At 42.9% G+C, this 61,739-nt stretch overlaps 5 gene segments (V, D, J or C); all 5 read right to left on the bottom strand.

Annotated features, from left to right (window-relative positions):
* Positions 1 to 1,149: 1,149 nt before the first annotated feature.
* Positions 1,150 to 6,344, bottom strand: LOC115838039. The segment is given in 3 exon segments: positions 1,150 to 1,289; positions 5,736 to 6,140; positions 6,241 to 6,344. Coding segments are annotated over 3 exon segments (594 nt in total).
* An 8,579-nt stretch (positions 6,345 to 14,923) lies between these two features.
* On the bottom strand, positions 14,924 to 15,488 carry LOC115838038. The segment is given in 2 exon segments: positions 14,924 to 15,270; positions 15,378 to 15,488. Coding segments are annotated over 2 exon segments (396 nt in total).
* Positions 15,489 to 22,717: 7,229 nt separating this feature from the next.
* Positions 22,718 to 23,466, bottom strand: LOC100582740. The segment is given in 2 exon segments: positions 22,718 to 23,073; positions 23,207 to 23,466. Coding segments are annotated over 2 exon segments (405 nt in total).
* A 2,113-nt stretch (positions 23,467 to 25,579) lies between these two features.
* LOC115838037 lies at positions 25,580 to 26,291 on the bottom strand. The segment is given in 2 exon segments: positions 25,580 to 26,118; positions 26,243 to 26,291. Coding segments are annotated over 2 exon segments (588 nt in total).
* A 4,256-nt stretch (positions 26,292 to 30,547) lies between these two features.
* LOC100582397 lies at positions 30,548 to 31,178 on the bottom strand. The segment is given in 2 exon segments: positions 30,548 to 30,933; positions 31,041 to 31,178. Coding segments are annotated over 2 exon segments (357 nt in total).
* Between the last annotated feature and the right edge of the window lie 30,561 nt (positions 31,179 to 61,739).

Here is a 61,739-nt window from a genome sequence, read left to right as displayed (position 1 = left end):
AAATTAAAGTTCCACACGAAGTAAGGTTGCCAATCAGCTGACCTTCATACAGGGAGAGTGTCCTGGATTTTCCTGGCAGGTCCAATGTAGTCACAAGGGTCCTAAAATGTGGAAGAGGGAGGACAAAGAGTGTCAGAGTGATGCAGCATGAGCAAAGGCTCAGTCAGTCCCTGTTGGCTGTGAAGATTGAATGGGGTCACAAGCCAAGAAACCCTGGTAGCCTCTAGAAGCTGAAAAGGAGAGAAAAGCAGTTCTCCCCTAGAGCCTCGGGAAAGAACACAGCCCTGCCAACACCTTGATTTTGGCCCAGTTACACTCAATTTGGACTCCTGGCCTCCAGTATTGTAGGAAGCAAATGTATTTCGTTTAAGCCTCCAAAATCAGTGGTAATTGATTACAGCAGCAGTAGAAATCAAATACTTTATAGCGTCCAAGGCACACATGAATACAAGAGGCAGAAGCTAGATACAAGATAGAGGTAGAGGCAAATGAACGAGTCATATGGAAAGAACTTTAATTCAAGCCAAAAAGAAAAGATACTGTCTCTACCCAGACCCCACCTTCTTCCAGGGGACACACAGGAGTCTGAAGTGAGTAGCAGAGGTGAACTATTAATAGACTGGGGCATTTTCCTGCTGAGAGCAAAAGGTCTTGGTGGAGAAAATTCTGTTCTACTCCACCCTAGTGTCTGCCTAATAAGTGTATATGTTGCTGGTGTTGTAATTGTGATTGCCCCCTCACTAGGGGACAGGGTCCCTCCGATGGTCCAGGGTAGCACCTCTGTCTCTCCCTGCTCTTCCTTCTACTTTTAACAGAGCAGGTAGGGCTGGCCTGAGCCGGTTTGGGGGTTTGGGGCCAGGCTCTCCAAGGCTCCTGTGACATGAAAACTGCTTCTCCGCTTTCCCAACCCAGAACATGGGCGCTGCACCTCCCCAGCTCCTTGTGCCTCCACATCTTAAGGGAGCTCAGAGGTAGATCCACTGCAAACACACCTGCCACTCAGCCCCATTCAGAGCTCAGTTTAGAGCAAAACCCATCTCCACACCAATACAGGCAAATTGGTTGGTCTCTAATTCCTTCATTCCCAGCCTTCATTCCAGACATCTGCAGCCCAGCTGCCTGAATCTAGGGCCAAACCCAGGGTTTCCCTTAAGAATCTTCCAAGGAGCCATCTTCGCCCCTCCCCATTTGACTGTGATGACAACAAAGCCACAGTGCCTCCTTGTGGCCAGTAGGCAGAAACAGCACAAATGTGCTCTCTCGCCAGGACACAGGGGACTTGTGCTTTGCTTTATTGAGTCATGGAGATATGGGAATTATGATTTGTTGGTGTTAGAGGGTGAGAAAGCAATCTTAATGTTGTTATGGCCTAAGATGGAACCACCTGAGAGATGGACATTGAAGTCAGACAAGTGGAGATAAAATATCAGTGTTAATATTAATAACAAACAGTGCTCAGATAGGAGAGCAAATAGGCCAACCTACACTATTCGGAATCAGAATTTGATCCATTCTCTCTCCCCTGCAAACTACAGGCCAACCCTGTAAGGAAAGAAAGTTCTCCACTGATCTTAGTGCATGCTGAAAAAGCACCAAAATAATCTACTTTTTTCTCAGTAGCCAGGATGAAAGGGTGATGATGAAGAGAGACTAACCTCAGATGAAGAGGAGACTAAATAAGGTAACTTATTTCCCTTCCCATAAGAAACATTTGGCAGATAATAGAAAGACAAAAACCAGTGTATCACTTTAGGGAAGTTCCCCCAAATGGAAAATGTGGAACCAAGCACGTTTCCAGGGGACTGGGCTTAAGTAGGAAAAGATGATAGCCACACACCTGTGACTCCCTCCAATTCTGACCCGTGCCCCTCAGGTGTGCTCCCAAAACGTGGCACAAATGAGTCATGACAGTGACAGTGCTGGAATGAAGTAAATTCCATGTTCACTCTCTGCTCTCTGATCAACTTTATTTTATTTTATTTTATTTTTTTATTATACTCTAAGTTCCGGGATACATGTGCAGAACGTGCAGGTTTGTTACATAGGTATGCATGTGCCATGGTGGTTTGCTGCACCCATCAACCTGTCATCTGCATTAGGTATTTCTCCTTATGCTATCCCTCCCCTTGACCCCCTAACCCCAACAGGCCCTGTTGTGTGATGTTCCCCTCCCTGTGCCCATATGTTCTCATTGTTCAAATCCTACTTGAGTGAGAACATGCGGTGTTTGGTTTTCTATTCCTGTGTTAGTTTGCTGAGAATGGTGGTTTCCAGCTTCATCCATGTCCCTGCAAAGGACATGAACTCATTCCTTTTTACGGCTGTGTAGTTTTCCATGGTGTATATGTCCCATATTTCCTTTATCCAGGCTATCATTGATAGGCATTTGGGTTGGTTTCGAGTCTTTGCTATTGTGAAGAGTGCTGCAATAAGCATATGTGTGCATGTGTCTTTATAGTGGAATGATTTATAATTTTTGGGTATATGCCCAGTAATGGGATTGCTGGGTCAAATGGTATTTCTGGTTCTAAGTCCCTGAGGAATCGTTGCACTGTCTTCCACAATGGTTGAACTAATTTACATTCCCACCATCAGTGTGAAAGCGTTCCTATTTCTCCACATCCTGTTGTTTCCTGACTTTTTAATGATTGCCATTCTAACTGGCATAGAATGGTATCTAATTGTGATTTTGATTTGCATTTCTCTAATGACCAGTGATGATAAGCTTTTTTTCATATGTTTGTTGGCTGCATATATGTCTTCTTTTGAGAAGCATCTGTTCATACCCTTTGCCCCCTTTTTATACTGCTGTTTGTTTTTTTCTTGTAAATTTAAGTTCCTTGTAGATTCTGAATATTAGCCCTTTGTCAGATGGATAGATTGCAAAAATTTTCTCCCATTCTGTAGGTTGCCTGTTCACTCTGATGATAGTTACTTTTGCCGTGCAGAAGCTCTTTAGTTTAATTAGATCCCATTTGTCAATTTTGGCTTTTGTTGCAATTGCTTTTGGTGTTTTAGTCATGAAGTCTTTGCCCATGTCTGTGTCCTGAATGGTATTGCCTAGGTTTTCTTCTGGGGTTTTTATGGTTTTAGGTCTTACGTTTAAGTCTTTAATCCATCTTGAGTTAATTTTTGTGTAAGGTATAAGGAAAGGGTACAGTTTCAGTTTTCTGCATATAGCTAGTCAGTTTTCCCAGCACCATTTATTAAATAGGGAATCCTTTCCCTATTGCTTGTTTTTGTCAGGTGTGTCAAAGATCTGATCAAGTTTAAATATTTACTCTCTATTCTCATTACCCTGTTCCAATGAAGCATCAAAGGTTATGTAATTAACAACATAATAACACTCTAAATGATAAAATGTCAGAACCAAGTGAGTGTCCCAATTTGATTATAAATCCCCTTCAAGTTTTTAAAAAAGTCCTTTCCTCGAAATTAAAGTTTCAGTATAACATCCCTCTATGCTATTTAAGTTAAATATCAAGCAAATCACAGACTAAGAATCAGACATTGAAATTCAAAGAAAATTAAAACTTTAAATAAAATTCTTTGACCTTCATCTGAGTAATTACAGAAGAGGAAACTCAAATTGTCAGAGGCATTCAAACCAGAGTGACTCCATCTTAAGTGAAAAAATGAGGCTGGGCCTTGCTGGGCTGCATTCCCAGAAAGTCAGGTATCGCTAACCTCTAGATGTTTATGGTTAAAGCAACAGACTAATAATGTTTACTAAACAGACCCAGACTTGGGAGTGTCACGATACGCCAATATCCTGAGAACAGAAACATTCCTAATTTCACTTTAAAGATAATAATATTGATTCTTGCAAAACACAGTAATTAAGAAAATTAATCCTTTATCACAAACCCTTGTAGCAGAGCACATCTCTCAGTGATCTTTTCTTATCCTATATATAAACAAGTATTGTACCTAGGGTAGATGCGCTCTTCCTGTTACTTTTGGGAAAGCCCTACTCGGTCTATGGAGTAGCTGTTCTTTCACCACGTTACTTTCTTAATAAACTTGCTTTGGCTTTTCACTGTGGAATCACCCTGAATTCTTTTTTGCATGAGATCCAAGAACCCTCTCTTGGGGGTTGGATCAGGACCCCTTTCTTGTAACAAAATTAACCCTTGTGTTATTATTTAAATAGTTGGGTAAATTACCACACTAACAAAAACTGAAACTAATTAATATCCCAAAAACATTATGAGGGATAACTGGTCCAGAATCTTGGAGAAGGCAGGAGCCTGGGGGAGTGAACACGGCAGTCACTGCCCTTAGGGGCATTTGCTGATCCCAGCCCAGCTCTCAGGAAGCTGATTCACAGGCTGGGGGGTAACAGCTAAGACCAGAATTTACTGAGTGTGACCACTGAGGAACTTGAATAGAAACAATGAAGTAGCAGGAAACCTGCCCTCCAGGAGCTCCAGGACACCTCAGGCCTTGAATTCTGTTTCAGGGCGTCCTGGATTGTTTACGCATCCATGTACTTTACAAGACACAATAAAATTATCTCTGGAGAAAGATATGTCATCCTAGACCAAAAATTATTTCCACAACCATAGTGTCTGGCACAATGTCGAAAATAATCAGGTTTATAAGGAAAAATACAAATAAATGACCAAGAAGCAGCACAAAAGGAAATCAACACAAACAAGCCACACAGATCTCAGAGGTGAACAAGAGCAGACAGACTGAAATAACTGAGAGTCCTACGTTCAATGAAATACAAGATGCTCTCGAGAAGTGTTACGAGGGAATCACTGACAGCCACAGTCCTTCAGAGGATTCCCAGGAAGCTGCCTTCCCAAACATTCTAACCAGTACTTCAGAATGATTTCTAGTACAAGAGAATCCGGGCAGAAGTTAGGGTAGATACAAGAGTTGGACACACACCGTGCATTATCAGAGGAGACAACTGGACCAGGGGCAGTTCATTGCTTCCGAAGTTCTGGCAGGAATATCTAATGCACTAAGGAGCTATTTTAGTGGGCAGAAAAGGAAGTGGGCAGACAAGTGGAAGTGTCCTCACCAGTCTATACATAACTATAACTATAGTGTTGGGCTGTGTCTGTTACACTGAAAAGTTAAAGCACTCCAGAGAAGCAAAATTCATTTTGAGCTAAGGTTTGGGAATTGTTTCCAGGATAACCATTTGTGTGCATTTCTTTGAAGTTTAAAATGTGCTGAATGAAATAGCCGAAATGATCAACATCATCATCACTACAATATTATTATCATTGTTATATTTCCACAAAAACAGAGGGAAAAGATTTCCAAACACATAGTTTCCGTTGAGATTTGATTGCATGAAACGTCTAGTGCGAGGTCAAGAAGAGGGTCCAGAGCCAGGATAAGATTCAAATCATTCAGATGCTGACAACGGCAGAAGGAGGGCCTGCTGTTTGTTGTTTGCATGTAATCAATATCTATATTATTAAAGTTTAACACACATGTTTTGCTGATTAAGTGTTTTTATTTTTCAAGTTTATGTATTTATTTTCTTAATTAACATGCAACATTGTATGCATTTTTTATAGAAGAACAACCATCACTGCCCCTGAGGACTAGGTCTGGGATAAATCACTTTCAGTTTTGGTTTTTTGAATTCCCACCCAGAAGTGTTTCAAATCCCTAAGACATGCTTTCAACCAACAATTATAGGGCTCATGTTTTAAGAAACAGTTCATTTCCTCCCACTATATGAACCCTAGCTATATCTGAAAACTCACTTCTTCCCTGGGAGGATGAGAAATAACGAAAGGCTGATGTGAGCTGAGTAGAGCGGAGAGAGCCCTGGAGTTTTGTGCACAGGAGAGAAGGTCTGTGCAACGCTGTGGCTAAGCTGCTGGCACAGAGATACAGGGCCGAGTCCCCAAGCTCTGCAGGCTGGATCTTAAGAGTGGAGTCTATTCCTTTGAACCTCTCTGTAGAAAATCGATCCTTAGGCAACTGTGAATCATCTACTACACTCTCATCCTGAAATTGAGCCAGAAGCTCTGGGCCCTGTCCCAGGATCTGCCGGTACCAGTAAAGGGTAGCATGGCCAGAAATAGGATCACACCAAAAAGCCACAGCCTGGCTTTTCTCTGTAATCTTACATCTGGGGGACTGGGCAACTCCAGCTTCTGCGAGTTCTGTTGGGGAAAAGACAGAATTTGAAAATAGAAAGACAGAAATGATTGAAGTAATCACTGAAATTTCCAGTGGGATGATCATGGTGTTCTTAGGACTCACCTGCCCCCAGGAGACAGAGGGCCATCCAGCAGAGGAGACTGGTGCTCATGGCAGGGTCAGGGCAGGATGGGAGCTTTGCCAGTTGAGGGTCCTTGTGAACAGGAGCAGAGGAAGAGGGACATCACTGTCCTTATACGGTAGTTCCTACAGTAACATCATTGTCTCCACAAATGCCTAAGTTCTTAGAAACCAGTTGTTATGAACTAAAACAGAGCTAGAAGTTGCTTTAGCATATTCATGGGCCGTGTGTAACTTCATCCAAGTGTCTTTACTCACATCTCTAGGGCTTGGGAGATTGGATCGCCGACTGCATCTCCAGGCCCATCCTCTGCTGGATGTTTCTACTTGAATGTGTCAAAGGCAACTCAAAATACAGACAATTAGTAACCTCTATGTCTTATCTGTATATCCTTCTCTCTGGGCATTTCTGTCTTACCAGGTTCTCCATCTTCTCACTGCTATGAGCTTAGACAGAGTGGGAGCTGGGGTAGTTGACACAGGTTTATCCTAGAAGCATGTTGAGCCAGCTGACACTCTCTAAGCTAAAGGGGTAAAATAATACCCTGAGAGAGTTGGAAGGGTTCATTTCTGGTGAAGGTCAATGGCCAGTTTTCTCTTTTCTGTTATCAATCTTCATGATGCATTGTGTACCAAGTCTTCATCATGGTTCTACCTATGGTTCTTGGTCATCAATGTAATGAAAGTTCTGATATCTTATAAGGTGGGTGGGGACTCTCTTATCCCTGAAAATATCATTGTGAATACTGTAAGAAATCCAAAATCGGCCGGGCGTGGTGGCTCACGCCTGTAGTCCTAGCACTTTGGGAGGCCGAGGTGGGTGGATCACGAGGTCAGGAGATCGAGACCATCCTGGCTAACACAGTGAAACCCCGTCTCTACTAAAAATACAAAAAAATTAGCCGGGCGTGGCAGCACACGCCTGTAGTCCCAGCTACTTGGGAGGCTGAGGCAGGAGAATGGCATGAACTCGGGAGGCGGAGCTTGCAGTGAGCCGAGATCACGCCACTGCACTCCAGCCTGGGCAACAGAGTAAAACTACGTCTCAAAAAACAAAAAAAAACAAAGAAGAAGAAGAAAAAAAGAAATCCAAAATCAGATTTGTTGAAATCTTAAAAAAAAAAAAACCTTACAGATTTAGTATAAGTTACAATTGAACAGCAGTGGCTAGTATCTGGCATTTTTTTTCTAATAGGGCAACATTAGTCACAAATATACTTGTATTCATTGCCTAAGGGGTAAAGGATGGGAAGAGTTAGGGGATGAAGCACCTGAGAGTTGGCATAAGACAATAATACAAGGAGATGCATGTCCAGAGAGGTGGGAACGAGGATATATGTGTTCAGTGAGGCAGGCTCAGAGTCCCCAAAACCTAGGGGACACATGTCAAGGTTATCAGGTGAATACCTGTGGGTATAGAATTACAAGAGCCATCTGTTTCTGTCATAAATCCTCTGTCACTGAGGTAAACAGCTGCTGGTTTGAGTCTAATTCATTTAGGCACCAGGTAATAATTGCAGGATGGAAAATTTATTCATATTAAGGTGCCACCACCTGCTCCATCTTTGTGACCAGGAGTTATGGCTCTGAGTGACAACAGCATTCAGGAGATAGAGGCTGGTGGCTGGAAACAGGATGTATCCATCTATCAAACCTATCAATCACAGGACCCACAGATGGTGTGCTTGCGAGTGAGGCATGCCAAGTCCAGGGACGACATTCCTCATTGTTCCTGGGCCTCACCTGCTTCCTGGACAGCACAACCGATAAATCCATGACAGAATCCTTGTCAAGGCAGGTATTGGGCATCATCATGCTGCTCAGGGAAGAAAAGACCAGAGCCCTGGGAAATCTGGCTCTTATTCAGAATGCTTGCAAGGTTATTTGAGCTAAGCCTTTCTGGAGAGATCTGGAATTGTCCACTCCCCTCTCCTATGTTCCCTTTACATCCTCCTGTCCACCATCCAGGGCACAACTGGAATGGGTTAGGGGCAGGGTACAGGTGAATTGCTAAGGTTTCTCTGAGTTCTCCTGATGAGGAAGTGGTTCTCCCTTCATATGGGTCTCTGAGCATGCAGGCTGGCTCCTGGCTCTCCTCCATCTATCCCTGATGCAAGCCCAGAACATTATTCACTCAATGATTTGCTACAGTTGGGGTTTCCCTGCTGAACAGAGGATACCAGCATTGATGGGAGATGAAGAGTTTCTGTTTAATGGCTCACATTCCACAGGACGCTCACAACTTCTGCAAACTAGATTCTGGATGCTGGGATGAAGCCACACTTTTCCTTTAAACTTAACTCCTCAGACAGCACTGAGCCCTGATTTAAAAGCAAGCCAACCCCACCAAACCCTAGTGCCGCCTGCTGGTCAATGAATGGTTCAGAGTTACCAGGCTCAGGCTTTCCATTCACGGGTCAGAAATACTGGGGCCATGTCTATACTGTCCTCAGTAGAATCAGGGCTAATATTGGACAGTGTTTGCGAGGCACTGGGGGAATTCCTTCCAGCTCCATCTATTCCTACTGTCTGGCCAGAGCCCCGCCTGTGGTTTGGCCGTGGTTTGTCCCCACCAAAACTCATCTTGAGGCTTGGTCCTCAATGCAGCGGTGTGGCAATTTTGAGCACATGGGAGTTGTTTGGGTCCATGGGGTTGAACTCTTCATGAAAGATTAATGCCAGGGGTCAGTTCTTTCTCTCCAGGATCTGGATCAGTCACTGTAAGAGCAGGCTGGTATAAAGTGAGGGTCTTGCCCATCCCGGCTCTCCTTGCACAGGCCCGCTCATTCTTCCACTTCTCTTCCATGTTGAGACACAGCGCAGAACCCTCAAAAGAAGCCCAGATGTTGGTGCCCTGGTCTTGGCCTTTCCAGCCTCCAGAATTGTAAGCCAAATAAATCTTTTCTCTTTATACATTTCCCAGACTCAGGTATTCTGTTACAGCAGCAGAAGACAGACTAAGGCAGCCTTCTCCTCCTTACACAAATACATACTGCCCAGCCTTTACCTGGCAAAATCACTATTTTTCTGTTTACATTCATTCACCTTTGAAAGTTTTTGGGTTTTTGGCAAAACTGTAGAATGCTCAGAATATCTTGACACAGAGAAAACATTTGTTAAATGTCCTCCTGGCATGCACTGCTAACTAAGTTTTGTGCCAGTTTCAAAGAGATGAAGCTGTTTTTTCCTCAAACTGTAAATTATCTTATCTTCTTTTGAGACTTTCTTGAAAATTATAGCCTGTCTCCTATAAAGAAAGTATTCTATAGGGCTAAAAGAGACCTTCTCTTTTATATTTATTTTATGATAATGACATAATATTTCAAAGATATTGAAAATAAATATAAGAGATACCCAACATCACACTGAAATAATGCCAACATTTTATTTTGGTCTGTTAATACTTTTTATTCAAAGTTTATTTAAAAACTAAACACCCATGGAAAAGTTTAGAGAACAGTGAAACAAACAGAATCTTAAAATGTACATCTGTGTATCAGTTGTTAACATTTTGTGACCTTTATATCTCTCTGTATATTTTACCCTTAATTTCTGAAACATTTTATCCTTAGTAATTCAATATGTCTCTTCTAAACAATTGGCATTATCTTCCATAACCACGAATGTCACTATTACACTCAAAAAAATTAGCATTCATAGAGCATCATTATCCAGTATGTACTTTACATTCAAATTTCTCCAGTTGTTTCAACATGTCCCTTGGTTTTGATTTACTTTTTCCTCTGGGACAAAATCAAAGATCATGTATTTCAGGAGGTTGTCGGACCTCTTTAGTTACTTTTCAATGATACATCTCCTCCACCCACTTATTGTATTTTCTGTTTTTCATGACCATAGATTTTTGAAGTGTCCTGGTCAGCTTACTTGTAAAACAGCTCACAATAAAAATTTTCATATTATTAGAGGTTAATTACTTGGCAAATATACACCATAGATGACGTCTATTTCCCATTGCACCTGGTGAATCACAAGAACATGGAATGTCATTTTTATGCATTTTGGCAATGCTAAATTTGAGATGACTGATCCAAGATCTCTCCATTGTGAATGTGCCCTTTACCCTTTGTAATTAAGTAATAATCTGTGTATTGATGCTTTGAAACAAGGTACATACGCTGTTAGGCCCCAAAAACATATATAAGGAAATAATGGTTGAAAATTTCCCAAATCTGGGGAAAGACAGCAACATCCAGGTGCAGGAAGCTTGGAGGCTGCCAATCAAATTCAACCCAAAGAGGAGTTCACCAAGACACAATATAATCAAATTACCAAAAATCAAAGACAAAGAAAGAACACTAAAAGCAGCATGCAGTGAGAAACATATCACATTTAAGGGAGCCCCAGTACAGCCTTCAGCAGATTCCTCATCAGAAACCCAACAGGCCAGGAGAGAATAGAACAGTATAACTCAAAGTATTGAAGGAAACAAAAACTGTTAGTTTAGGCATTTACTGATGGAATTTGTATATAATTATGTGGATGGTTGCATTGATTTTCTAATTAGATATATCAACTAACATTCTTCCGTAATGAAGAGAGTCTTATCTATCTGTTTTGATTGTCATTATAGCCTCATAGATTTTTATAACTAGTTACAATTCAGTGTCCTCATTATTCTTCTTTAATGCTTGCATTGACCCGGATTTGGCTAATGGAGCACCTTGAAATTGCTTCTGTGGATTTTGGACATGTCTTCTTGGTTCTGACCTTTTTCTTGATTTCTACCAAAAGATGTTCTAACACTTTTCCTTCCCTTGATATGGAAGCAGCCTTTTATAAGGAATAACATTTGGAATAAAATAATGTACCTATTGTTACCGGGGAGCACAAACAAAAAGCAAATACAGCCATTCGTTAATTTACTTTGTATTGTTTTTTAGACCCTTCTCTAGAGAAAGTTAGGAAATATATAATCTTTAAATCGTTAAGTTCGTATTAATAACTCCAATTCATCAAGTTCGTATTAATAACTCCAATTCAAATCAGCACCACAGATTTCTTCCTCATCTTCCCCTGTTTCTTATTTATATCTCTCTTCTCTTTGTGAAAAATCTAATTCCCAGAAATATCAATAAATTACTTATTTCTTTCTTCTACAGTATACCAAAAATGTCTCAGAAGTACTGCACTAAAAACAATAGCCACAATAAATCGCCCAAGAGAAGTTTAATCTCAATCTCAATTCCCTTTCGTATCATCACAGTACACCAGCTTAAATCTAAAGTCAATAGAGACTCTAAAAATGCAATCACATAAAAAAAATTACCTCCAAAGAAGGTGTGCAAATTGCCCATAGGCACAAGAAAAGACACTTAACATCTTCAGTCATTAGGGAAATGCAAATCAAAACCACAATGAGATATCATTCACACTTACTAGGATGGCTATAAAAATAGTAATCATCATCATAGTATTTTTGAAAAGAAAAAAGAAAAAGAAAAGGAAATAACAAGTCCTGGAAATGTTGTGAAGCCACTGGACATTGCTGGTGGAAATCTAAAATCGTGCAGCTGGAACAAAAACATATTTTGGTAGTTACTCAAAACGAGAAGCAGAATTACCAAAGGACCCAGAAGTTGCACTCCTAGGTATAGACCCAAAAGAATTGAAAACAAGGAATCAAACAGATATTTTCAGGCCAATCTTGACTGCACCATTGTTCTCAATATCTACAAGGTGGAAACCACCCAAATGTCAATTGACTAACGAATGAATAAACAAATGTGTTATATACATACAATGGAATATTATTGAGAATGAAAAGGAATGAAGTTCTAATAAATGCTACAATGTGGATGCACCTGGAAAGCATTATGCTAAGTGAAAGAAGGCAGAAACAAAAGGAAAAATAGTGCCTGATTTCATATAAATACATTATCTAAAACAGGCAAATTCGTTCACATAGAAAATAGATTAGAGTTCGCCAGAAGAGGGAGAATGTGAAGTTATTTCTTAATGGGTACAGGGTTTCTGTTTGGGGTGATGAAAATAATTTTGGAAATGGATAATGCTGATAATTCCACAACAAGGTGAATGTACTTAATGCCACTGAATTGTACATTTAAAAAATAAAGTGATGAAATTATATGTTACATGCATTTTATCTTACTTTTTAAAAGATGGAAAGACTACCTTCAAAATAGGAAAAACACTGACAGTTGCACTCTCCGTTATTGAACTTAAAGACAATGAAAGGAACCCAAGTGATTTAAATACATTGATAAATTTTCCAGAAATGTGGTTTGTCACAATATATTCCACAGTGGGTTTTCTGATGTAGTTGTAATTATCTTTTGTAATAAATATACAAACAATTTTCACCAGCCCATATGTCTACTCAAATGTAGGACTGTCATTCCTTGGAAAAGTATCCAATCTAGTAATTTTGAAATCATAACTTACTGTTTCAGATTGCAATATTCTGATTGTAAGTAAGGTTTCGAAGTTATTCTCATGTTTAGTGGTGACTTATGTTCACTCTTGTGTGAATTGCCTACTCAGCCTCAGTATTGCTATTTTTATTGAGTTGTCTTCTTAATACTAAGTAATAAGAATATTTTACTCATTCTAGATACTAATTCTCTTAGACAAGAACAGCTGTGCTACAGAAAACAACCAAACAAAACAAATCCTAAAATCTCACTGGTGTAGCTCTATGAAGTCTTACTTCCCATGACCACAAAGCCCAGTGTGGCATGAGCAGCTTTCTTCTGTGATTCTCCACCAAATTCTGACTCACTGAGCCAGGCTGCTTCCATATTATCATTAGGCAATCTGTACCATGTAGCTCCCAAGTTCAGGACATGGCAAAAGAGAGTTGAAGAGTGTCTGTACACAAGAGTTGACAGAAGGCTGGAGACTGCGGTGCTTAGAAAGTCCTGCTTGCAAGATTGGACTCTGGCTGACATCTGGGAACTTGGCTGGTGAACAGTGCCCTGAACTGATGTAAAGTTTCTCCTGACTTACAGGGGTGGGTCATCGTTCCTAGGCTGGTGTTGCAAATAATATTATGCTGAACATCATATTTCCTTTTGGGATCTAGACTTTTGGTTCATGCTAGAAAGTAGGTGCCTGTGTGGCCAGCTTCTACTAAAACCTCTTGGGTGCTAAGTCTGTAATGGGCTCCCTTGGCAGATACACTGCACGTGTGTTAACGCATTTTTGCTGCTGGGAGGAGAGAGAGCGCTGTATGACCCCTCCTGGGAGGAAGAGAGCATAAGGAAGCCTGCCTGTGAATTCCTCCAGATTCTGCCTGTGTGTTTTCTCCATATGATCTGCTGCAGAGTATTTACTATGACACTTTAATAAATCTTAGCCATGAGTACAACTCTATGCCATATACCAACACTCTAAACATGGGAGTACATTTAGAGACCCTCAACACGGTGCCACAGAATATTTTTAAGAGCCAGGCTTGAAATGAGCTGACATCATTTTATCCCACTATTCAGAACCTGGTGACATGTTCCCAACCCTCCAACTGCAAGGGAGACCAGAAACCACGTAGGAGCTACAGGTATTCAGTGATGTTCTGAATGTTCTCTGTCACACTGATTTTTCATCATTTGTATGCATTCCTCGTGCCTTTCCCAGGCTATAGCTTTATTTTTTATGGTGTGTTTTGGCTTGAAACAATTTAATGCAACTAGCATTATGAATGTTGTTCTTTTGGCTTGTGGCTTTTTTTGTCTCCTCTAAAAAGTCATCCCTCAAATGAATGCATAAAATATTTTTCTTAAATTTTTCTAGTAAACTTTCTTTTTTGCTTTTTACAACTAAGAGCAAGTGTGCCTGAAATACACTTTAAGAAATGAAGTAGAGACCATCCTGGCTAACACGGTGAAACCCCGTCTCTACTAAAAATACAAAAAATTAGCCGGACGTGTTGGCGGGCGCCTGTAGTCCCAGCTACTCGGGAGGCTGAGGCAGGAGAATGGCGTGAACCCGGGAGGCGGAGCTTGCAGTGAGCTGAGATCGCGCCATTGCACTCCAGCCTGGGGGACAGAGCAAGACTCCGTCTCAAAAAAAAAAAAAAAAAAAAAAAGAAATGAAGTAGAGATGTAGGACTAAGTTGGTGGTAGGTATGCTCAGTGCAGAAGAAAGAATTTATATAAACAATCCCCAGGGTGGAAAACAACGGACACATATGAAGAAATAACTGCATGTAGGGGAGTGTGGCTGGAGCAGAGAGCCAGGGAAAACATGGTGCAAAATGATGATGAAGAGGTACGTAAATGCCTAATGATATAGGACCTCGTGGGTCTATTGCCCTTAGAAGAAAGGCCCCCTAGGAGCAGAGACCACATGGGCAAAGATTTATGATTGTGAGTTGAAAGGTGGTAGAGGGTAGGGGAAAGGGTAGATGGAAAATTCACCCAGCCCTTAGGGGAGAGAATAATATGGTGGGTTTCAAATTGTCAAGGAAATTAGGAATCTCAACTAAAGATGCCTTTTCCATTTTACAAAAGGAAATAGGGAACTGCAGAAGCTAAGGGTGTTGGGGTGACCTCCAATTGGTCTGAGACTGGGATAGGACTGGACCTCAACACCAAGGGTCATATGGCCCCTGCTGTATGGCCCCCAGGCTAGCCATGGCTCTCTGACTCCTATGAAGGCTGGGACTTGGGAGCACAGGCAACCTCAATCATTCTAACTGCCCTTTATGTGCAGAGAGGAGGCAGCTGTGCAGCACTGTGGACTCACTGCTGGCGCAGAAATATACAGATGTCTGGGAGGAGGCAGCAGACTCCAGAGTGAGGGGGAAATCCTCTGTCTTTGATCTAGAGACACTGTAGCCATCTGAGACTTCTCCTTTGCCAGTGTCTGGAACACCAAATGAGTAATGGATCAGCCTCAGCCCATGTCCCAGGTCTTGTCGATACCAGAACATATTGTTGTGGTTCCAAGTCTGGTGACACTTCAGTGTCACCTGCCTTCCTGTCTCTGTGATCTTGTATCTTGGGCTCTGGGTGATTTCAGCATCCCTGTGTCCTGTAATAGAGAACAACAGATACTCATGCTGTCATCCCAATGCAATGCCCCTGCATTGAGGCCTTGGGAATTCCAGGGAAGGAGGCCCTCCTGTGACCAGCCCTCACCTGCCCACAGCAGACAAAGGGCCACATAGAAGAAGAGCCTGGTGCCCATTTCAGCTCCAGGGCAGGATCTTGTGTCTCCCAGCCCTGCTGTGGGCAAATTGAAGTTGGGCTGTCAGTGACTTGATGATGTCACTGTCCCTGCTAAATGCTTGAACTGCAGAGCGAACCTGCCACGCCCCTTCTCTTCCCCGCAGGAACAAATTATTTATAACAGAGTTGAATAATTTTTAGGTCTGCTTTGAAAGAAATCTAAAAAACTCCTGAGCTCTTTCCCTGATTTTAATAGGGGAATTTGTTCTTCTATGTATATTTTATTTCCATCATGAGAAATTCTTTATCTGAATACTATTTTCACTTTTATGAGTATTTCTGTAGGCTAAAGAACACTATCATAACAGTCCTGGTGACTTTTATGATTTCCTGCACAAAATTCAACTCCAAGTTGAATTATTTTCCTCTTCGTTTAACCTCTGGACACTTGTATGCCAGCCTACAGGGATACCCTCAGTTAAATGACATCCAGAAAGGTCTCCAAGTTCCAAGTTCCAGGTTCAAGGTCATGACCATTTGAAGACTTGTTTCATGCTGTAGCACCCTCATTACACCTGATGGGAGTGTCACCATCCAAGCTCAGGCTGCTGTGTATTCTCATGGGAATGTTTTCCCCCTTTGCTTCAGGTGAAGCTGCAAACACTGCACCATCTAAGTCCCCTGAGTGACTGTACTTCCTGTGAAGAAAACAGTAGGCTCATTAGGAATGTGGATGAAATGTTCACCAAGAACTACACCTACCTGGAGTCTCTAGGGTCACAGGAAAATGCTCTATTCCCATCCAGAAGATCTTATATTCACCAAATGGGAGAAGGTTGATGGATTTGTAAACGTGCTATGGTGCAAAACTCACATCTAGTCCATAGCACTGCAATAGTTATTTCAGATACAATAGGCTATCTATTGCACGTCTTGATGCAACCTGGATGGGTAATTCCCACAATCATGCCCCAGTGAGAGAGGACACAGAATCAGAAGTAGAGACAGGGAGGAGGCCCATGAGCACCCCCACAGGAGGCCGTGGCTGGGGCCCGACAAGCCCAGGAAGGACTTTCCCATCTATGCCCAGAACTCACCTGATCCTGGGAGACCAAGAGCCACATGGCAAAGGAGCCAATCCTCATGGTTGGGCCAGGGCAGGAAAAAAAAAAAACTTTTCAGATCAGGACCTTCATTTTGCAAGGCAAGGCACGTAGAATTCCAGAGCTCTAAGGATCGTTCCCTAAATCAGGTATCATTTACCAAGAACGTTGATATTCTCAACCACACTCTAACTTCTCCGGGGAGATAAGCACCTACCAGGAATATATCCTTCTACTTTTAAATTAATTTATTATTAAGTATAATAAATTATAACAATTGTGTGTTAAAATTGTCTACCTCAACTTGAAGCTTTGTCTGTTTTTTGCACTGGTGTTTCCCAAGTACCTGGACAGTACCTGTGTAGTTGCCGTGAAGCCAATGAAGAATAACCTCAAGCCTTCTCACTTGCACAGGGTCTTTTCAGCTCTTTGCTATTTTGCATTCTCTTTTGCAAAGAGCTACCTAAAATGTATCAGCTTTGTGCACCACAAAACTTGAATCTAATCTTCACCTATAATTCATTAAATGTTTATTGAATGAATGAAGAAAGGAATGAATGATTATCTGAGTCCAGGCAGATTCTACGTCTGTAAACAGAATCCAAGTTTATTCAGTTCAAAATAGGTTTGAAGTTTTAAGGGAGCAGAGAGCCTTCCTGAGAATGCTGGGAATTCCAGATGAATCCAAATGGATTTGGAAAAGATTAGTTTATATACATCATCATAAGACTTTTTAACTGAGTGGGTAGCAGTATGAATAAAAGATAAACAGTTGTCTCCTTCAAAAGGTAGGGTCTTTTGATGGTCGCTTCATTCCATCCACAGTTTAGTCTGTCTCTGAAGACAAAGTCTGTGAGGATCGGGAGACTTGGGTGCATGTAGCTTATTTGGGAAATGATTCCAGGAAGAAGTAAGAGATCAAGGAAAACAACATAGGGAAGGGAGAAACCAGGATAAAGGTGCAATATTCTATTTGTGCTGGGGCAACAGGAGATGGAATCCATCAGGACCTCCAAGAGCATAGGGTGCTCTCTGGAGTATCTGCATGAATGGGCAGGTTGGAGCTTTTGTCCCCCTGTCCTGTTCCACCAGGAGCATCAGGACCTCTGGCTGCCTTTGAGTACAGCCCAAGTGGATTCAGATGATATCAGAGAAGGCCCCAGAGCAGGAAGCAGCAGCATTGCAAGCAGGCACTGCGGAAGGGCACTGTCAGCAAGAGGCGAATGGGAACTGGCACCGTCCACAGCAGCAAGGCTGAAATCAGAGGTGGGCAGAGAGGATGTCATGGAAGCCGCTAGAGGCTCCTCTGTGGTCTCCTTTCCAATATAGCTGTGCCTTCTTCTACCAGCTCTCTTGTGTGATGGACAATTGCAGTGAAGCCGTATCTTTCTAGGAGCACCACACCTTCATGCACATCAGACTCAGTTATTAAGCAGGAAGTTCATAAGGGGTAACATTTTCATATTTCCTTAAACGGCAACTCTTTATGTTAATTTTACATAATGAACTATCAGACTACTATATTTGCATTTTAGATGACTTTGTGTCTGAAACGTGGTTGAATCAGGCAAAAGTAATCTGTGCTTGCCTTTGTCACCAGAATTTCAGAGAGTAAATAACTGTGCTAGATTGGAGATTTGTCAGAGAATTTATAGGGACTTAAGATTTCTTGAACCTACACTTTATATGACTCTAATTTTTAAAGTTACCTCTCTCAAATCTCGGCAAGACTGGCCAACGTGGTGAAACCCCGTCTCTACTAAAAATACAAACATTAGCTGGGCTTGGTGGTGTGCGCCTTTAGTCCCAGCTACTCGGGAGGCTAAGGCAGGAGAATTGCTTGAACCCAGGAGGCGGAGGTTGCAGTGAGCTGAGATCGCACCACTGAACTCCAGCCTGGCGACAGAGTGAGACTCTATCTCCAAAAAAAAAAAAAAAAAAAATCTCTGCAAATTGAATTCAGTTTACAAATGCGAACACTCAGCTAAATATATTTCAGGTCACCAGCCCAAGGGGTCAGAATATGAACTGCCGAGGTCTCCTTGTCTCTTTGATGAATGAGGACTATAATCTGCATTTATAGATATTTTTAACTCCCTTTCTTCACTATTCCTGTTGGTCTCAGTCTATTCCTTTGTGAGATATTTATCTTTCTTGGACTGCTTTAAAAATTGTGTCTTCATCATTCATATTCTTCTATTTTACCACTGAGGTAACTATTTAACCTGGGATTTATTTGAATTCTTGAAACTCAGGTTTTAGGTCTTTAGTTGTCTCTGGAAATTTCTCAGCTAGCATCACACACAATATCGCCTCATATCATTCTCCTTATTTTCTTTCTCTGACACTTCAATGACATATAAGAATAAAGGGGAAATTCTTATGAAATGTTACATATATTCGAATATAACTGAAACCTGCATTGTTTATTCTCTGTTGCTTCCTTTCTGTTTCATATTATACATTTAATTTTTGGTGTTGTTCTGGGTAACTTCTTCAGATTTGTCTTTGAAATCAATAATAATCTCTTCAATGAGCATCTAATCTGCTCTTCAATTTATCTGCTTTCTTTCAGTCATTTTAGGGATCATTTCTAGACATCCCATTTAATGCTTTTAAAAAAGTTATTAATGGTTTCTGAGAGTCTCTTTTTTCTTGTTCAGGTTTCAATTCTCTTTTGTATGCATTTAACTATAGCTCTTCAAACTTTCATATGTCATGATGCTAAAATTTAAACCTTCAGGCTGCCTATTGCGAGTATTTATGAATTCTGCTAACTTTTCCTCATGGTTTTTTTGTTTTAATATTCTTCATAGTGGCAGTATATTTGTCTGACATTCATCTCTGAGGTTTTGGAGAGGCTATAGCACAGCCTCAACAGCCCACACCTTCCACAAGTGTCTCCAGTCTCACCCCCAAATGCATGAGTCAAGAACTGTCTGCTACACTCTGGGCTGCTAAGCACACCATGGATTATGTTCCTCATATCATAATCTTTTCTCAGGACAACCCCAGTGTAGGCTCCAGAAGAGAGTTCTGATTTTCTAATTCTTTTTCATTATACTATCTCAGCAAATTAGAGCCCCTGGGCCCTTGAAGTTTTATATAATGAAACTTCCTAAATCTGCAAATATTATCTCTTCTTTCCTTTTTGTCCTACCCAAATCTTCAGGCACTTGCCTATATATGCAAATTATATTTGTAGACTTTATACTTATTCAAGTTAACGAACATACCATATTTTAATCTAAAAATTCCCAGACCAGCTGACAAACTGACTTCCATAAAGAGTGGCCCTACGCTTGTTCAACAAGTGAATGCTCGTTTATAAACCCCCGCAGACCATCTCAGTCATAGAGACACTCTTCAACTCTTAACTATTCTGGACTCTGGGTAACTAGGAACTAAAATGTGAAAAAAGAAAGTCTAGTAAAGAGATTTGGTTTACCATGAGTTGTTTTAAGACTGTAATGGAGTGATATCCTCAGTTTACTACTTAGTTCCAACTCATTAAAAATAAAATAAATATACTTTACATTGAAACCATATGCTCTTCATTCTCCATTTAATGGGATTAAGAGGTCAAATTAATCATAAATTAAATCTGCCTAGATATCTAGATAGACCTGGTTGTCAGAGGACAAAACTCTTTTTTTTTTTTTTTAGAGATGTAGTCTTGCTCTGTTGCCCAGGCTGGAGTGCAGTGACGAGATCTCAGCTCACAGCAACCTCTGCCTCCTGGGTTTAAGTAATTCTCCTGCCTCAGCTTCCCACAGGTGTGTGCCACCATGAGCAGCTAATTTTTGTAATTTTCTGTTTTTTTGGAAGAAAGAGCGTTTCACAATATGTTGGCCAGATTGGTCTGGAACTCCTGACCTCAGGTAACCTGCCCAGTAAGTGTGTCTTACTGGGAACTGAGTGAAGTCAGGAGAAGGATTTTCTTAGGAAATTTTCTTTCAGTCTTCTTGGACATATTTGGGCACTTTTACCCTGTCTGGTTTTTCCTGTTTAGGGCCAGGTCTGCACAGGGAAGAAGGCATCTCTACAGCACTGTATTCTTACCCTTATCAGAGAAATGCAGAGCTAGTCCCTCAGCTCTGAGCATTTCACTTTGAGTTTGTCATGAGATTACTGAGCTAGGGGTCAGCTATGGATCCATGAAGCACATTTCTCCTACTGTGGAGCCCAAAGGGAGACCAGAGCACTTGTTTGGGGTTTAACAGAACTGGGCCCTGGAAGGCAGCTAGAGGTGAGCTTCCTTCCCACTGCCTCCGTGGGTTGCCGCACTTTGACCAGAGGCCCTGATACCCATGCAACTGCAGCAGGGCGGAAGTTCAGGAAGGAGATGGGAGCAGGAGGCAGAGCCCTGCGTCTGAGTGGAGGGAGACTGCAGGCACAGGTTAAAAGAAAAGCCAGTAGCTGGGGCCTGGGAAATCTAGGACAGAGACACCTAAGTTGTGTCCACATTCACCTGGGCAGCAGTGGTGCCCCCAAAAGTGGAGCCTGGGGACCACGGTAGTTTGAAACAGGTATGTGACCAGATGCCTCAACCTGGGAGAATCCATCCCGTACCGGGTTGTGTTAAGTCAACTTAGTCAGGACAAGAAGTTATATGTCTAAGAATGCCTTTATCTTTATGATTCTGGGTTACAGCTGGTCAACGAGCTATTTGTGTGAACTTTGGAAGATAGAAGTGAAACTGTCACCACTATACTTGGTAGGACATTAGGCTAAATGAGATAAGTGAATCACAAAAAGACAAAAATCTGCATAATGTCATTTACATGAGTTATCTAAAATAGTCCAACTCATGGAAGCAAAGACTAGAATGGTAGTGGCCAGGGTCTGGGGAATGGGGTAAATGGGGAGTCGCTGCCAATGGGTATAAAATTTCAATCATGCAAGATGCATAAGATCTAGAGATCTGCTGAACAACATTATGACTGTATCATGATAATAAAACCGTATTGTGCACTTATAAGTCTATAAAAAGGGTAGATCTCATGTTAAATATTGTTACTGAAAACTTTTAAAAATCTGGCAAAAGGGTGTAGGTAGCCAAAGAGAGAAACCGAAGAAAGAGGAAATTCGTATAAATCAGAAACTGAGTAAACTAATTAGAATATACCAAAAATTGCAGACCTTGAAACCCTCAAATGCAAGAAACACCCTTTTCTTCATTTTTTAAAAGTTTCCCCTTTTTCCAATTATCTTTTTTTCACTGTATATTTCATGTGATATAATCCCTTGTACAAAGTAGGATGCCTGAAAAGATTTATTGGTAAAGAATAAAAAATGGGCCTGGCCCGATGGCTCACGCCTGTAGTCCCAGCACATTGGGAGGCCAAGGCAGGCAGATCACCTGAGATTGGGAGTTTGAGACCAGCCTGGACAACATGGAGAAACCCCATCTCTACTAAAAACATAAAACTGGCCAGGTGTGGTGGAGGCCGCCTGGGAGGCTGAGGCAGGAGAATCACTTGAACTCAGGAGGCGGAGGTTGCAGTGAGCCGAGATAGCACCACTATACTCCAGCCTGGGCAACAAGAGTGAAACTCCGCCTCAAAAAAAAAAAAGAATAAAAAATATTAACTAATGAATAACAATTTTTCATGTCCTTTCCCTGATGGCAGATTGCATCCGGCACAGGAAGACCACACGCCCCATAAAAAACATTTCCTGCTGTTTGTTGTGAACCTAGGAAAGCTCCCTCCTCATACAGTCTCGGTAAAAGAGATGACCTGGCCTTGCCCATAGGAGGGCTACAGAGCAGAAAACTGCACCTTTCTTTTCTTTCTTCTTTTTTCTTTAATCACAATAAAGAGTAAATGGATATGTTTTGCCTGGAAATCATGTGTCCATTGGACTTGTCAGGGAAGAAGTTATCATGATCACAGTTTCATGCATGACATTAGCATCCTGCTCTTGGGGACATGAAAAGGGGACACCAGGTTAAAGGACAGATCTCCGGAGTGAGGAGGGACAGTGCAGAGGTGTTGAAAAAACAGACTTCAGCTAGCTATTAAATATGAGCCCCAGGACATCTGCTGTCCCTCAGATATATGAACAGGTAAAATAATACTTCGCTTACACAGGTTCAGTGAGCATTAAACCAGATCACATACAGAAGCACCAGAGAGTGCCTGGGAAAGGCCTGTCCACTCTCCAGGGCCTGAGCCCCTCTGACTAGCAGCCCTCCCCTCACCATCACTTCCTGAGTGGGGCAGGAATGTTATTGCACAGAAGGCTGATGCTCAAGCAGGGCTGTGCTATGCTGCTGGCACAGAAATACAAAGCCGAATCCCCCAGCTCCAGAGAGCTCAGGTTTAGTTCAGAGTGCAAGTCAGGGAACTGTTGTGCTGAGAATCGTTCAAGAATGTTTCCTCTTTCTCTCTCTTCCCCATTATAATACTGAATGAGGAACTGGAGGCCCTGGTCCAAGCTCTGTTGGTACCAGTACACAGAGAGGTCTCCAGACCTAGGGGAGCATCTCAGCGTCACTCGTTGTCCAATTGCTGTGATCAGGTGCTTTGGGGTTTGTGTGACTCCAGAATCCACTGGGCCTGTGTGTCAGAAGACAAAAGTTAAGCATAAGGCACAGAAGAAAGCCTCCTGCTGAAGCCATCATCGGCCCGTATGCATTTCAGGGACAGGAAATGAAGATCAGAGACTTTCAAGCTGTGCCCCAGGACTCACCTGCTCCCAGGAGACAAAAGGCCACACAGCAGAGGAGCCTGAAGCCCATGGCAGGATCTCCTAGCTTGGGGCTGGTGTCTCTGTAGTAAGCATTCTGCAGTTCCCAAGCTCCCTTCTTCCTGATAGGAGCATTGGCCTGTGATGTCACCGCACTGACATACTTTCCCCTGCAGGCCACTCCAGCCCACTGTACTCTTTGGCAGGCCTCAGGTTCTGCTACTCCATGTACTATTCCTGCCTTGCACAGGCCAGAAGCTAAAGGTGAGGAGGACTGAACACAGTCCCAACATACCCACATCACTCCTTACTTTCCTCTGCCCGCCCTGTCCCTGCCCTGACACTGATTCCCCAGCCCTTGCCACCCCAGCCCCTCACCTTCCACTGCTCCTGCAGCAGCAGAGACACTCCCTCCTTGGTGCAAACTGAGGCCTCTGGCACCCCAATTCTTCCAAGGCAATGAGAGTTTGTGCTTAACTCTTCAAGTCCAGGCCCCACTCACGGAATTCCATCCACCCCGCTGATGCCAGCAGGAAGCCAGACATCCCCTTCAGCCCTCCTCTCTTGGCCACTCTCCCAACCCTCCACTGAGTTCTCTGCAGCATTGTGGAGCCACAGCGCCTCCAAGTGGCCAACAGTCTACAGTCTCATGGATTCATACCTTCTGGCGTGATATGCTCAAATTGTCCAAATCAGAAACAGAGATGCCCCTACTCCTGCCACCCCAACCCTCTTACACACCCCCTCCATGCTTTCCCAGAAGAGGCAATTTAGGGTTGATTTTCAAATCCACCCTTCGCCAATGGAGTCAAAGGACACATGAACCGACATTTTGATTACAAAATAAACAATTGTTACATAATTGCAAATAATATGTTAAGATGGTAGAGACCAGCCAGAATTATAAAGGCCGTATGATTAAACAGCGTGATGATATCAAGGAGACCCAGCCTGGAAACCCTGTATTCCACAGCTAATCCGGGTTAATTACACCCATATGTTTTCATTTGTTGTATTTAGATTCGTTATTACTAAATTTTAGATAGTGCATTTTACAAAGGGTTTCTAGATTTTAAAAATTTACTTCTAAATTATAAAAATTCTGAAATGAATAACACTGCCAGCTGTAATTCAAACAGATTCAGTTGGTTCTCACATTTGCTATCACTACGCAGAAGTGACTTTGATCTCTAAACAGGAAATAGTGATTAATAATATCCCTCACATTAATAAAAGTAATAATATTCCAGAACTCTATATAGGCAGGAATTAACATACATTTCACAACATCGAACAATATTCATTACATATTTAATTAATACTTGGCTTTTCCTATGAAAATAATAAAGATGGTGGTATAGTACAATGCTGGGTAATGTCATGGTAAGAAGTGAAGAGGAAAGGAGGTGTGAGCCCATCCTTGACCAATAAGCAGGGTCTGGCTGTTTCTTGGGAGACAGAAGGTCCTTCCAGGCCATGGAAATACTGAGCACAAATGCAGAGAATGTAAATGCTGCAGAGTTTTAGGAAATATTCAAAGAAGCGTTTGATCATAGAAGGTAATGGATCTGGGCGGTGAGTGTCAGAAAGAGATACAAGGGAAGCAGAATGTATCTTTGGGGAAATGGGAGGGCCTTTATCTGTTTACCATCAGCAGTAAAATGAATTCCTCTGTTTTGAGAATTGAGATTTAAGTCCAGAAGGAAGACATTGGAACCATCTCCAGGGCCCTCCCACGGGGCAACTGGCTACGTGGTGATGACCATCCTAGACGGGCTTCGGGGTGATGCCAGTTGCTACAAGGCCTTGCTGCACATTTTCTAGCAATTGAAAACTTTGACAGATTATGTTGCAGAGAACACAATTTTTTATCATCTGGTAGCTCTACTTCTATTTTTTTAATAATCTTTTCTTTTTTTTTTTTTTTGAGATGGAGTCCCGCTCTGTCACCCAGGCTGGAGTGCAGTGGCGCAATCTCGGCTCACTGCAAGCTCCGCCTCCCGGGTTCACGCCATTCTCCTGCCTCAGCCTCTCCGAGTAGCTGGGACTACAGGCGCCTGCCACCAAGCCCAGCTAATTTTTTGTATTTTTAGTAGAGACAGGGTTTCACCGTGGTCTCGATCTCCTGACCTCGTGATCCGCCCGCCTCGGCCTCCCAAAGTGCTGGGATTACAAGCGTGAGCCACCACGCCCAGCCTTTTTTTAAAATAATATTTAATCATGTTCTCTCTCCTCAAATTTCTTCAAACCAAATATCAATTTCTTCTCCCTTAATTATATAAAGCAAACCCTTGAGATTTTACCTTCTATACTACACATCTGTCGAACAATCCTGACACCAAAATGAATTTCTTTTTCTAAAAAGGAGAGTGCCAGCTACTCTATCACTATAGTGTACAGCATCCGACAAAGAAAGTAATTTTGCCGTGAACCTCCTGAGGCAGCACCATCCTCTGAGCAGATCCTCCTGGCCTTGTTTCCGCCAGCCTTGTTCAGAGTCCTGAAATTGTTTTTCTTTCCCCCTGAAGGCCCCAGGTTCTCACAGCTGTCTGGTCTGAGACTGCCACACACGGAAGCAGAGAGATTAGTGCACAGAGTTCCAGTGACTCTGCAGGGCTGTGCCAAGCTGCTGGCACAGAGATACAGGGCCGAGTCCCCCAGCTCCAAGGCACTCACATTCATCTCAGAGTGATAGTCACGGAACTGGCGACCTGAGAATCGATTAGGGAAGTTTCCTTCTGATCTCCTTAACTCATTAACATATTCGAAGATAAACTGGGGCCCCTGACCCAGGGCCTGTTGGTACCAGGACACACTGGTGTGCCCAGAGATAGGAGAGCATCTCAGAGTCACTTGCTGTCCTCTGGTTTTGATCAGGTGCGTGGGACTTTGGGTGACGCCAGCCTCCACTGGGCCTGTGGGAAAAGCAGATGGAGGATGAGCTCAGGAGACAGCCTGGAGGTCCTCCCCAATGTAAAGTGGAGGACACAGGGGTGGGAAAGCTGAGAATGGGGCTGCTGTCCTCTGCACAGGACTCACCTGCTCCCAGGAGACAAAGCAGCACCCAGCAGAGGAGCCCGGGGCCCATGGCCCAGTGGGGCAGGCAGCACTGCATCTGATTCAGGGCTTGGTTCTCCTGGGGAAGAGCTGAGTGAGTTCTGGTCCTCGATTTTCCTGATGGGAGGGGTATCCTGTGATGTCACTGTCCTGTGTCCTCCCGCTAAAGGCATCCTGAGGTCCAGTGCTCCCTACAACCTGAACTCCCTCCCTGTCTTACCGAGCAGAAGGGTTGGGTGAAGGCAGAAGCTTCTGTGATGAGACAGTTGTTCCTCTGCCTATGCTGCTCCAGCTCCCAGGCTGCCCCACTGCCCTCTCACCCTCCTCCCACCTAGTGCTGCGGTGCTCCATGCTGGAGCTCACACACACGCCCATCAGCGGAGGGTGAGGAGCCTGTGATTAAACCTTCCTCTTCCAGCCTCCCTGGCTGTCCTAAGGTCGTCTCTCTGACCCCAGATTCAACCAAATTTTCTAGTTCTATTTTTTTTGTCCTCAGAAAATATTTCCAGCCCCTCCCTTGAGTGGCCAGTGGTGCAAAGTCCCCAAGATTTAGTCTATCTGATCAGATCCAAAGCAGACCTGGGTTGTCTGTAAATTATTAAGAGTACAGATTCCCCAGAAATAATACTAGGTCTTTATCAGCTCACAGCATAGACCTAGCCAGCCAGTTTGGGATTCAGCACCCTCAAGGCCATCTTATGCGTAGTGATCTGGGTAATTTATGTTAATTTCTCCAGATCCACCCTGCCTTCAGAGGCTGACCCCAGTGTATTATGTTAACTGGCTCCCTTCTTCTCTAACTCCAGAGTGATTTTGGCTAATGGGAGACAATGGCAGGAGAGTAGAGGGAGGTAGGGTCACTACTTGTTCTGATTCATCTATGCCCTGGCTCTCCTCTTGCTTCATTATTTTATATTGCTTACTTTTCCCTACCAAAGGCCACAGCACCTTATAGGCAGCCAGGCAGCCTTGCCTTAAAGCTACAGTACCAGATGCTTTGGGATCCACATCCCCTGCTACTTATTTCAGGCCAATGTGAATAAGAGCCACAGATTCTGCTATTCCTAGGCTACTTCTACGTCTCTTACTGGGTTCCCTTAACCCTGACACACCTTTGCAAATACTCCTTTTGTCCCTCCTTGATATCTCCAGGACCACCACTAATAGACACAGCAATGGAAAAGCAAGTCCGGGTATTTTATTTTGCCTTAAGAGTCAACACAGTTTGTAACATTCTGCCATTAGAAGTAATACAATTTCTAACATCCTGCAATGAGCATTGCTAAAAGAGTCAGGAGAGCCATGAGAAATATGCATATCAAAATAAACCATGTGACACAGGACATAGAATCCAAAGAGATTCCAGCAGAGAATCAAGGTGTATGCTCACCTACTCTGACCTATCCCCATAAGAGATGAGAGTCATATACAAATAGATGTTTGTATTCTGTACAGTTCAATTTAGAAATGCATTACATAAAATAAGACAGGAACACACTCATGACCACATAAAATATGGAGAATGTGAGACGTGCTTCTTGCTGAGATACACAACAATCAAATTTAGTATCAAAATGAGCTGGACTGATAAGAGGCTAAGACACAGCTGAGGATCAATGGCTGAAAGAATGCTATAGACAAAGAAAAAAATGCTCACTCGCACCATGAACTGTCTTCAGTCTCATATATTAGCCTTTCATTTTGACTTTCAGCAGACTGGCCAATTGGTGAATTCATTTTTTTGCCAAGCAAGCAACCTGCTCCCTTTTGCACCAGGATATGCGCTTCTCCCTGTAGGTGTTAAAGAGGACTACAGGCTAGAGGAAAATAAAATGTGTGTTCTATATTATTTTATAATATTTTACAAGAAAAACAAGTTAAGGAACTCATGGATTCTAATCCAAGCCACAGTGATGGTAAGAATTAAATTCCTTCCTTCATCTATCCTCAGAGGAGCTCAAACAGGTACTTATTAAGAGTCTTACAATCTCTTTTTGATAATTCCACTAGCTGATTATCTTCAGGTCTAATGGCAGAGTTTGTTGCATCTATTAACATTCCTCCTAAGTGGATTGTTCTCTTGTGTGTTTATAACTTTATAACAAAACATCGGATTTTCTTGTCCTCCACAGAACACATGCTTGGTATCCAAAGGAACCAAAGCCAAGGCGATGTTATGTATGCTACTTGAGAATCCCAGATCGCTCAAGCAGGCTAAAGCTCCCCAGCTTCTTTCTGCTTTTTTCTTCTCCCCTGAAAAAAAAGTGAAATAGGAATTTCTTGTTGGAAGCTACCGTTCCTTTGCACAATTACCAGAATATTCCAAATTGAGCAAAATAACATTATGTTGTTTGCATTTACACATCCGCACTGCAGTGATAGACCCAGCTGACTCTAAGTTTTATGCTGCAGGAGCACACATAGAATGAGATCCCATTGCTGGGAAGTCTGGGAAGAGCTTCAGAAAGGGCAGCTTTTTCGTCTGGTTGAGACAAGGGCTTCCGTAAGGAGTGCCCACCTCCAGCCTGTGACTGCCCTTTTTGTGCAGAGAGCAGCTGGCTGTGCAGGGCTGCGGATGAGCTGCCACAGAGGTACAGATAGTTCTGGCTGGTGCTGGTGGAGGCCAGGGTTGGGGGAAATGCTCAAGCTTGTTTCAAGAGACACTGTACCCCTCTGTGACATCAACTTCGGTCCTGCTGTGACCACTACCTGAATAGTGGATCAGCTTCAGCCCCTGTCTTGGGTCTTGTCGATATCAGAACACTGTTCCTAACCTGAGCACATTCCAGGAGCATCTCTTTTTCTTCTGTATAATGTGGTATCGTGGCGTCTGGGTGATCCCAGCATCAACAGAGCCTGCTGGAGATGCAGACAGAAAGTGAAGACAAGACTTAAGAAATAGGGGGACTCTGCAGAGGAAAGGGGAAAAAAGGCTTGGAGCCCAGACATTGCAAACCCATGACAGGGTTTTGTAGCTGTTTCCAGAACTTATCTGCTCCCAGGAGACAAAGGGTCGCACAGAAGAGTTTGGGGTTCATGGTAGGGTCAGAGTGAGGAGGGGCTGTCCCAATTAAGTGCAGTGATCCTCAGGACTGTGAGCTGGGGCTTGGAGGCTGCTTTCTAGGGAATAGTCTGGTGGGCCTGTGGTGTCATCCTCCATGCCTATGGAGTCCAGCTGGTCTAGGGCCTTCTGACTGGTCTGAGGCAGGATCCACCTCCTCTCATGAAGGTTGTTGCCCGGCGACGCCCACAGGGAAGATGGGGTACAGCAGAGATATACTGAGCTTAGGACACAGCCCACCCTAGCTTTCCCATGTTGCTTTGAGGCAGTTGCTCCTCTGTCTGCACCTGCACTTGACACCAAGGCTGCCAGGCCAAAATTCTTCAACTGTGGATCTCATTAAAGATTAGAGGTATTTCCTGCATCTTGCATAGCTCTAGGTAGCCTAGCAATAACTGAAACTGCTGCAACATCTGCATAATATTGGATTCCAGCCCTAATTTTTCTTAACCTTTCCCTTCCTAGGCTGCTCTCCCAGGCTCTCCCCAGAGTCCCTTAGATCCCAGTGGACCACAGTGCCGTCTTGTGGCCAATAAGTGAAGTTTCTTCATTGCTTCTGCAATGGCCCAAGGGATGCTGGGAAGTGTCTGCAGAGTGAGCAGGGAGACTATTCCGGAAGTGTCATCCTGCAGGTTTTATGAGCAACTTCCCTAAACCCTGATTCCAACACTAGTTCTAACCCTGACTATTGCTTTACTCAAAGCTTAATATCCCACCCTCATTCTAAATAACTCATCACATAGCTGCAGTTAGAGTCTAATTAATATTTTCTCCCTTAGAACTATCATATAAAGGGAGCGTGATAGAATGGGAGGAATGGAAGAAAATTGGATTTACTCTAAAGTAGGAAGAACATACAGGAATTGAAGTGCATAGTTATTTCATTACCAAAGATGAAATACATGTCCCCCAAAATAACAATCAATGTTACCATTAACATAAAGATTAGCAAAAGACTGGGACAATAATGAGATTGCCTTTAAGATGGCATCAAATACATATTAATAAAAAGTAAAATTTGAATGTAAAAAGTAGGATCCCTTGTAGGCAACAAGTAATCTTGAAGGGGGCAGTATCCAATGTGGAAAAAAAAGATGGATAATGAAGACCAGCAAAGGGCCTTCCACAAAAAATGATTAACGTGTACAACGCACATCCGCTGATCTGAGCAGCGGACATGCAAGCAATGATTCTGGAAGAGGCAATGGAGTGGTGTGAGATGAGGATGCCCTGGTGCAAAATAGTATCATAGGGAAGCAAGGAGAGAGAGGAGGAGGTTTATGAGCAGGAAGGAGGCGATTGTGTCATGCTGTGGTTAAGCTGCTGGCACAGAGATACACGGCTGAATCCCCCTGTTCTGTGCGCTGGATCTTCAGAGTAGAGACGGATCCCTCAGGCCTCACTGCAGAGAACCGATCATTGGGCAGCCTCGAGTCATCTGATGCATCCTTGCCTTGGAAGTAAATCAGAAACTCTGGGCCCTGCCCCAGGCTCTGTCGGTACCAGTAAAGGGCAGTATGACCTGAAATTGGATCACACCTGAGCTCTACATCCTTTCCCTTCTCTGTGACCTTGTTACTGGGGGTCTGGGAGACTCCAGCACCTGTGTGATCTGTGGAGACACAAGTTGAGAACAGAATGAGGAAAACAGTTGTACTCATCACACACACACACACACACACACACACACACGAGACTGGTTGGTGTCTGAGGACTCACCTGCCCCCAGGAGGCACAGGGCTGCCCAGCAGAGGAGGCTGGTGCCCATGACAAAGTCAGGGCAGGATGGGAGCTTTACCCGATCAGGGTCACTGTGAGCAAGAGCAGAAGAGGAGGGACGTCCTTGTCCTGACACAGAACAGTACCCACAGTGACATCACTTCCTCTCTCAATCCCCACAACCTCAGGAACACAGGATTTCTATTAGAACACACTTGGATGACTGCTTTAGATATTTGTTAGCTCCTTTTAAACAACATCGGTGCATCGGTCTTCACTTTGTGCTCCAGAGCTGTCTGGAGCTGGAGGCTTCACGCTGCATCTCTGAGTTTATCTCCTCACCACACAGGCGCTCCTCTGTCTACCGGGCATGTTCTCTAGGATGTGTCAACAGTGCCCCCAACACAAGGCACCAAGGGATGAGTTCATTGTCTTTCTTGCAAGTCAGGGTCCCCTATGCCATCCCCATTGATGCCCCAGCCTCCTCCATTCCCCCAGTCACACGTGCCCAATGGGGCTGCCCCAACACATGGGTTCCCTCACAAGCTGCACCTCATGCCTTTCTTCTGGGACCACTTCCCACCTTTGTTGACTATAATTCAGAAAAGAGACCTTATTGGAAAACTCATAGTCTTTTTTTTTTAATTTTTCCACTTGTAAATATATTTTCCTCCATCTCAGTATTTAATGAATGAGGATTATAATTCTGACTAAATGGTTATTTCTGATCCTCTTTCTTGACTTTCATTGATCTTTTCAGTCTATTCCACTAGGAGAGATTTACCGTTTCATTTTGACTATTTTTAGAATCATCTATTTGTCACTTATGTTCCACAATCTCATTATAATATAAACATTTATCTTATTTCATATTCATTTGAATTCTTGAAATTGAGAGTTTAGGTCCTGAAACACCTCTGGAAAATTCTCGGCTAACGTCTCATCACAATCACTTATTCCCTCTACTTTCTTTTTCTGAAACTTCAATTATCTATAAGAAAAATGGGAAATATATATTTTATATAATATATATATTTATATATAAAAATAAACATATATAATTAACAATTATATATTCGACTATGCTGGAAACCAGCGTTAAGCTCTCTCTAAGGTTACATATTTAATTTGCGGTGCTGCATTCTACGTAACTTCTTCAGCTCTGTCCTTGACATCACTAGTAATCTCTTAGAAGCATTTCATCTTTTCTTCATTTCCATTTGGTTTTCAGTGATAATCTTAATCATTTCTCTATTGAATTTGATTATTTTTAATGTTACCTTGATGGTTTCTGACAGTCTCTTTTTTTCTTGTTCACATTTCAATTTCCTTTAAATACAGTTCTACAAACTTTCATATCTTTTAATGGTAAAAATTTCTTGTCTTCATACACTTCAATTGCTTATTGTTTCTGCTCACTTGTCTTCGTTGGTTCTTGTTTTAATAGTCTTAATAGTAGAAGCATATTTATCTGACATTAATCTGTGGCATTCAAGAGAGGCCTGCATTGAGAGTGAAGACCTTCAAGACTCCATAGTTTTTCCAGCTGTCTCCAGTCCTATCGCCAAATTCATGGGGCCAAGAATTGTCTGTTGCACTCTGGGTTCCTGAACACTCTCATGGTTTAGGTTCCTGGGGAACATGCTCTCAGGACAGCCACAATGTACCCTCTAGAACACAATTCTGATTTTCTCTTACTTTTACATGATACCTTCTCCACAAATTAGCAACTATAAGGCTGTTCCCATCCTGTTCTTCCAAGGGAAAATAATGTAAATATATTTTAAAAATCCTAAATCTACAAATGTGCCCTCTTCAGGGGTTTTTTGTTGTTCCTAACCCAAAACTTTAAGAAATAGCTTAGATATTAGAATTATATACAGAGAGTTTACCCTCATTCAGCTTGAAGAACGCATCATATTTTAAACTGGAAATTCCCAGACTGACAAACTGGCTTGCACGGTGCATGGTCCTATGCTTGTTCCACCAGTGAGTGCTCCTTGATGAGCTCATAGCAGAGCATCTCAGGCAAAGTTAACTCTAGACCTCTGCCAGGGTACAATGAATCTAGTGTGGTCCTGTTATTGGTTCATTCACCCACTCATCACTCACTCACTTGTCACTCACTCATCCATTCTCTGTGAAATGAATGAGGACTCCCTGCCTGCCAGGCACTGCTGGTGGTGAATGTAACAAGCTCAGCCTTCAGCTTCCTGGAGTTTAAAATTAAGCGGAGCACAAAAGGAATAAGATAAGTGTTGGAAAAATTGCAACTGTGCTGAACTTTACTAACAGGCACATGATTCTGTGAGCTTATGAAAGGGAAATTGAAATTTGACCTCAACTGAGAGTTGAGGGAGTGCTTCCAGTAGGAGGGGCTGATCATGCTGAGATCAAAAGTGCAGGTAGAAGCTGACCACTGCAGAAAGGAAGGCACTAGCCTAGGGCGGAGGAAATGGCCTTTGAGGTCTCTGTGATGGAAAGGAAGGAGGCACAGAAGAGGCAGCCTCATGGCTGCAGTAGAAAGGGGAGGGGAGGTGGTGCAGAGAGGCCCAGCAAGGCCTTCAGGGGTGACTGCTCAGATGGGAAAGATGGGCTACAGGTGAGACCACATGAGAGTGGGGACTGGAGGAAACCCTGGAGAGAGGAAGCAACGTGGTCCCCAGAGAGAGACAGGAGTCTAGACGGATTTGAAATACAAATCCTGTTCCATCCTGGGTATCTCGGACTCAGTATGATGAGTGGAAAAGTAAGAGCTGGGAAAGCCCTGGTCCCATCCCAAAAAGACAGCTTGGAGGAAAGACCAGACAGCAACAAAAGAGACATCTGAGGCTCTGGGACCAGTCCAGGCCTGGCTGGGACTGCCTGCAGAGACACCTGGCACAGACTGAGGCTCACACTGCCCGGCACCCATTGGGCTTCCAAGATTCCCAGTGCTGAGAACTCTGCCAAGGGCATGGTTGAGTCTGGGATCGGGGAGGAGGGCAGAGCCTCCCCTGCATTTATGTACAGAGAGGAGATGGCTGTGCAGCACTGTGGAGTCACTGCTGGCACAGAAGTACACAGATGTCCGAGAGGGTACAGCAGATGCCAGGGTGAGAGGGGAATCATCTGTGTTTGCTCTGGAGACACTATAACCATCAGGGACTTCTCCTTTGCCAGTGGTGCCCACAGTATTTGAGTAATGCATGAGCCTTAGCCCCAGTCCTAGATCTTGTCTATACCAGTACATGGCATTATGTCTCATATCCTGGGTACATCTCAGTGTCATGCTCCGTCCTACTGCCAGGATCTGAGATCTTGGGGCCTGGGTGATCCCAGCCATCACTGGACCTACAGAGAAGGAGAACAAAGCCAATGCTGCAGTCTCAATGGGAAGGCTCTGGGCCTTGAAATCCACACAGGGCTCTCCAGGAAGTCACCCTGAGACCTCATTCTCTCTGTCTGGTCCCCAGAACCTTCTTGTCAAGAGAGGCCATGCCCCTTCCCCAGAGGGTCAAATCCAAAATAAATGCATCACTGAAGTTTGGATGGGAAGAATGCTTCCTGACATAGCCTTTCAAGTTTTTCTTGACTTTTGTGCAGTTTGTAATTCAATATAAATTTTATTCCTGCAGTGATATAATTCCTCATTAATATTCTGGTGTGGCCGGGCGCGGTGGCTCACGCTTGTAATCCCAGCACTTTGGGAGGCCGAGGTGGGCGGATCACGAGGTCAGGAGATTGAGACCACGGTGAAACCCCGTCGCTACTAAAAATACAAAAAATTAGCCGGGCGTGGTGGCGGGCGCCTGTAGTCCCAGCTACTCGGAGAGGCTGAGGCAGGAGAATGGCGTGAACCCGGGAGGCGGAGCTTGCAGTGAGCCGAGATTGCGCCACTGCACTCCAGCCTGGGTGACAGAGCGAGACTCTGTCTCAAAAAAAAAAAAAAAATTCTGGTGTTAGTTATCTATGGATTGCTGTAGTCTAGAATCTTAGGAAAAATCCTCACGTCTCCCTGGTGTTCTTGATTCCTGTGTCCCAAATACTCCTTCAAGTATCCTTTTCTAATTTGCTTAATTGACCATAATCCTGTTAAAGTCCTGTGTCTATATTGGTTTTCTCTGTTATCAGGTTTCCAAATCCCTGGGGCAGGCTCATCAACATTGCAGGAGTCGTTTTGCTCTGTTTCTTGTCAATTCACTGACAGATGGGACTCCTGACAAGCCCAGCTGAGCACCTTCAGCTCCATCCAGGAGTCTTGCTTTCTGTGCCTGGGGTGAGACCACAGCGGGCAGAACCACCTTACGCTGCTGCCTGCCCTCTCTGTGTGGACAATGGTGGCCACCCAGCGCTGCTGAAAACCTGTGAGCACAAAGGTGTCCTGATGAGTGAGGGACTTGGCGAGAGGGCGCAGACTTCAAGATAAGGAAGAATGCTCTCGTTTTATTTGAGGTGTCATGTCTCATAGGGAATATCCCTTCGTTCAGGATTCCTGCCATTAATTTAGTAATAAATGAAAAGGAGCTCAAAAATTGTATCTTCGGTGTACAGAGCCCTGCATTCAGAAGGACCCCACACTTGCTTTATCACTCTGCTGTCATGATTTTTAAATTCTTAATAGTGTTTGAACAAAGGACCTGCCAGTAAGTCATGTCACTGGTTGTAAATACATGATTTTGTTTCATATGCTGCTCACCTCCCCCTGTGCTTGTTTCCTTTCAGCACAATGCATGACCAAGGTCTGGTCATTCAGCATCTATGGGGCTTCACTTAGTAGTGAAGGACACAGAAATTAAAGTCACAGCTAAGGGCCACCTGGTGCTGAAAGTCACAGCTGGGATCCAGCAAGCCTATTAGTGGGTTTCATGTGCATGCCCAGGACGCCTGTGGTTCAAGAGACAGAAACACACAGCTCAGGATCCTGGTGCCCAGGACAGGGCCAGAACAGGAAGATGAATTCTAGCTGAAGGCTCAGGATTTATGAGTTAAACACTCATGTTAAGGCTAAAAGAACGCTTCTCCCAATGTAACATCATCTTTCAACGAAGTCACTATTACCACGGTTTGCTCGACCCCAGCATTCTCAGTGTGTGAACACAAAACCAACTGCATGTGTGTCCTATAGGAGCTCAAAATAATTTCCTTGGAGATAATTAACTTTTATCAGGATATCATTATTAAATAATTTGAGTTAATGAATGGAGAAGAAAAGAAATGAATGAAAATGAATAAATAAATGTTGTTGAATCAGCTTCTACCAGCTGAAAAGACCTTTTGAGGTTATTCCGGCACAACATCCATCTCCAGAAAGAATTGTTCCTACCATGCATCAGGGTAGCTCTCATGGTTTCAACCCCTTCTAAAACCATAAAACCTCCCAGAAACTCTTCCCTGCCTTCATTATTTAGCTATGTATTCAAGAGGATTAATCAATAGGGGTTTTAAATTGACGTTAAAAATATTTGTGAACAAAACTACTCTCCAGTGATAGAAGTTACATCATTGGTTTTCTGCGACTAAGATAGGCATTGCAGAGGTGTTTGAGGGAAATTTCTGGAGATACTCTACATTTTAATAGGGGTGGGGATATTTTACATTTTAATAGGGGTAGGGATTATAAGGGCATATACATATATATTGCTCAAAAATCACTGATCTGTTGGTTTAAAATGTATAATGTTTACATTGCATAATTTATATATCAATAACATTGATTTTTAAATGCCTCAAGAGGGATCCATACTGCATTCTTTAGCTAATTAGTTAATGTCATCAAATAAATCTTCAGAGGAAATGTATATTTCCATTTCTGTGACTTCTGAATCCTCATCCTAAGATTTGTAGGTATCATATGTCCGTATCTGCCTTTGCACATTGGCATGGTGAAAGAGGCTGAGATTGTCAAAGGAAATCAAAATATTATGTTGGTACAAAAGTATTGCAGTTCTTGCCATTAAAAGTAACTAAAAGTAATGGCAAAAACCTCAATTAGTTTTGCACCAACCTAATATCTAGATTTCTGCTACATGCTAGATACTTTATGCTATTTAATTTTGTACACAGCCCTGCAGATGGACAGTAGCAGTCTCATTTCATAGATAAAGAAACAAACAAACAAAAAATAACAAAAAAAAAAACCACAGAAAACAAACTAAGCCAAATCTGTCAAGAACTGGCCTCACGTCTTGAGGAGCTGGTGCTAGAATGGGAGTCGGGCTTGATGTCACGGCGCCCATTCACAGTTGTTTCCCGCCCCCCTCTCTCCAGGGTAAACTGATTTCTGTCTATGATGTTATTAGAGCCAGCAGGTCTGAAAGGGACCTAGGGGATAACATTTGAATTTTTTTGAAGATAAGCATCATTTGTTATGAAATAGATTATAGTATATAGCTATAAAATACAGGGCTTTGATAGACCAGGGTTAGAGCCCCAGTACTGCATCCTTATTCCAACTTAATTTGTTCAAGTAATTTAAACTATGGGCCAGTTCCTCTGCGTGTAAAATGAGAACAGCGTTTGCATGTTAAGATGTTTTCGCAGAGTTGAATTTCTAATTAATTGAAATTTTCCTAATGAAGGCTTTCTATTTTGTGTATAATAAAATTATAATAAATGATTAGGTTAATATTTTTTCTAAGTCTTCTCCATGAAGCAGAATTGAACTGTGAATGTGCATCAATGTACTCAGTGCTTGCAGTTCTGCAAATGACTGCCATTCATGAGACAGACAGTTTCATAGAAGCAGTCAAATATGACACATTTTATACTTCAGACCCTAAACATGTTAGATGCATACAAAGAAGTATTTTAAACATTTAAAAGGAGGAAAATCCAGCCATAAATGACAATGTGGATAAACCCGCAGGACATTACACTGAGTGAATAAGCCAGGCACAGAAAGGCAAATACCGCGTGATTCTGCTTATATGATGGAACCTAAATAATCAAAGTAATGGAAGCAAAGTTGAAGGTAATTTCCAAGGGCTGGGGATTGGAGTAAATGGAGAGTTGCTGTCAATGGTATACAATTTCAGTTAAGCAGGATGAATGAGATCTAGAGATTGCTGTACAACCTTTTGCCAGTAGATTACAATACTGTATTATACATACAAAAATCTGTTAAAAAGATAATTTCATATTACATATTCCTACCACAATTAAATTAAATGGCTGTCTAAAATGGGACTAGTTAGCCAAAGAAAGGGAAAAAAAGTAAATTTGTATAATTTAGAAATCAGTAAACTATTTTTAATAAAGAAAACAATTTAAAAAATAAATGCAAACCTTAACACTCTAAAAAGCAAGAAACATTTTTTCCACTTAATTTTTTTCGTTTCAATTTTATGTCACAGAATACCTTACACAAAGAAGGATCCTCAAAAAGTTTATTGAATAAAAGAATAAGATGAATTAATGAATGAATAACAACTATTCATGCTCATTTTCCTCAAGGTATATTACATCAGTTACAGAAAGTCCACAGTGCAGAAAATTTTCTTTCTTTTTCTTTCCTACGATGAAAGACGAATGTAGATGTTTGACCTGGAATTTCCTTGGGCTTGTCGGGGAAGAGGTTTTAATGACCACATATGAGACATGACCTTCCCCTCCTCCTAACGGGGATCTGAAATGAGGAAGCCAGAGGAGAGGACAGATGTACACAGCAGGGGGGGCGTGCAGAGATGTTGGAGGAACTGACTAAAGCCAGTTACTAAACATGAGACCAGGGACAGCTGCCTTCCCCTCATATGTGTAAACAGGTAAAATAATATTTACCCTGCCTGATATCAGTGGGCATTAAAGCAGATCACATGTAGAAGCAGCAGAGAGTGCCTGGGAAAGGCCAGACAGCTCCGCAGGGCCTGAACCCCTCTGTCTGGCAGCACCCACCTCACAGTCATTTCCTGAGGGGGGCAGGAATGTTTCAGGCATTTCCTTGGGAAACTGGCCTTTCCTAGTAACTCTCCCTGCAGGCCACCCCTGCCTGCTCTACCCATTGGCAGACCCCAGACTCTGCTGTTTCCTGCACCATTCCTGTCCTACACAACCCTGAAATTAAAGGTGGGGCAGATGGAATACAGTCCCCACATGCCCATATCCCACCTTATTTTTCTCTGACAACCCCTGTCCCTTTCCTGGCACTGATTCCCAGCCCTTGCCACCCCAGGCTTTTCACCCTCCACTACCCATGCGGAGGCAGAGACATTCTCTCCTTGGTGCAAACTGAGGTCCCTGGTGTCCCTACCTTGCCCTGGTGTCCCTACCTTGCCTTGCAGTCCCAGGACCTACTCTGAATTCCAACCACCTCCTGATGCCAGCACGCAGCCAAACATTCCCTTCAGCCGTCCTCTCCTGGGTCACCCTCCACCCTTCCCCAGGGTTCCCCACAGCTTTGTGGAGCCACAGCGCCTCCAAGTGGCCAACGTTCCAGTCTCATGGATTCACACCTTCTGACCTGATGAGCTCAACATTGTCTGAGTCAGGAGCAGAGATGCCCCTACCCCAACCCCTGCAACCCGCACCCTCTCACACACACACACTGCATTGCTTTCCCAGAAGGGTTGACTTAGGGTGGAACTTCAAACTCACCCTTGGCCAGTGGAAACAAAAGGGCACATCTTGACTGCACAATAAACTGCTGCTACATCATTGCAATGAGTATCCTAAGATGGAAGAGAGGAGCCAGAATTATACAGGCCACAGGATGAAACAGTGTAAGGATATCAAGCAGATCCAGGCTGGAAACACAACATTCCAGACCTCCCTTTGATTAACCAGAGCCACACCTTTTCACATTTTTATTTAGATTTTTTTTTTTTTTTTTTTTTTTTTTTTGAGACGGTGTCTCACGCCGTCACCCAGGCTGGCGTGCGGTGGCGCAATCTCGGCTCACTGCAACCTCCATCTCCTGGGTTCAAGCCATTCTCCTGCCTCAGTCTCCTGAGCAGCTGGGACTACAGGCACGTGCCACCATGCCCAGCTAATTTTTGTATTTTTAGTAGAGATGGAGTTTCACCATGTTGGCCAGGATGGTCTCGATCTCTCGACCTCGTGATCCGCCCGCCTCGGCCTCCCAAAGTGCTGGGATTACAGGTGTGAGCCACTGGGTCTGGCCTGTATTTAGGTTATTATTGCCAGATTTTAGATAGCACATTCTATAAAGAGGATTTTTCAATTTTACAAATTTATTTCTGAATTTTTAAAAATCTTGAAATAAACTACCCTATGAGCTATATATAACTTAGGCAGATTCAACTGGGTCTGATATTTCCTTTCTTTACCCAGAAGTACCTAGGAGCTCTGCCAGTGACCCAGCACCTCTTAGTAATGCCACCCTGAGAAGCTATTTCCATGCGGCTGAGTCTCCACAGAAAACACACACACACACACACACACACACACACACACACACACCGCACACACACACACACACACACAATATCTTGGGTTTTTTTTTAAATTTTACTTTAAGTTCTGGGATACATGTGCAGAACGTGCAGGTTTGTTACATAAGTATACATGTGCCACGGTGGTTTGCTGCACGCATCAACCCGTCATCTAGGCTTTAAGCCCCGCATGCATTAGAGATTTGTCCTAATGCTTTCCCTCCCCTTCCCCCCACCCCCCAACAGGCCCCGGTGTGTGATGTTCCCCTCCCTGTGTCCATGTGTTCTCATTGTTCAGCTCCCACTTATGAATGAGAACACGTGGTGTTTGGTTTTCTGTTCCTGCACACACAATATCTTTTACTTGGAAATGATGGTAAGATTCCATTACTGAGCTTAAATAATTTTTATTTCAGTTTTTTAGGTTGATTTCTGAGAAGCACCTTTGATGAAGTTCCAGTCTCACGAAATCTCTAAAAATGTGGCTGTGGAAAGTGTGGTTATGCTGAATAATTGGTTTTTACAGGATCATGAGGCTGGATGAATACTACTACAACACAATTTTATTTGCTCCAAAAGAGTATTTGCAGATTCCAGCCTTAGAGTTAGGATACTTTGTAGCACTGATTATCAATTCTTACTATGAAGACACAATTGCTTAGAATATTGCAGAAATTATATGAAAAACTGACACTATCTCTAAGAATCTTCATTACATTTCAAGAAAGAGGAGTCCCATTGAAGGGAAGATGGTGATTAATGATATTCCAGGATTCTATATAAGTATGCATTAACCTTTTCATTTTACAAACATCAAATACTATTAATTATAAACTTGGCCTTTCTTATGAAAATAAATAAGAGAAAGTGATACAGTCCAGGTCCAGGCGCAGTGACTCACGCCTGTAATCCCAGCACTTGGGAGGCTGAGGCGCGGGGATCACTTGAGGTCAGGAATTTGAGACCAGCTTGGCCAACATGGTGAAACCCTGTCCCTCTTAATATACAAAAAAATTAGTCAGGCATGATGGCATATGCCTGTAATTCCAGCTACTCTCGAGGCTGAGGCATGAGAATCGCTTGAACCTAGGGGTGGAGGTTGCAGTGAGCCGAGATCATGCCACTGCACTGCAGCCCAGGTGACAGAGTGAGACACTGTCTTAAAAAAGTAAATAAATAAAATGATACAGTCCAGTTCCAGGGAATGTCAGGGTAAGAAGCAAAGAGTAAGGCAGGTGTGAGACCATCCTTGACAGATGAGCAGGGGCTGGATGTGTCTGGAGAGAACAAAAGTTTCCAGGCCATGGAAATAGCAGAAATGCAGATGATACCAAAGGCTGATGAGTTTTAGAAAATGTTCAAAGAACTGTTTAATTACAGAAGGTAATTGAATCTGGGCACTGAGTCTGAGAGAGGAATCCCAGGGATGCAGAAAATTTATCTTGGGAGAATACGGAGAGCATTTGCCCCTTTAGGACCAAGACTGACCTGACCTCCTTTGTGTTTGGGGAAGTACTTGACTGTGCCCCGAGCAGTCAAGACTAGATCCAGAAGTCGAGAAAGAAGATGTCAGAACCAACCCCAAGGCCCTCACACCAGGCAGGCTGCTATTTGTGATATCCCCAACTAGGACTGCTCCCCAGGTGATGTCAGTTGGTATAAGACCTTTCTTTATATTTTCTGGGTATCAAAAACTGTGGGAGGAGAAGGGAGCTCACGGTTCACAGATCACCATGTTTCATTACCTTCTGCTCTATCTCTGTTTTCAACTCTCTGATCATTTTCTCTCTCGTAGAATTTCCCCAAATCTCACTTTCTTCTCCCCGAATTATATTAAGCAAACCCTATGATTTTCCCTTCCACACTATTATCAAGAATCTTGACCCTGAAATTAAATCCCCTGCCCGTAAAGAGGGCACCAGCTATTAAATTACAAACACTTCCACTGTCCCTATAGTGTACAGTGTTTGGCGAAGAAGGTAGTTTTCACCACCCCCTGAGCAGACCCTCTTGGCTTTGTTATCCCCACTCCTAACTGGCAGAAAAGCCCCAGGTTGTAGGATCCAGCTTCCTGAAATTGCTTTTCTTTCCCACTACAGTCCTCAAGTTCTCACAGATATGTTAGGGCTGAAGTTCTCCACACTGGGGCAGGGGTGTTTGTACACAGAATGTTCTTGGCTCTGCAGGCCCGCATCAAGTTGCTGGCACAGAGGTACAGGGCTGAGTCCCCTAGCTCTGTGTTTGGCTCAGTAATAGCTATGGACATGGTGAGCTGAGAATCAATTAGGCAAGGTTCCTTTTGCTCTTTGTAACCTATTATAATATGGTAACAATAACTAGAGGGGCTGACTTGGAACTCATAGGTACCAGGACACACAGTTATGCCCAGAGGCAGGAGAGCAGCTCAGTGTCACTTGCTGGTCTCTTGTTTTGATCAGGTGTCTTGGAGCTTGGGTGATTCCAGCCTCCACTGTGGGAAAAAACAGATGGAGAATGAACTTGTGCCTCCCCATGGTGAAGTGGGGGACACAGGGGTGGGCAAGCTGAGAATAGGGGTGCTGTCTTGTCCACAGGATTCACCTACTCCCAGGAAACAAATCAGGGTCCAGCAGAGGAGCCCGGAGCCCATGGCACAGCGGGGCAGGCAGCACTGCACCTGTGCTCACGGCTTGGTCCTCCTGGGAAGAGCTGAGTTCTCAGCCTCACTTTTCCTGATAGGAAGGATATCCTGTGATGTCACTGTCCTGTGGTCCTTCTGCTTCAGGCTTCCTTAAGTCTAGTGTTCCCTACTCATGGAACTCCCTCCTCGTCCTGCAGAGGAAGAGGGCTGAGCAAGGGCAGAAGCTTCTGTGATGAGGCAGTTGCTTCCCTGACTGCACTGCCCTCAGCACCCAGACTGCCCCATCGCCCTCTCAGCCTCCTCCCCACCTACTGCTGCAGTGCTCCATTCTGGAACTCACAGACCTGCCCATCAGCTGAGAGTGAGTGGCCTGTAATTAAACCTTCATGTTCCAGATCTTCCTGGCTGTTCTCTTATCATATCTCTGACACCGAATTCAAACCAAGTTTTCTCCTTATATTTTCCTTTCCTGGACAACACTCCCAGCTCCTCCCCTGTGTGCAGTGATGTCAAGTCCCCAAGATTTTGTTCATCTGATCAAGTCCAAAGTGGATCTGTGTTGTCTGTAAATTATTAGGAGTATAGATTCCCCCTAAATAATTCTAGGGCTTTATCAGCACAGACCTAGCCACTTGGGATTCAGCACCCACAAGGCCACCCTATGAGTGATCCTCTGGGTAGGTTATGTTTATCCCTCCAGATCCATCCTGCCTTCAGAGGTTGAAGCCAGTGGATTATAGTAACTGTATGTCTTTTTCTGTACTCCAGAGTGGGTTTGTCTTGTGAGGGACAATGGCAGGAGAGTAGAGAGAGATAGGGTAACCAACTGTCCTGGTTTGTGTGTCTCCTGGCTCCCTCCTTGCTGGACTATTTCATATTGATTGCTTTTCTCTACCAAGGGTCACAGCACCCTACAAACATCCTTGCCCCAAACGTACAATGTCAAAAGCCCCAAGATCCACACACTCTCCTACTTATTTTAGGCCAATGTGAATAAGAGCACTCACTATACTATCCCCATAATCCTTTCTCTTCTCTTACTGGTTTCCTTAACCTTGCCACAGTTTCGTAAATTGTCTTTTCATCCCTCCTCAATACTTCCAGAACCATGATTAATAGACATAGCAATGGAAAAGTGAGTCTTGGAGATCTTATTTTGCTGTAACAAAATAATACAAGTTATAACATTCTACAATTAGAAATAATACAATTTCTCACTCGTTGCAAATAGCAGTAACAAAAATTCTATCACATGCAATTAGCATTACCAAAAGTGTTGGGAGAAGCATTAAAATATGCAGTATGAAAATACATAGTATGACTTGAGTACATGGGATCTGAAGAGGTTCTAGTAGAGAATTATGATGCATGCTCACCTACTCTTATCTAGGAAAACCTACGGCTGGATGGATCTACTTCATAAACATAGTGGACATTGTGGTGCTTCATTGAGAACCCATTTTCAGACCCATTGTCCCATCCCTTTATAGTTGAGTCCCACACTGGGCACTGTTCCTGTCCACAAGAACCATTCTCACTCAAGGTGACACCTTCACACAGGAGAAAATCTATGTTAGTTGCAGAGATACAAGGTCCAGCAGGTCCTAACCAGATGTGCCTTTGGCTTTAGAGGCAAGAAGAGAAGAATTAGGCAAATTTTAAGGAGACTGAGAAAAAGTCTTAAATATTTGAAATAATATTTGAGGAGGGTGAAAGAATGAGCTAGTAAAAGGATTATACTAGAATCTCCAAGCAGGGATATGAAGGCAGGTGAGCTTAGTGACTATGGATTTATCATGATTCCAGTTTGTGCAGGTGTGACTTACTCTGATAGCATTCAGCTTCTGCCATGCCAAAGAGAGATCAGTGCATTTATTCTTGTTTATTTTTGTAAATGAAAGGGAAGCCTAAGAATATCAATATAAAACAATAACTATTTGCAAGATAGGATTTTTAACACGTAGCATCCTCATATCTGCTCTAGAATGAGTAAAGAAATTCTGTAGGGACCCTAGGAAATAGAAAGAAAGAATATTTACCAACGGAGAGGAGATGTCAATAATTTCAAAGAACAGGTACGATAGGATAAGAAGCTATAGGCAGATAGTGGAATGTTTAATTTGTGATTTTGGAGATTTAGCATTTTCAAGTGATGACAAAGAAAAAGGGGTGGGGCTACTAACGAGGAGGAGTAGAGCAAGTAACAGAATGGAACAACTCATAACTTTATTGTACACAAGATATCCTTGAAATGCAAAGAGTATCACTGTAAAAGGAAAAACATATATAAATTAAACTTCAAAAAATGGAAAACTTCAGTTCATGAGAAGACACTATTCAGAACGTACAAAGGCAAGCCACTCTGGGAGAAGACTAACTCAATATATTTAATGGTCAAAAGGTTTGTATAAAATATACAAAGATATTATACATATTAGTAATATAAGAACAAACAACCTAAGATTTTAAAACAGGCAAATTTAAAAGCAGACACTTGAAAAAAGGAGATAGAAATTACTAATGAAAACAGAAAAAAAGTAAATATAATTACGTATTGAAAAATGCATAGAGATATCACTACAGACCCAATAGAATGACTAAGAAGAAGGTAGAACAAGGTGGCCAAATAGAAGCCTTCGCTGATTGTTCCTCCAAATAAGAACATCAAATTGAACAACTATCCACACAAAATAGCATCTTCATAAGAACCAAAAATTAACTAAGTGACCACAGTACATGGTTTTAACTTCATATCGCTGAAAGAGGCACTAAAGAGGGTAGAAAAGACAGTCTTGAATTGCCAATACCCATGTCTCCCCCATCCCCTGGCAGTGGCCATATGGCTTGGAGAGACAATCTGTGCACTTGGGTTAGGGAGAGTGCAGTGACTGTGGGACTTTGTGTTGGAACTCATTGCTGTCCTGACGCAGTGGATAGCAACATCAGGCAGAACTCAGTCAGCACTCATGGAGGAACATTTAGACCAGCCCTAGTCAGAGGGGAATCACTTATCCCAGCAGTCAGAAACTGAGTTATGGCTAGCCTCACTACCATGGGCTAAAGTGCCCTAGAGTCCTAAACAAACTTGAAACACAGTCCAGGCCACAAGGACTACAATTCCTGGGCAAGTCTTGGTGCTGTGCTGAACTCAGAGTCAGTGGACTTGGCGGGTATATGGCCTAGTGAGACACCAGCTGGGGTGGCCAAGAGAGTGCTTATGCCACCCCATCCCCAACCTCAGGCAGCACAGCCCACAGCTCCAGGTGAGGCTCCTTCAGATATAGTTTGGATATTTGTCCCCACCCAAATCTCATGTTGAATTGTAATCCCCATGCTGGTGGGGGGTGTTTGTATCATGGGGGCAGATCCCGATGGCTTGGTGCTGTCCTCAGAATACAGAATGAGCTCTTGTGAGATCTGGTCATTTAAAAGTGTGTTTTAAATGACCTCCCCTCCCTCCCCCACACACTCTCTTTCTCTCTCTTGCTCCTGCTTTCACCATGTAATGTGCTTGCCTCCCCTTTTCTTTCTTCCATGATTGTAAGCTCTTGAGACCACCCCAGAAGCAGATATTGGTGTTATGCCTTCTGTACGGCCTGAAAAACCATGAGCCTATTAAACCACTTTTCTTGTAAATGACCTAGTCTCAGGTATTTCTTTACAGCAATGCAAGAAGGGCCTAATTCAGAAAATTGACACAAGGAGTTAGGTATTGTTATAAAAATACCTGAAAATGTGTAAGCAGCTTTGGAACTGGGTAATGGGCAAAGGTTGGAAGAGTTTGGAGGGCTCAGAAGAAGACAGGAATACAATGGAAAGTTTGGAATTTCTGAGAGACTAGTTAAATGGTTGTGACCAAAATGCTGATAGTAATATGGAAAGTGAAGTCCAGGCTGTTGAGGTCTTAGACGGAAATGAGAAACGTATTGGGACACACATGCTATGCCTTAGCAAAGAACTTGGCTGCATTTTGCCTCTGCCCTAGGAATCTGTGGAAGTTTGAACTTGAGAGTGATGACCTAGTGTATCTGGTGGAAGAAATTTATAGGCAGCAAAGTGTTGAAGAAGTGGCCTGGCTGCTTCTAACAGCCTACACTCAGATGTGAGTGCAAAGAAAACACTGAAAGCTGGAATGTATATTTAAACAGGAAGCAGAGTGTAAAAGTTTGGAAAATTTGCAACCTAACCATGTGGCAAATAAAGAAAATGTTGTGGGAGAAGAATTCAAGCAGGCTGTGGAGCAACCACTTGTTAGAGATATTAACATAGTTAAAAAAGGGCCAAGTGCTAATAGCCAAGACTTTGGGAAAATTGCCTGAAGACAATTCAGAAATCTTCCAGGCAGTACCTCCCATTACAGGCCCTGAAGCCTAGGAGGAGTGAATGGTTTTGTGTGCCAGGCCCAGGGTCCTGCTGTTCTGCCCAGCCTCAGGACACATCTGCCTGCATCCCAGCTGCGCCAGCTCCAGCTATGGCTCAAAGGGGCCCAGATAGAGCTTGAGTTGCCACTTTGGAGAATGAAGCTATAGCCTTGGTGGCTTCCATGTGGTGTTAAGCCTACAGGTGTACATAATGCAAGAATCAAGAAAGCTTGGCAGCCTTCATCTAGATTTCAGAGAATTATGGAAAATCCTTGGTGATCAAGCAGAAGCCTGCTGCAGGGGTGCAAACCTTACAGAGGATCTCTATTAGGGAAATGCACAGAGGAAATGAGAGGTTGGAGGCCCCATACAGAGTCCCACTGGGGCATTGCCTAGTGGAGTTTTGGAAAGGGGACAACTGGCCTCCAGACCCCAGATTGATATTGCCACTGACAGCTTGCACCCTGTGCCTGGACCTGCCAAAACACCCAACAACATGTGAAAGCCACCCTGGGGGCTGAACCCTGGAAAGCCACAGGGGAAGAACTCCCAAGGCCTTGGGAGTCCCCCTTTGCACCAGTGTGTGCCCTGAATGTGGAACATGGAGTCAAGAACTATTGGAGGTTTAAGATTTAATGACTTTTGCTGGGCTCAGTGGCTCATGCCTATAATTTCAGCACTTTGGGCAGCCAAGACGGGAAGATCACCTGAGGTCAGGAGTTCGAGACCAGCCTGGCCAATATGGTGAAATCCCATCTCTACTAAAAATACGGAAATTAACCAGGCATGGTGGCAGGTGCCTGTAATCCCAGCTATTAAGGAGGCTGAGGCAGGAGAATCGCTTGAACCCAGGAGGCAGAGGTTTCAGTGAGCTGAGGTAGCACCACTGCACTCCAGTCTGGGTGACAGAGCAAGACTCTATCTCAAAAACAAACAAACAAACAAACAAAACAAAAAGATTTAATGACTTTCCTGATGGGCTTCAAACTTGCATGGTGCCTGTAGCACCTTTCTTTTGCCCGATTTCTCCCTTTTGGAAGAAGAATGTTTACCCCATGCCTATATTCTCATTGTATCTTAAGAGTAAATATATATATTTTTAATTTTACAGGCTAGTAAGGTGGAAGAGACTTGCTTTGTCTCAAATGAGGCATTCGACTTTGGACTTTTGAGTTAATGCTGGAATGAGTTAAGACTTTGGGAGACTGTTGGAAAGGCATGATTGTATTTTGCAGTGCGGGAAGGACATGAGATTTGAGAGAGAAAAATGGCAGAATGATAGAGTTTTAATATTTGTCCCCACCCATGTCTCATGTTTAATTGTCATCCCCAGTGATGGAGGTGGGGCCTGGTGGGTGGTATTTGGGTAATGGAGGCAGATCCCTTATGGCTTGGTGTTGTCTTCACGATAGTGAGTGAGTTTTTGCAAGATCTTGTCATTTAAAAGTGTGTGGCAGCTCCCCCTTAGATATGGTTTGGCTCTGTGTCCCCACCCAATCTCACCTTGAATTGTAATATCATCACGTATCAAGGGCAGGGCCAGGTGGAGATAACTGAATCATGGGGGTGGTTTTCTCCATACTGTTCTCATGATAGTAAATAAGTCTCAGGCGATCTGATGATTTTATAAATGGCAGCTCCCTTGTGAAAGCTCTCTTGCCTGCTGCCATGTAAGACATGCCCTTGGTCTTCCTTCACCTTCTGTCATGATTGTGTGGCTTCCCCAGCCATGTGGAACTGTGAGTCTATTAAACCTCTTTTTTTAAATAGATTACCCCGTCTTGGGTATGTCTTTATTAGCAGCATAAGAACGGACTAATACACCCTCCACTCTCTATCTCTTGCTCCTGCTTTTGCGATGTGATGCACCTGCTCTCCCTTGGCCTTCTACATACTTATAAGCTTTTGGAGCCTTCCCAGAAAGAGATGCCAGTGTTATGCCTCTTGTACAGCCTGCAGAACCGTGAGCCAAATAAACCTCTTTTCTTATAAATTATCCAGTCTCAGGTATTCTTTATAGCAATGCTACAATGGCCTAATATACCTTCTCTCCACTTAAAGACAGGAGAGGGAAGAGTAAAGAGGACTTTTTCTTGAAAATCAGACACCAGCTCAGCCATAGTCGGATAGGGCAATGGGCAGAGTACTGAGGCCCCAATTCTAGGCCCTAGCTCCTGGATGACATTTCTAAACACACCATGGGCCAGAAGGGAACCTGCTGCCTTGTGGGGAAGGAATAAGACCCAGAAAGATTCATCATCCGCTGAATAAAGAGCACTTGGGCCCTGAATAATCAGCAGCAATGCCCAGGTAATGCTTGCCATAGAGCTTAGGTGAGAATCTGAGACATGCTGGTTTCAGGTGTGATGCAGCACATTCCCAGCTGTGGTGAATATGGGGAGAGTCTCCTGCTTGATAAAAGGAGAGGGAAGAATAAAGGAGACTTTGTCTTGCAGATTAGGTGCCAGCTTGGCCACAGTGGCGTAGAGCACAAAGTAGGCTCCTGGGGTCCTGGATTCCAGGACTTGGCTCTTGGATTGCATTTCTGGACCAGTCCTGGGCCAGAGGAGAGTCCATTGCCCTGAAAGAAGAGTCTCAGGCCTGGCAGCATTTACCACAAGCTGGCTAAAGAGCCCTTGGGCCTTGAGTGAACACTGGCAATAGTCAGGCAATTCTTGCTGTAGGCCTAGGGCGGTGGTAGCCACAGGGAGAGACTCCTCTGGTTGTGAAAGGGCAGGGAACAGAGGAAAGAACTTTGTCTTGTGACTTGAGTGCCAGCTCAGCTGCAGTAGAATAGAGCTCCAGGTAGATTCCCAAGGTTTCTGACTCCAGGCCCTGGCTCCTGGATGGCATCTCTGGATGTGCCTGGGGTCGGAGGCCTCATGAACATCAAGGGAAGGATATAAGCCTGGCTGACTTCTCCACATGCTGATTGTAGATCCCTGGGGCCTTGAGTGAACATAGGCAATAAGCAAGGCAGTGGTGACTGTGGACCTTGGGTGAGACCCATTATCATGCTGACTTTAGTTCTGACCTAGGGTCTCAGTGATGGTAGCCACAGGGGAGCTTATACCACTACTCCCTCAGTTCCAGGTAGTTCAGCACAGAGACAGACAGAGATGTTTGTTTGAGTGAAAGTGAAGGAAGAGAACAAGAGTCTCTGCCTGATAATCCAGAGAATTCTTTCAGATCTTATCCAAGACCACCAAGGCAGTCCACAAGGGCCACAGAATTACTGGACTTGGGGTGCCCCCTAATGCAGATAAGGTTTCAGAGACAAAAAACTTAGATTACAACACCCAAGTACATTCAAATACCTGAAAAGCTTTCCAAGGGCGAGTACAAACAAGCCCAGACTGCAAAGACTATAATAAATACCTAACTCTTCAATGCCTAGACACAGGCAAACATCCACAAGTCTCGAGACCATTCAGGGAAAACATGACCTCACCAAATGAACCAAATAAAGCACCAGAGGCCAATCCCAGAGAGAGAGAGATGTGTGACATTTCAGACACAGAATTCAAAATATCTGTTTTGAAAAAACTGAACAAAATTCAAGATAACACAGGCAAGAAATTCAGAATCCGGAAGAGATCTAAATAATTAAAAACAATCAAGCAGAAATTTTGGAGCTGAAAATGCAATTGACATTCTGACGAATGTATCAGGGTTTCAACCTCACAATTGATGAGGCAGAAGAATCAGCTTGAAGACAGGCTATTTGAAAATACAGCATCAGAGGAGACAAAAGAATAAAAATTAACGAAGCACAAATACAAGATCTAGAAAATACCCTCAAAAGGGCAACTTTAAGAGTTATTGACCTTAAAGAGGAGGTAGAGAGAGAGATAGGGCTGAAAGTTTATTCAAAGCTATGATAACAGAGAAATTCCAAAACTTAGAGAAAGATATCAATATTCAAGTAAAAGAAGATTATAGAATACCAAGCATATTTAAGTCAAAGAAGACTACATCAAGACAATAATCGAACTTCAAGGATAAATCAACATTTCAAGGATAAAGAAAGGATTCTAAAAGCAGCAAAAGAAAATAAATAGATAACATACAATGGAACACCAATATAGTCTAGCAGCAGACTTTTTCAGTGCAAATCTTACAGGTCATGAGAGAGCAGCATGACATATTTAAAATGCTAAAAAAAAAAGTTAATACTAGAATAGTGTACTCAGTGAAAATACCCTTCAAACATGAAAGGGAAATAATGACTTCCCCAGACAAACAAAACCTGAGGGACTTCCTCAACACCAGACCTGTCCTAGAAGAAATGCAAAGGAGAATTTTTCAGTGTGAAAGAAAAGAACATTAATGAGAAATAAGAAATTATCTGAAGGTGCAAAACTAACTGATAATAGGTAGTGCAAAGAAAAACACAATATTATAATACTGTGATTACGGCGTGTAAACTACTTAGAAAGACTAAAAGACGAACCAGTTAAAAAAAAGCTACAGCTTTTCAAGACATAGACAGTGCCTAAGATATAAATAGAAATGACACAAAGTTGAAAAGTAGGTGGACAATGTTAAAATATAAGATTTTTACTAGTTTTCTCTTTTTTTTTTTGGTTTGTTTGCTTAGGCAATCAGTGTTATGTTGTCATCAGTATAAGATATTATTTGCCAGCCTCATGCATAGTAATTTTAAATACAGACATATGCAAAATAGTAACTTTAAATACAAACAGATACAACAGATACACAAAAATAACAAACAAGAAATGAAAACACGTTATCAGGGAAAATCACCTTTACTAAAAAGAAGACAGGAAAGAAGGAACAAATGAAGAGAAGACTGCAAAACAACCAGAAAACAAATACATGGCAGGAGCAAGTACTTACTTATCAACAATAACATTGAATGTAAATGATCTAAACTCACCAATCAAAGGACATAGAGAAGCTGAATGAATATAAAAACAAGACCCAGTGATCTGTCACTTACAAGAAACACACCTCCCCTAAAAAGACATATAGATTGAAAGTGAAGAGATAACAAAAAGATGTTTCATGCACACGAAAACCAGAAAAGATCAGAAGTAGCTATATCTATATCAGGTAAAATATATTTCAAGGCAATAACTATAAAAAGAGGCAAAGAAGGTTACTATACAATAACAAAAAAGCTAGCACAAACATATGCATGGAAACTGCCACATTGCCATTATTGGCACATGCTTCTGAGCATGTACCCCAGTGCCACCATTTGTAAAAAGTACTTTGGTTGGCATTCCCCATTGCAGTGTTGTTGCCAGTGGAATTGGGAACGCCTCAGCCCCACTGGTGTAGCCCGTGCTTTAACCTTAAGGGGTCAAAAAACAAAGCTCTGGGCCTAATTCCAGCACCACAGGCCTACAACACACAGCCCAGAAATACTGAGCTGAATCTTAGCCCCCTGAAATATTCCAGAAATGAAGCCAGTCTCCTGAACCCAGCTTATGTAACAGTGAAACCCTCAAGGGCATAGAATATAAAAGCAAAAAACCCTCCCAAAAGACATCAGCTTAAAAGATTAAAGAAACCTCAGACCACAGAGATGAGAAAGAACCAGTGAAAGAACTCTGGCAACTCAAAAAGTCAGAGTGCCTTCTTACACCAAATGAACACACTAGCTTCCCAACAATGATTCTTAACCAGGCTGAAGTGGCTGAAATGATAGAAATAGAATTCAGAAACAGGATAGAAACAAACACTATCAAGATTCAGAAGAAAGCTGAAAGTCAATCTAAGGAATCTGATGAATCCAATAAAATGACACATTAGCTGAAAAATGAAATAGCTATTTTAAGAAAGAACAAAACTGATCTGATAGAGCTGAAAAACTAACCTCGACAATGTCATAATATAATCAGAAATATTAACAGCATCATAGATGAAGCTGAGAAAATAATCTCAGAGCTTGAACACTTATTTTTGAATCAATTCAGTCAGACAAAAAAAGAAGGGAAAAAAAGAAAAATGAATGAAGTAAACCTCTGAGAAATGTGGGATTATGTAAAAAGACCAAACCTATGACTCATTGATGTCCCTGAAAGAGAGGGAGAGAGAGTAAGCAACACTGAAAACATATTAGAGGATATTGAGCACAAAAAATTCCCTAACCTTGCTAGAGAGTTTAACATTCAAATTCAGGAAACACAGAGAATTCTTATGAGACACCATAAAAGACAACCACCCCCAAGACACACAGTCGTCAGATTCTCCAAGGTCAACATGAAAGAAAAAATATTAAAGTCAGCTAAAGAGAAAAGGCAGTCACCTACAAAGGGAACCCCATCAGACTAACAGCAGGTTTTTCAGGAGAAACTTTACAAGGCAGAAACAATTGGGAGCCAATATTCAACATTCTTAAAGAAATGAAATTCCAACCAGTATCCATATATATTTCATATCCAGCCAAACTAAGCTTTCATAAGGAAAGGAGAAATAAGATCACTTCAGACAAGCAAATGTTCAAGGAATTTGTTACTACCAGACCTGCCTTACAAGAGGTCCTGAAGGGAGTGCTAAACATAGAAATGAAAGATTACTACCAGCCACCAAAAAACACACTTAAGTATATAGACCATTGACACTATAAAGCAACTACACAATCAGGTCTGCATAACAACCAAGCAAGAATACAATGGCAGGATCATATATACACGTATTATTATTAACCTTGAATGTAAACAGGCTAAACATAGCACATAAAAGTCATTTGTTATTAAAAGAGCTGCCAGGTGCTGTGGCTCATACCTGTAATCCCAGCACTGTGGGAGGCTGAGGCGGGCAGATCACCAGGTCAGGAGATCGAGACCATCTGGGCTAACATGGTGAAACCCCGTCTCTACTAAAATATAAAAAATTAGCTAGGCGTGGTGGTGGGCACTTGTAGTCCCAGCTACTTGGGAGGCTGAGGCAGGAGAATGGCGTGAACCCAGGAGGCGGAGCTTGCAGTGAACCAAGATCGCGCCACTGCACTCCAGCCTGGGTGACAGGGCGAGACTCCATCTCAAAAAAAAAAAAAAAAAAAAGAGCGACCAGTTGTAAAAACAAGTGAAACACTGAACTGTATCTATCTTCGGGAGACCCATCTTATGTGCAACTCCCATAGGCTAAACATAAAGCGATGGAGAAAAATGACCAAGCCAATGGGAAACAAAACAGAGCAGAAGTTGCTATTCTAATTTCAGGCAATACAAACTTTAAACCAACAATTATCAGAAATGACAAAGAAGGGCATTGCATAATGATAAAGGGTCCAATTCAACAAGAAGACCTCACTATCCTAAATATATAGGCACCCAACACTGGTTCACCTGGATTCATAAAACAAGTTCTTAGAGACCTACAGACACTTAGAAAACAACACAACAATACTGGAAGAGTTCAACACTCAGTATTAGATTGTCAAGGCAGAAAACTAACAAACGAAGTTATTCATAAACTAAACTCAACATTTGACTAAATGGTCCTAACAGACATCTACAGAACACTCCACCCAATAACAGCATAATACACATTCTTCTCATCTACACATGGCACATACTCTGAAATCAACCACATGATTGGACACAAACTAATTGTAAACAAATTAAAAAAAAAACTGAAATCATGCCAACCATACTCTCGGACCACAGCACAAAAAAAGTAGAAATCAGGAGTTATAAGATCTCTCAAAATCATACAATTACATGGAAATTAAACAATCTGCTAGTGAATGACTTGGGTAAGCAATAAAATGAAGGTAGAAAACAAGACATTCTTTGGCACTAATGAAAACCAAGATTAAATATACCAGAATCTCTAGGACACAGCTATAGCAGTGTTAGGAGTATTGTTTACAGAACTAAACACCCACATAAAGAAGTTAGGGAGATCTCACATTAGCAACCTACCACCACACTTAGAGGACACAGTAAAACAAGAACAACCCCAAAGCTAGCAGAAAAAAAATTAGCATCAAAATGAGATCAGCTGACAAGGGGGCTGGGAAACAACTGAGGATCAGTGGCTGAAAGAAAGCTGCCCACAAAGAAAAACTTTAAAAAAAAAAACACACACACACGGTTGAAATTATTCCAAGAATCGTGAACTGTTACACAGTTCACAATTTGGGAATTGGGCATTCATCATTCTCACAATTTAGCCTTTTATTCTGGTCTTCAGCAAAGTGGCCAATTGGTGAACTGATTTTTTTGCCTAGCAAGGAGACTGCTCTCCTTTATGGCAGCCTCACAGAGGGTTATTAGGCACAGCGTAGACACAGGGGGGTCACTGCATTTGGGGTTTGCACTTCCTGTGAAGGCCAGCTGTATACCTCCCAGTCTTGGAGTTAATGGATCTCATCTTAAGGAACCTTGCTCACGTGTGTGAGCTTCAACCTGCACGTTCTAAAGAGGAATAAACACGAGAGGAAAATAAAATGTTTGCTCATTATTATTCTGTAATATTTTACAATAAAAACTTGACAAGCTCATGGATTTTAATTCAAGCCAAAGTAATGGTAAGAATTAAGTTCCTTCCTTAAGATGCCCTCAGAAGGCTCAAATACTGCTCTATGCTCAGAGGTAATAAGTAGAGACTTAGCTGATAACCTGTACATAATAATTTCACTAGTTGATCATCTTCAGGTATAATGGCACTATGTGGTGGATCTACTAACATTTCCTATAAGTAGATTGTTTACTTAGGTCTTTTATAAATTGTTTTCAATACTTTTTGTAGTGTTTTGTATCTGGTGGAATCCAGGCCAAGGTGATATTCTTTGTACCACTTGTAGACTTGTAGAATCCCAGATCACTCAAGCAGGTTAAAGCTACCCAGCTGCTTTCTGGTTTTTTTTTCTTTTCTCTCATAAAGAAAATGAGACACAAATTTCATTTTGGGAGCTACTATTCCTATTTTATGCAACTGCCAGAATATTCCGAATTGAGCAAAATAATATTAAGTGTTGTTTGCATTCGTGCATCCACATCACAGTGATGGACCTCAGCTTGCACTGAAGTTCCTGCTGCAGGAGGATGCACAGACTCGGAGCCCATTGCTGGGACGTCTGAGAAGAGCTTCAAAAAGGGCACCTTTATCTCCTGGTTGAGATAGGGGCCTTGGGAAGGAGTGCCCACCTCCAGCCTGTGGCTGCCCTCTTTTGTGCAGAGAGCAGCTGGCTGTGCAGGGCTGCGGATGCACTGCCACAGAGGTACAGAGGTCTGGCTGGTGCTAGTGGACTCCAGTGTTGGGGGAAAATGCTTGAGCTTGTTTTCAGAGACAGTGTACCCTTCCTTGGCATCACCTTTGGTCATGCTGCCAATACTACCTGAATAATGGATCAGCCTCAGCCCCTGTTTTTGGTCTTATTGATAACAGAACACTGAATAATGGTTCCTCATCTGAGCAAATTTCAGGACGATATTTTTCCCTGTGTGTCTGTGATATCTTGGTGTCTGGCTGATCCCTGCCTCCATGGGGGCTGTTGGAGAGGCAGGCAGAAAGTGAAGACAAGACTTCAGAAGTGGCAGGACTCTGCAGAGGAAAGGGAGAACAAGGCTTGGAGCCCAGACTTTGCAAACTTGTGAAAGGTGGGCCTGTTGTGCTACTCCCCATGCCTACAGCGTTCTCTAGTCCAAGGCCTTCTGACTGGGCTCAGCAGGATCCACCTATTCTCATGGAGGCTGTTGCCTGGTGAGAGCTGCAGGGAAGATTGGGTGCAGCAGAGACGCGCTGGGCTTAAGCCACAGCCCACCCTTCACTTTCCCATTTTCCTCTGAGACAGTTGCTCCTCTGTCTGCACCTGCCCCTGACATCAAGGCTGGCAGGCCAAAATTCTTCAACTGTGGATCTCATTAAAGATTAGAGGTATTTCCTGCATCTTGCATAGCTGTAGATAGTCTAGCAATAACTAAAAGCTGCTGCAACATCTGCATAATACTGGATTCCAGCCCTAATTTTTCTTAACCCTTTCCCTCCTAGGCTGCTTTCCAAACCTCCCGAGTCCTTTAGATCCCGGTGGACCACAGTGCCATCTTGTGGCCAATAAGTGAAATTTCATCATTGCTTCTGCAATAGCCCAAGGGATGCCGGGAAGTGTCCGCAGAGGGAGCCGGGAGACTATTCCAGAAGTGCCATCCCGCAGGTTTTATGAGCAACTTCCCTAAACCCCTATCCCAATATTAGTTTTAACCCTGACTGTTCCTTTGAGTTAGCAAGCTTAATATCCCACCCTCATTCGAAATAATTCTCTTACCCCATAGCTGCAGTTACAGTCTCTCTGACGTTTTCTCCCTTAAAACTATCTAAAGGGAGAGGAATGGAATAGGAAGAATGGAAGGAAATAATATTTACTCTAAAGTAGGAAGAAAACACAGAACGTGAAGTGTAACGTTATTTCATTTCCATTACCAAAGATAAACAAATATGTCCCCCCAAATGACAATGCTACCATAAAAATAAAGATTAGCAAAAGACTAGGCAGATAATGTGATTACCTTCAAGATGGGGTCAGATATGTGTTAATAAAAAGTAAAACTGGGATATAAAAAATAGGATCCCTTGGCCAGGCATGGTGGCTTATGCCTGTAATCCCAGCACTTTGGGAGGCCAAGGTGGGCGGATCACGAGGTCAGGAGATCGAGACCATCCTGGCTAACACGGTGAAACTCCGTCTCTACTAAAAAATACAAAAAAATCAGCTGGGTGTGGTGGCGGGCGCCTGTAGTCGCAGCTACTCGCTACGCTACTCGGGAGGCTGAGGCAGGAGAATGGCGTGAACCCGGGAGGCGGAGCTTGTAGTGAGCCGAGATTGCGCCACTGCACTTCAGCCTGGGCGACAGAGTGAGACTCCATCTCAGAGAAAAAAAAAAAAAAAAGGATCCCTTGCAAGGCAATAAGCAATCGTCAAGGGAGCAGTATCTAATGGGAAAATAAGGATGGGTATAATTAGACCAGCAAAAGGCCTGCTGCAGTAAAGGAATAGCTTGTACAATACACATGTGCTGATCTGAGCAGCAGAGGAGGAGGAGATGATTCTGGAAGAGGTAGAGGAGTGGTGTGAGATGAGGGTATGCTACTGCAAAATAGTATCATAAGGAAGCAAATCAGCCAGGGAACTGGGGATTATATGACCTTTCTATCCACTATCTTCTGTGACAGACAAGATTAACCATTTCCCTTTCCAATGACTTGCTCCACAGCCCTTGCTCCATCCCAGTTAAAGGCTCCCGGAATTTCTCCTCCTCAGGTTCCCATGGACCAACTCTTATTCCTTCGTCGTTGAGCAGAGTCTAAAGGGAAGGTCATCTCTTCGTGCCCTGAAGTCCCACAGCAACTGGTATAGTCCTCTCTCGTGGCTTGATCACGGGCCCCCAACTCTGTGCCTTCCATTTCCAGTAGACTGAAAGTTAGGTGTGAGTAATGAACCTTGAACAATGCCTTTATCATAGGACATGTAAGTGACTGCTTTCAAAATCATTGCCATTTCTTTCACTGCCTCAGATTATATCTGAACAGAAAAAATGCACAATTGGAATGATTTCTTAAATTAACCACAAAAATCTTTCAAAGTGCCATAAATAATGCAACCAAAATAATTGCTCTCCTAAATGGTGACATTGTAGAGTGAAACAAAAAGCAAATAAAATTATGTCAAGTATTTGAGAGGAACCTCAGAAACCCAGTCCTTCTTATACAGACATCATCGTATGGCCGCCCTCTACCTGAGAGACAGCAGAGCCACATCCATGCCCTGCATCTGGCAGGAAAGCCTTGCTGGAGCCTGTGGGGGAGCTGGCAAGGAGGAGCCTTGGATCTGAAGAGAGATTTGGAGCTCTGGATGATCAATCATATATATATATTGGAGAGGAGGACATTTAGGGTGAGTATGATCTTTTTGACCTCTCAACTGAAAGTAGATCTAAGGTCATTGGTGACTGGTGTGGAGCTGCTTAGTTTCCAAAGCAAATTAGTCCATGTCCCAGGGTGTGTCTGTGCCACTGAAGAATTGTCTGGCTATAAAGTGGTTCACAGCCCAGAGCTGCTGCTTGCCCCATCTCTGTTCCCAATGACTGCAGCATCTACATATTCCATGCAAGGAAGGATAATTTGAAAATAATAAACTCGTTCACTGCATCCTTTAGCTACATTCAAAATAGTTGTCATGTTCTGGACTGGCATGCTTACAGGAGACACAGACCCACAAAGTAAGGGAATTTGGAGATTGAATAGAAATAGTGTCAGTTGAGCTTATCTTAGATTATGGTTTCTAAAAGCAAGAACAGAGAGGAGGTGAATTCGGAGTCCTTTTGGCCCCACAAGACATGACGACATAACAGGGACATCACTGTCTCAGAAAACATTCCAGTGATGTGCTGGTAAACTGAGTGTCTGTGGAGGTGGGCACATGCCTAGTAGCACTTACCAGTTTCTGTTGTATTAACACAGGCACTATGGTGGATTTCAAGCTGCCAACATGGCTTCACTGAATGGGGAGCTGGGAAGAGTGTGCCTATTTGTCTCTCGTGAGTCAGAAAAGCTGGCTCCAGCACATCAATTGACTCAGAAGTCCAACTTTCAAAGCTCTTCAGTGCTTAATACTCAACTCCTAGAAATGAGGCATCAGCAACGATAGCAAAGCCCATTGTTTTCATAGTAGGATGAGAGTGTGACCCTGGCTTCGAGTGGACAAAGGGAAGTTTGAGCCCAGAAAGGATTGATGAGTTCTCTGAAGTTGCTGAGAGCACAGAGCTCTCAGGGTTGTGCTGGCTGGTTTGGAAGCTTCTAGACTTTGATTTGAAATGCTTTTATTGATGTGCTCCTTTTTTAACTCAAAGAGACTAGTTACATTCATTTAGATCAGGGCCTTTACTGCTTCTTGTTTGCTTATTAATAAAACCTTCCCTTTGCTGTCCTTGTATGTTCACTCTCAGTGCAGGTGGGAAACCCTGCTCACATTTTTTACCACTTCTTTCAGCATCAGTGTTTACAGTTGTGGTTTGTGTTCTGTTCAATCTTAAGTTTCAGAGCTGGTCCATTGTTAGGACCATTTGTCTTAGGGGTCATGAGGATAAAGGTGGGAAAAGTTGGAGACAGGTTCTAGCAAGGAAGTCTTTGGAACAGCATCCTAAGGTCAGGAAATTCCCATCTGTGCCTGGGACTTATTCACTCCCAGGACACACAGGGCAACTAAAAAAGGAATGATCTGTTGATGGAACAATTAGAATGGGTTCAGAACAATCCCTGCCGACGATCGTCATTTGCTAGAGAAAGAAATTTGGTATCTGAGCTACCTCAATTTCTGATAAGTGAATTTAGGGAACTATAATTCCCCAACCAGCTCTGCAGGACTCAGGGCACCTCTGTCCTGGCTGGGTCTGGGATAATCTGTCTTAACCTTTGTGTACAGGGCTGTCTCTGAGGACTCCCAGAAACCCATGATCCATAATGATGTCAGCTCTGACCACAGCTTGAAATTTCATATAGTGAAATGTAGCTTCACTCAAAGACAGGTGAATAATTTTTATTACAATATACTCATTTATATTTGCAACAAACACTATATTGCAATATGTAAAATAACAAACAAAACAAAAGTAATATGAGCATTATTGTTTTTAAAACTCCATCTTCTCGAGTTAAAGACCTCAGGGAAATTATTTCAAATCAAAAGACTAGAGTAGCAATTACCAGAGGTTGGGGTGGAGATGGGGTGCTGGGGAGATGTTGGTTAAAGGATACAAAATTTCACTCAAATAGGAGGAAGAAGTTCAAAAGATCTATTGTACAATACAGTGACTAGAGTTAGTAACAGTGGATTGTATTCTGGAATATTGCTAACAGAGTACATTTCAAGTATTCTCACCACAGGAATGGATAAGGATTGAGGTACTGCATATGTTAATTAGCTAGATTTAGTCACTGCACCATGTACATACATTTTTAAATGCAGGTTGCATGGTATACATATATACAACTCTTATCTGTCAGCATTCAGGTTCTAGAAACCCGATTTCCTAGGGAACCAAGTTGACACTGGAGCAGTAGTGGATGCATGCTTCAGTTTCTCAGGATGGGAGCAGTGGTAAATGAAAACAAAATAAAGAACTCGCATTGCTTACACTAGGCAGAAGAAACGAAGTCTTATTGTTATCGTGGCTGTATTCACCAAGTAATGGCCACAAAAGCCACAAAGACTTTTAAGTCAAACAGGAAGAATGGTTTGCTCTCGTATTGCAGAAAACTTCCAATGTGACAGAAGAGGCTTCAGAAGAAAGAATGTTCTTGTGGATGAAGCTTCAGACCTTGCAGATGCCCCAACACATGCAGGGGAAGACACCTGTTCCTCGGCCATGCCCGAAGC

This window comes from Nomascus leucogenys, chromosome 13, assembly GCF_006542625.1.
Source record: "Nomascus leucogenys isolate Asia chromosome 13, Asia_NLE_v1, whole genome shotgun sequence".
In the NCBI taxonomy this organism is placed as follows: domain Eukaryota; kingdom Metazoa; phylum Chordata; class Mammalia; order Primates; family Hylobatidae; genus Nomascus; species Nomascus leucogenys.
This window is presented reverse-complemented; position numbering and strand designations above follow the sequence as displayed.